This window comes from Harpia harpyja, chromosome 16 (genome assembly GCF_026419915.1).
Source record: "Harpia harpyja isolate bHarHar1 chromosome 16, bHarHar1 primary haplotype, whole genome shotgun sequence".
In the NCBI taxonomy this organism is placed as follows: domain Eukaryota; kingdom Metazoa; phylum Chordata; class Aves; order Accipitriformes; family Accipitridae; genus Harpia; species Harpia harpyja.
Genome location: NC_068955.1, coordinates 7,577,383 through 7,646,668, shown reverse-complemented (window position 1 = coordinate 7,646,668; position 69,286 = coordinate 7,577,383). Strand labels below are relative to the sequence as shown.

The following is a 69,286-nucleotide window of genomic DNA, read 5'->3' as shown; positions in this document are numbered from 1 at the left end:
TGCTCTCAGCTCCCTGTGACCTCGGGGATGCAGGACCTGCCTGGGTCTGGTGCTGTGATGGGGCAAGACGCCCACAGTCACTGTAAGAGCCATGTTTGTGCCTTTGGTGGAGGTAATATCTCCCTCTTGCAGTGTGGCGCTGGCAGCAAAGCCCAGCAAAGTGTCAGTTGGTCGTACCGAGAAATGCTCTGAGCGGGCGGGACGCTGACCCATGCTCATCTCCACGCTGTCCCCCCCCACGCCTTGTGGCACGTGCTGATGAGAAACACGTTGCCCCACCACGATTACCAGCAGTGCTGCCTCCTCCACCTCCCAGTCGCTGGCTCCCTGCCCCACGCACGCAAAGGATGCTTCATTCCTGGCTGATGACCGAGCTGCATGCCTGGAGCATTTGCCCTCCAAGGGGCAAAGGAAGACGGCTGGGCTGCGTGGCTGGCATGGTGCGGGCACGAGGACAGCACTGAGGGGCAGCGGGAGCCCAGAGCTCTTCTGTGGGGCTCTCCAGGAAAGCAGCAGAGAGCTTTGGTCCTGTGAGAATGTCACAGGGCTGGCTGTTCCCGTGAAGTGGTCAGCATGGCTGGGAGAATGTCCTGAGCACTGCAGCTGGGTGCTGGATCCCGGTCTGTGCGGTGTGGAACAAGGCTGGGTGGCTGTGGAAGGGCATGGGAAGACCTGGAGCAAGGGGTCTTGGGGATCTTGGGTCATTCCTGTGCTCCTTCTGACTGCTGTGGGGACACGAGGGGCTCTCTGGACACAAGGGCTCTGCTTCGAAAGGGGGCACAGCTCTGCTGCCAGAGTAGTGCTGCCCAGGGCAGCCAGAGCAACCTGGCTCAGGGATGGAGCTGAAAGAACCAGGGCCTCTGAGCAGGTGCGTGTGTGTGTGTTTGCATGGTGCATGTGCATGTGTGTGCATGCACGTGCATGTACATGTACATGAGTGTGGGCACATGTGTATGAGTGCATGTATGGACGTATGCATGCAGCATGCATGTGCCTGCACACATGGGTATGTCAGCAAGTGTCTGTATGCACATGTGTGTGCATGCATGTATGCGTGTGTGCCCATGCTCCTACAGCTCTGTTTCTTTGCTCCGACATCCTGCCCACCTCCCCTTTTGACAGGCAGGGCATGCGTAGCCCCCAGACCCTTCTTACAGGCATGTGCTCCTGCTCTCTCCCTTGGAAATGCAGGTACTTATATGTGAAAATATGGAAGCGTGTTCAGTCCCTGCTCAGTGACCTTCAAAACCATCCAGCAAATTCAGCTTGGACCACAAGCCCAGCCAGATGGCCCTTCTCAAACACGCTGGCCGTGCAAACTGGGGTTTTACTCTTGATTCCTGCTCCTGCTCCAAGGCAGGCTCGTGAAACAGCGTATTCAGTATGTGCTCTGGGAAGGCAGCCACGCAGCCCCGCTCCAAGGAGGAGGCGGTGGGGAGACTGCCAAGCCGGGCTGGGGAGGGACGATGCAGCCGCAGGCCGGTGGCCGAGAGGCTTTGGGGTTTGTAATTGAAATGTGAAGCACAGACTTAAGTTTGGGGGATTCAAAACTGGAGGGGAGGGGGCTGTGTACAGATGTCTGGGGTTGCCAGCACCATCTTCAGCCAGGGTGGCCACTGGGCACGCGAGCAAGGCGGAGGGTAGTGGGAGACATCTCTGATGCTGGTGTAGAGGAGCCTGCAGGGGCGATTGGATCGCAGGGAGCTGGGCAAGGCCAGTGTGACTCCTGAAGCCCAGGAGCGGAAAGAGCAAACCAAAATAACATCACCTAACAGAAAGGAAGGGTTAAAAGACCTGTCAGAGCTGAGTCTCTCTGGAAACATGGGAGACAGCTGGAAAAGATTTAAATAACTCTTTGCTGTGTGTCTGCAAGCCGTGGGTGCCAGCGAAAGGTAGTCTTATTTCTGATAATATCTGGTCTGACACACTCAATGTGTTTAACAGTTTTCAGTTCACTCAGGCAGATGAGACTAACTAGGAAGCGATCATGCAGGGATTCCTGGATGCTGCATTAGCATGCTACCTCTGAGAGGAATGTTTTCGCCTCTAAATGCAAATAGAGGTTGAAGCTATTGAAGAAGCTGTGACTGACCTTAGTCCGAGGAATCAGTCTTGCAAATTCAGGGGGAACCAAGCCCTTGGCGTGGACATGGTCTTGCAGGGCAAAGACTGACAGGGATGTTGGGGACCCCCTGGTGCAGTGCCCAGAGGGGTGCTGGGGCTGGGGTGCCCTTTCGCTCACCTCCACCTTGGCCACCACCAGCACCCACAAGGAGAGACACTGCAGGATGTGGCCGATGCCGGCGATTGCCTCCAGGTCAGCAGGGCTCTGGCAGGACATGGGGCAAAGCAAAGCCTAGGGACAAGGGGCTCCCCTGTATGGCCCTGGGAGGTGAAGGGGGCTCCCAGAAGGAACTCAGCTGCCAGTAAATCCTTCCCGTTGGGATTGGCACAGCCCCGCTGATGACCTCATGGGTGGTAATGGAGTATTGATGCACCCACACGGAAAATGAGGCTCTGGCAAGTGTTTTGTGTCCTCACCTGTGGGACACCAGTGCCAGGAGCTGATCACATCCTACTAAAGTCTCTTGCCAAAACGGTTCTCGCTTAGATGCTGGGGGACTCTGCCTGGGGAGGTGGTGAGGGTGACAAGTGACTGTGAGCTCTCAGGGTGATGCCGTGCCCAGAAAAGCTGATGAAACCTTTTGGTTTGGAGACGGGGAATAGTGTGTTGGGCTGGAGAGTTTTACTGCCTTCGTGTTTGGCCGTGGTAGCTATGCCAGGGGGTGAGATTAGAGGGTTCATGAACTTGTTGCATGACATACACCGTTTTCTATCGAGCAAAGGTATATTTAATCACATGGAATTAGCACTGAAAACTATTATTAAGGATTACTATTATTAAAGAGCAGATTTTTCCCTAAGCGCTGTTCTGGAGCAAAATTTAATACCGATAGCATACACCAAAGGTTGGTCAGAAATTTTCCACCCAACCCATGTCACATGAAAAATGGAGCTATCAGTTACACAAGACCATCCCTAAAGTGTCTGCTTGGTTTTTCAGCAAAACTCCAGCCCTTCAAAATGCAGCACCTTTGGTTTTCAACTAAAAACATTCATTCTTGAAATTTCCCCAAATAAAAGTACAAAAATTTAGTCCCGCTATGATGCGCTTGGTTTGACATGATGTGAGCATGAACATGGACATGAAGCAAGGGACAAAGCCTGCTGCTGTTGGACTGCCTGCGCCCCTTTCGCGGACTAAGGGTTCAGCATCAGGCCTTATGAGACACTGGAGAATCCAACCCCAAGGTGCATCCCTTTCCCAGGCAGGATGGAAGCAGCTTTCCCTCCCTGCTGCAGCTCCGGGAAATGGCTCGGGTGCCTGGCAAGTGGGTGACTCAGGTCTCTCCTGGAAACCTGCTCTCTGAACAGGGCTGAAGGAAAACATTGTCTGGAATGGTTTTCCATCAGAAAACAGGGTTTTATTGAAATCAAATCTTTCCCTGGGAACTTGTCTATTTTGCTGCCATTTTCTCCAGGAAGAAGTCTAGCAGAATCACTTTGACTTTCTTGTTTCAGCAGTGTCAAAATGTTTATTCCGATCATGTCAAAACACCAAGCTCATTTCAGGAAAGTAAAAATATTTCATTTTGACTTTATCATTTCATTCGCTTAACTTCCACTTTATGTTCCGTGAAAGTATTTTTTAATACGCGCCGCTTGATATCCTTTTGCGCCACGACATCCAGGCGCTCTGTGAGGAGATGATGCTGGATCGTCACACGCGGCGTTTCAAAGGCCCGAATTAGCATTCGGGTGAATTTTCATTTCGTAGGACGTGCTGCACGTGTGGCTTTGCCTCTCAATGCAGAGCAGACGCCTTGCGTGCTGCTGGGATTTTCTTGGTACTTCCCTCTCCCAGCTCTCTGCAGACACCTGTGGGAAAACCTGTCTGCTGATTCCCATTGGGATCAGGGGGCTGATGGGGTGGCCTGAGGTGAGGGTGATGGGCTGCAGGGTGAGATGGGCACCTGGGAGGTGCTCCCCTCTGCCCGGCTGCTGCTCGCTCTCCTCTCACCCAGCCAGACCGCAGTGCCAGGGGAGTGCCCTTGCAGCCCGGTACTCTGAGTTGTGATGTTGAAAGCTGGATTTTTCCTTGGCGGCAAGACAAATTGGTCACAAACACAGTCCTTGGAGCCTGCTGGTGTTTTTTTGTGTGGGCAGATATCCTCATCTGCCTTCCAGAGGGGCACTGCCCGGTGTGGTCCCTCCTCTGCTCCCGTGCTGGCTCCCACAGCTCCATCACCACCTGTGGGGCTCTGCTCTGGACCACTGGAGCTGCTGGGCACCCCCCAGCAGGGATGGTGAAGGAGATGGGGGATTCAGAACAGCCCTCCGGTGTAAATCTGTGGGGTGAAAGAGGGCAGAGGGGGGCTGCCTGGGGTGTTGCAGGAATCATTCAGGTGGAAGAAAGATGGAGGTCCTGCTGGCCTGGTAGGACAGGAGGTGATGCCAGCATCAGGAGAGAACAGCAAGCCTTGGCTCTGCCCAGAGCTGCAGGGGAGATGGCAGAGCGGGGCCTCAGGCTGCACCACCCTGCCTGGGATCCAGTCGGTGAGGGGATGCCTGGAGCGGCAGCTCTCCTCCTCCTCATCTTGCTCCTCCTCTTCATCCCACAACTGGCCCCTCTCCCTTCATGCCTCCTGTTGGTGGGTATGATCCCCCCAAGCTCAAACCCTGCAGTCCCAATTACCCCTTCACAAGGAGGGTTTGCCCTGGGGAGCAGATGCTGTGGGGCCCAGCATGGTGCATGCTGGATGTCCTCCTGTTCAGATCGTTCTGAGACCATTCAGACGAGTTTTGCAGGTGACTTGCAACAGCCAAGGCACTAGAGCACCCACCAGTCACCAAGCACTAGAGCATCCATCCACTGACAGTGGGCACAGATCTGGCGCTTTCTGGGGGGCAGCGCTGGGACAGGGCAGCTACAGCCCCCCTCGCTGCCACCCTCACTTGCAAGGAGCAGCTCACACATGTGCGGCAGGATGTATTAGAGCTGGTCCTGCTTGCTCCATCCCCACCGAGCTCCCATTTTCCATTTCAGCCTCATCCTTCCCACCTTGGAAGTGCCTGGCACCTTACTGAAGCTGGACACATCTGTGTAAGGCAGCCCTGCCCTCCCTCTCCTGAAGCGAGAGCTTCACATGATAAACCAAGGTGTTGAGTGGCATCATCATCAAGAGCAAACTGGCTCCTGTCCTAGAGCCCGGGGGCCACAGGAGCCCCACTTCCCAGCCAGCTGGGAAGAGGGGAAGGAAGCACCGCACCCCACAGGACACCTTTGCCAAGATGCTGCTGGAAGCTGGCAGGGAAGGGACAGAGCAGGGAGTTGCATTAGGCAAGGGCTGCGCTGGCTGTGGGAAGGAGGTTGGAGAGAGACGTGTGCCCAGACCCCACAGCCCCAGCCACCCCCATCACCCCCTTCCCTGCTGCTGCCGCCATCCAGCTGGACTCTGCTCTGCTTTCCCCCCTACCAGACCCTCTGCTGCTCCGGTGCTCACCCCGGCCCCTGGAAAAACAGAGCTGGAGGAGCAGGTGAGAGATGTGGTAAGGTTTTGACTAATAAAAATCTCTGAAATCCCAGCGCTTACCCTGCAGACCCCCCTTGTTTTCCCAGGCGTGTCCATGGAGTGTGGCGGGCGCCTGGCATCTGGGATCGGGCAGCCGGGACCAGGGGGCACCCCGGGGTGTGGGGGAGAGACGTGGCAGCTCACTGCCCCCCAGCTCTGCTCCCAAGGCTGCCTCTTACCATAAAGCCATGGATGAGCAGCAAGGCCTGCTGCTTAATGGGGACGGTGGCAGCATGCAGCTGGCTTAATAGAGATGCTCCTGCCTGGTGCCAGGCGGTTAAGTGATAATTAACCAGGTGCTTGGGAAGGTGATGCTGGAAGCCAGCCCCACGCTGCTGCTGCTGTGGGGTAGAGGGCTGAACACCCACCTTTGTGTGCCCCAGACCCGTGGGTGCCTTGGCTGGGGCTGCATGCACCCAGAAAAGTGCTGCTGCACACCCTCGGGGGTGAGTGAGGAGGCCAGAGGTGAGACCCTGGGCAAGCCAGGGATGGGAGTACCGGGCAGCTTTGGTTGCTTTTAGGTGCAAGGAGCCACGAAGCCATACAACACGTGCCTGTCACCTTCACCACCAGCAGCCATCCTTGTCTGCAAGGCTAAATACTGCTTTACAGGTGGGGAAACTGAGGCAGCAGGTGAGCAAACCCAGCATGTTTCTGCAGCATTAGGTATTGATAAAGCACTGGGGTGATCTGGCAGCATGGGCAGGGAGGTCTGACCGCTGTTGCCCAAGGGATGAGGAGGCTCAGGGCAATTGCAGGGAGATGCACCCAGTGCAGTGGAGGAGGAGAAATGCTGCTGGAGAAACCGAGCAGCACCGGGCAGGGAGAGGCACCCACGGCAGCAGCACAGGAAGGGTTGTGCAGGCTGGGACCCTCTGGCTCAGCTTGGCACTGGGGAGCTGAGCCTGGGCTGGAAAAACAAGGCTGGAAGAGCGGGTGAGAAATGTGGGAGGGTTTTGACTAATAAAGGCAAGACTGAGGGAAGAAACACCGCCAGGCTCCAAGTGGGCTAAAGGCTGCCGAGAGAGGAGGGAACCATCCTGCCTCTGGGCCCTCAGGGTAGGGAAGGAGACCGTGGGTGTAAACCATAGCGAGGGAAATTTGGGATACATCCCAGGAGAAACGTTCTGGGGAGGAGGGAGGCACAGGGAGATGCAGAGGCTGGCTCCACCCTGGGGTCTGTAGGGTCAGGGGGGGTTTGGGGGTCAGGTCCGTCCAAGGCTGCTCCAGCACCGTACACCCCATGCGGCCGCAGCCAGGCTGGCCAGGGCACATCGGGTGCCGGCCTGGCTCAGCCTGCCTGGACCAGCTGGACCAGTAGATGTGGGGCTTGGCCAGCAGGTCCCCCTCTGCGTGGTGGGGGGTCGGGGAACGCAATACCTCAGCCCCCAGCTAGCTGGGATGTGCCTCCAGGGACAGCTGGGGCTTCTGCAGCCGCTACCGCTTGCAGGTTGCGTGAAACAGAGCACTTGTCAAGTCCCTCCTGTATATTGTATTATATTTATTAGATTATATTATACTTTATTATATTATTAGAGCTGTCAGGCCAAGCACTTCAAGGCTGGAACCATCAGCTTCGTAGTTGCTTGGGTAACCTTAGCCCGTCGCCTTGGACAATGAGTGGGACTGCGGGGAAGTATCGCATGTGACTGTGGCATTAAAGACACTGTTACAGACACAGCTGGTGGCAGCAAGGGTGACAAAGCCCCAGAGCCATCCAGGGTGCTCGGTGACAGTGTCCCCAGGGCCAGCGAGGCATGGCGGGTGGGAGGGATGGGTCTGCAGTGGGGACGGTCAGAGCAGGCAGCGTGGGGCCGGCAGGCAGCAATCCCGGGGGGGGGGTGATATGCAGGGGAGACAGCCGGTGTCCGTTGTGGGTAGGGGGGACACAGAGCTGCTGCGGACACCCCTGTCCCCAGTGGGTGCGGGGGCAGGTGTGCGTCCCCAGTGGGCGCGCGTGCGTGCGTGTGGAGACGTTTGCACACTCGCGGGTGTGAGGGAGGTAGGTGTGCCTCGCCACGGGGTGCAGGGGGTGCGCGCAGGCGGGCAGGGCGGCATCCCCAGCGCCTGTGGGGCAGGAGGAAAGGCGGGCTCCGCTGCACCGGGCTGCCCTCCTGCCCTGCCAGGCCCAGCACGGGGCAGGCAGGGGGGCCGCCCCAGCCCCGGGTGGGCTTCGTGGGTCTGACCTCATTGCCACCACGTACCCCTGCGGTGACATCACCGGGGAGTCACCGGCCCCGCCGGGAGCCCGGGCTGCTGGGGACGGGACGGGGCAGGGAGCGGGGCCGGGGGGGCTGCGAGGGGGCGGGGCTGTCAGGCCAAGCTACCCCGGGGCGTGGGCGGCGGGGCGGGGGCTGCGGCCCTGGGGCGGGGCTTGCGCGGAGGGGGCGTGCCCTCCAGGTAGGAGGCGGGGCTGCGTGGCTTGGGGGCGGGGCCCGCTTGAGGGGGTCTCCCCCGACAGCGCCGACAGGGGCGTGGCCTCGGTGGGCGAGGGGGCGTGACCCGTAGTAAAGGGGCGTGTCCCGCCGCCCGGCCGCGGCGCCGGCGTTGCCCGGGGTGACGCGCGGATGCAGCCGGCACCCCTGACGTCACCCGCGGGGGAGGGTCCGAGCCCCCCCACAACCCCCCAATTCCCCCCCCCGCTCCCTCCGCGGAGCGTCCCGCCGGCGCCGCGCCAATAGGCGGGCGGGGGGGGCGTGTCCGCCGGGCGCCTCCCGCCAATGAGGCGGCGGCGGCGGCTCGGGGCAACAATGGGGGGCGCCCGGGGCGCACGTGGGGCCGCCGCCGCTGCCGGGGGTCGGCGGGCCGGGGCGGGCTGGGGGGGGAGCGGGGGAGCGCGGTGCCGGGGCTCTCCGCTCGGCTCCGTCCCGCCCCGCCGCTGCCCCGTGCGGCGCTGGGGCACTCCCCTCCCCCGCCCTCCTCCCGCCCCTCCGGGCCCTCCCCCTGTGTCACGGCGGCGCCCGCATTCGGGGACGGGCACGGCGGAGGGAGGGAAGGAGGGAGAGAACGAACGAACGGACGAACGAAGGAACGGAGGGAGGAAGGAAGGAAGGAAGGAAGGAACGAACGGCGGCCGCCCCAGCATGTGGCCCGCCCGCGCCGTGGCGGCAGCGCGGCGGCGGCGGCGGCGGCGGGCAGGTGCGCGGCCGCTGAAACGGAGCGGGGGGGCGTAGGGGCGGGGAGCCGCCCGCCGCCCGCCGCCCGCCGCCGCCGCCGCCGCCGCCCTCGCCCGGCGCTGTCAGGTGCGTGCCGCCCGCCAGCATGGCTCCGCCGCGCCGCCGGACTTAGCGCCGGGCCGCCCGGGGGGAGGCTGCGCGCCCGCGTGCCAAAAGCTTCCCCCCCACCCCCCCACCTCCATCCCGCTTCTCCCCGCCCAGGTGCCCCGCCGCCCGGCTCCGGAGTACGCCGGTCCCCGGCCGAGGATGCCGCCCGCCGCCGGTCGCTCCGGTTCATCTGTTGCTGCCTGAACCGCGCCGCCAGCCCGGTGCAGCCTCCGCCGATGGATGCGGCAGCCCCCGCGCCCTGCCCGCCCGCAGCCGCCCCGCTGGCTATCGTGCCGGGAACGACTCCGGAGCTCCGCGGCTGGTAAAAAAAACAAAACAAAAAACCAAAACCAACAACAACAACAACAACAACAAAAAAAACAAAACCAAACCAAAAAACCAACCCCCCCGTCTCGCCCGGGGCTGGAGAGGCGACCGATGAATATGCAGCATCCCCCCCGGCTCGTCTCTCCCGTTAGCCTCCCGTTTCCCGGCGCGGAGCCGGGCAGAGCCGCCTCCTAAAGCTCCGCCGGACTTGGGGCTGCACCCCCGCCGCCTGCGCCCTCCAGGAGCCGGGCGCACGGAGCGGCTCCTCCTTCCCTTCTCCCCCTCCATCCGAGCTTGGAGCCCTTCTTCGCACTCCCTCTCGTGTTTTTTGGGTTTGTTTTTTTTTTTTGGTGTTTTTGGTGGGTTTTTTTTCTTTTTTCTTTTTTTGGGGTGGAAACCGACTGTAACTCCGGGGAGGGGGTTGTTGGGGGGGGGGCGGGAGCGGCGGGGAGGGGACCATGGAAGAAAAGCTCCAGGCGCATCAGGTGGAGATCGACCCGGATTTCGAGCCGCAGAGCCGGCCCCGGTCCTGCACTTGGCCTCTCCCCCACCCCGACTTCGCGGCGGAGGAGGAGGATGGGGGCGCGGCGGGAGGACCCCCGGCGCTGGCGGCCGGCGGCGGGGAGGGAGCCGAGAACGCGGCGGCCCCGGCGGAGCGCAGAACCGCCGCCGCCGCCTCCCTGCCGCCCCCCGGCGCGGACGTCGGGCAGCTCCGCAAGGCCAAGACCTCCCGGAGGAATGCCTGGGGCAACCTCTCCTACGCCGACCTCATCACCAAAGCCATCGAGAGCTCGCCGGAGAAGCGCCTCACCCTCTCGCAGATCTACGACTGGATGGTGCGATACGTCCCCTACTTTAAGGATAAAGGAGACAGCAACAGCTCCGCCGGCTGGAAGGTACCTGACCCCCCCCGACCCGAACCCCAGCGCAACTTCCCCCCCCCCCCCGTCCCCCCCGCTGCCCAAGGTGCAGCGGACCTTGGGTGTTTTCTCCGGGGCAGCCGGAGCTTGCCCCTGGCTGGGGGGGTTTGAGGGATCCCCGCTTTCCTCATGGTTGGGGCGGATAAGGGCTCGGTCAAGTTTTGGGGAGAGCCGGTGCCTCGTGGTGTTGCGCGTTGGAACCAGGCTGAGCTTGTCCCAGGTTCACCCCCTGGCCTCGGGTTGAGCCGGAGCACCGGGCTGCCATCCTCCCTGGGGAGGTCGGGGAGAGGGGGATGGCAGCGGGCAGGGTGGTCGCGGCCGGCTCTCCTGCTGGTGTGCGAGCACCGGGCTACGGTGAGTGACAGTCCCGCCGCCATGGCTCTGCCTGTCCCTGCCTGCGGGCACCCCAGCCCTGCCAGGTCCCTGAGTGCCAGTGGCGTGCCCAGGAGGACAGCCGGAGGGAGGGCTGTCCCCAAACAGGTGTCTCCGGGCCGGCTTTTACCCAGTGCGTCTCTCCTGTCTCAGCCCCCACCTTCCCCAGGGCCTTGTACCCCTCCCGGGGGGCCGCGCAGGCAGCACACGGCCCCCATGGCTCCACGCTGGCTTTCCCCGGCTTTGCTCCCCGGCTGGCACCATGGGCTTGTTAGAAATTCCTGGTGCGGGCAGTAATCCCCCTCTTGCTCGGTGCGAGCTGGGGATGTATCGCAGTGACCATTCCGGCACCGGGTGAGGGCATGGAGGGTGCCGGGTCCTGGGGGGGTCACGCTGGCCCCTCCGCTTGACGCTTGCCCAGCTCCACGCCGGGAAGGGGGAATAGATCGCCTGTGTCCAGATGGTGTCAGTAAAAAGAAGACGGTTTCTCTTAAGCCCTCCCCTAAGCCCTGTCACCTCCAGTGTGATTAGTGTGTAACAAGGCTTCGGGGGCTTTAATACCAGCCTGCGGTCCTGGCACGGTGTGCCCTGGCTCCGTCGGAGGCGGCTGGACCCGGTCTGCCTTGGGGGGGTCCTTCTTGGTTGCAAATGGGGCTCTTCTGGGGCAGGGAGGCCAGACTCTGTCTGTCTGTGGCACTTGTGGCCGGGCCGTGGGAGCTGGCGTTGCGGCGAGCCTGGGCATCCTCTCTGCCTTGCCCCACTCGTGATGGGTGGGCAGGGGGGCAGCTGGTGTCGTTGCTCCTCCCCCCCAGTGTGAGGATTCACTGGGGGAGGGTGTCAGGGCTGTGGAAGTGGCAGAAGGTGGCGGCTGTGTGGGGGCCTTTCAAACCCCCACCTGGGGCAAGACCTGCATGGCCCTGGGTGCACGCTGGGGGAGAATGGTCTCCCCAAGGCTCGCACCCATTGGGGACAGTGGGGGCCACGCACTAACGGGGTCTGGGGACATGTCAAGGAGGTTTGGCAGGGCTCTGGCCCGGTGCCCGGCAGAGCTGGGATGAGAAGCGAAGGGATTCCCAGGCAGCTAAGCCTGTCACTGGGCTGTAGGATGCTTGGGGACCCCCCCCAGCCGAGTGTCCCTGAAGGGCAGCCCAGGGCAGTGAGGGCGAGGGGACGGAGCCATGAACAAGTTTGTGTGCCCAACCGCAGCCGGGCAGGAGCAGGGAAGGGGGATGCTCGTATCCCCCGGTGCTGGCACGCGAGCCAAAGCCGTTGAGCAAAGCCCTCCCCGCGTGGGAAGGACCCCGGCCGGGGATGGCGGGGCTAGCAGCCGTCCTTGTCACGGGCGAGTGCTGGGGTTTGATCCACCCACGGCTTGCACGGGACGGAGGAGTGACCCATGTCCTCTCTGGGCGTGCCAGGGCTTGCACAGGGACAGTGGCAACGCATGGGTGTGTCTGTGCGGGTGTGCAAGGTGGCACAGGCTTCCCTTCCTGCCTACACCGGCACCGGCTTTTGGCCCCTGGGCGAGGGCAGGCTGTGACGGCAGCGTTGGCTGCCCGCATCAGTCCTGGCGGAGGTGACCCTCGAGGGCATCCTCCCGGGAAAGCAGGAGCGGCCTTTCCCCATGTCAACTGTCACCCAGGGTGTCCCCCCATGTGTCCCAGAGCCACGGGAGGGCCAAGACCTTCTCCCAGCAAAGCCTCCACAGGGAGCGTGTGGGAGCAACGCGGGTTGTTCAGCCCTGTCCCTTGCCCCCTACGTCCTCCATGGTGTCCCTTGTCCCTTGGGGTAGGAATGGTGCCTGGCCTGTGTCCCCATACCAGCACTGCTCAGGGTGCTACCAGCAGAGCCCCATCACCCGACGTGGGGTTTGGTGACTTTCTCAAGGGGGGCTGCGTCCCCAGAGGCTTGGTGGTGCATGATGTGCAAGGGGGGAGGACAGACTCAGGGTCCAGCTGCTGTTGGGCACGAAGGGGCATTTGCAGGGGCTTGCAGGGGCCGCCTGATCGAGTGGGCTTGCCTGGCCGCACCCCCGGGATGGGATGCTCTCCCGCATTCCTGGCCCATCTCCGGGTCGGAGCGGCTCCACCATGGCTCTGCCTGTCTTCCCCTGGGCTGCGGGCTGGCGGTTCTGCTGCCCGGGCTGCAACCGCTGCTGCCTGCTCCCTCCTGGCAGCCCCCCTTGCCCTCCACGTTGGCACTGTGGCTTAAACCTCCCAGCCCAGCCCAGCGCCGGGCCGGTCACAGGGCAGACGGGAGGACCGAGGGCTGCCCAGCGAAACGCTCTGCCTGACCTGCCCGCGCACTGGGACGGACAGCACAGGGTACCCTGGGGCCTGTCCTGATGCTGCAGGTGCCTGATGCCCAGCTGGGGCTGGTGGTGCGAGGGCTGGCAAGAGCCTGGGGTGAGAAGCAGTATGCAGAGACCCCCTTTGCCTGGCATTCTTGTCGGACACCAGCATGTCAGGGGTTAAACACCTTCCTCACAACCCCATGTCCCTCCTGCCTGTCCTTTGCCCCCGGACCCCCTGGGTGCCCCCCCCCCCCCCCCCCCGCGCATCCCTCCCCGGGGCAGGCTGGCAGCTCGTGGTGCTGAGGGAGCACCCAGAGCGCTGGGCAGTCAATTTTGTGGTAACGAGCTGCTGGCGGCTTATTAAAGAGCCCCTGGAGATGCCACGTCCCTCCTGCCCCAGGCCTGGGAGAAGCATGGCGGATTTAAAGCGTTTCATTACCCAGCACAGCGGTGTCAGAGGGGGGTCTCGGGTAACGGGCTGCTCCTTTAATTAGCTCCTTCACAGCCTCCCTGTGCCGGGAAGAGCAGGATGGCGGAGGTCTGGGGGCCCAGCCAAGGGCAACGGCATCCCCATGGGGTGCTGGCTGCGCTGCTGGTGGTCTGGCAGGACTTCTCCAACCCCCCGCCCTGCTCCGGCACTGGAGGGGCTTTCCCAGCAGGACCACCTTCCCGCATCCAGCCGGCTGTGCGGATGCTGCACCCACGCCTGCCCATGGTGTCTGATGTGTCTGTCGGGGATATGTCCTCCCAGGCTGGTTCGTTGTCTCTCGGAGGGGGAAGGATGCTGGCACGGGGTGCATTTTGGGCTCAGGCCTCTCCTTCCCTGCCAAGCTGCGGGTTGCATTACATGGTTTTATGGCAAGGTAACCGGAGGCACACTATCTAAAAACCTTGGCCGTGCTCAGCGTCGGGGCCAGGACCCAGGTCTGTCTAACAGGGAGGGGGGAACGCTCTGGCTGGTGCCCCCCCGGGATGTGCATCCCCCCATGCTCCCCATGCTGCAGCGGGCTGGGCTGGCATGTTGGGCTTGTGCACCGGGAGCTGCTGCTGCTGCTTCCCAATGCAGGGCAGCAGGCGCCCGTTGACTGACAGTTCTGCTTAATTAGGGAGTTGTTATTTTATCAATTCCAAAGCGCTTGAAGTTTTCTGCTCCAGCTCACGCTTTCCACTTGTTAATGGGAAACCAACACCCTCCGTCAAAAAGGCAGTGGCACTGATGCATTTTAAAGGTTTCTGCTTGCTCTGGTTTGACATCCAAAATATAACAATCAAGCAATCAGCTGGTGGATGCCTGTTTGATGCGGCTCTGACAGTGCTGAAAACCTTAATTTCCCAGCCCTCCCCTCCACCTCCTCCTTTATATTGCTGGGTCGGTAGCGCAGTGGCTGCTCCTGCCATGGGGGACTGGGGCTGCCGTGTCCTGCTGGCCCATGGGCGCCGGGAGCACTGTGTGCTGGGGGCTGGGGGCTGCCATGCAGAGATGCCCCACCAAGTGCCACCTTCCCCTGCAGGGCAGGATGGAAATGAATTAGGGAGAGAGAGGGGTGGAAAGGGTGTTTGGGTGGGAGCGTGGTCTGAGTGCCCCTCAGGGCAAGGGTTTGGGTGTAGTGGGGTGCTTCTCCTCCCCACTGGGCATGGAGACCCCTGAGCTACAGCCCCGTGGGGCATGGCAAGAGCATCCTTCAGGGGAGCTGCTCCTGGCTCTACCTGCTCTGTCACTGATGCCACCCCTGCCCCAGCCCCTGCCCTTCCCCTCTTGGATGGGGGCGAGTGCATCTGCCTGGAACGCTGCCCGGTGCGGCTGGAGAGGCTCGAACCCAGCGCCTGGGACTAATGGGGACGACTTTCCCCTTGCAGAGGGCAGCCTGGGTGCCAGCGAGGGAGCGGGTGGTGCCATGGGGGGGTGGCGAAGGGGGGAGTTATGGGGAGGATGGGGTGACACGGCTCTGGGGGTGACACGGCTCTAGGGGTGCACAGCAGGCTGGCTCCCATTTGCACTGGGATTAGCAGCGTGCCACTGGCCCCGGGGGGCTCGGCGGAGGGCACGGCCCCAGGGCACTGGGCTGAGCGCGGGGGGGCTGCCCACTCCGGGCTCCCGTTGGGGCGGTTTGGCGCGGCTCAGCTCGGCTCACGTATCCCTGTCCTCTCCATATATGGAGATTTTTCCAGCAGCACGGAGAGCCCGATGCTCCCCGGAGAGCTGCCCGGCTGTCCCAGGGGCCGAGCAGGGTTGGGAGGAACTGCCGGCTCCTTCACCTCGGGGAAACCCCTCTGCTTCACCCCCAAAGAGCTCCTGGATAAGCCTCCCTGGCTCTCCGGTCCCCACAGGTGCAATGCCCCTGGGGTCCCCCCCGATGTGAGGGGATCCCCCAACATTTTCCCACAGCACAGGCGGGTCCCCTGGGATGCTGGGCTGGGGTACCCGACCCTTAAACGTCCCAGGGCTGGAGCGGGGGACTCCTCGCCTGTCCCCGACTTCACACAGGGATGGGGGAGCCCGCTCCCTTCCCCCCGAGCGGCTCCCGAGCTGCTGGCGGCATGGCTGTGAGGAATCCCCCGCACTCCTCTCTCCTTCCCACCTCATTTTTCTCTCTCCTTTTTGGAGGTTTTCATCTTCCTTCTGATTTCTCCCCCCCCCCCCCCCCCCCTTCTTCTGGAATCGCTTTTCATGCAGCGCTAACTGCTGAAGTAACACAAACCTGCTAAATGGTCCGGCTTTATGATAGCATAAAAATGATACTACAGCAGTGAGTGGGGCTTTATTAAACCCAAGGGAAAGGCTCCAAATGAACAGCTTGCTCTGCTCTTAGCTTTCCCCCCCCACTCCCTCCCTTTATTTTTAATAACCACTGGAATATAAACTACAGTTAAGATCCTGTGGACTAGAAGAGTGCTCACAGCCCGGCATTATCTCCGTCCGTCCCCACATGCGGGTCCCTGTGCACATCCATCCCCTCCCGCTTGCCTGGTGCTCTGATGGGAGGACCAGCATCCCGGGCTGGGAAATGAATTTCCTGGTGTTTGGCTTTGTACTTAAAAACCCTTGTAAATATTTTGCAGGGAGGCCGCGCCCCCAGCGAGTCAGGCCAGGTGTGATGTAGGAGCGAGCTGGAGCTCCTTGGCCTGGCTTCCCATCCCAGTGGGATCCTCACCGGGATGCTGCCGGCAGCGGGAGGTCCCCTGGGCTTAGGGAGTGGGGTTGGACACCTGTCACCACCGTGTCCTCACCGAGGGAGCTCGCAGGAAGGAGATGGATCTCCCCTCCCCACTGCCACAACGGGGTCAGACCCCCAGCCCCAGGCTGTCCCCTCCATCCCTGGGGTCCACCCCAAGCCCCGCTGCTGCCATGCCCTTGGGTCTCCCGTGGGAATGCTCTGGAGCTGGGTATGGGGTCTCCCCCTTGCCCTGCCACCCCACTGCACCTCCGCCCCACCTGCGGGGAGGCAGCTTCCTTCCCCCCTGCCCTCCTGCACCCACTGGCAGTGGGCTCGCCGCTCCTCGATTGCATTACTTTTAATTAGCCCGACACTTCCCGTAGGCTCCTCTCTCCTGCTGAAGGTGCCTGATTAGTGCTGAGGTGAAAGGCACTTTGGGTTACGGAAGGACACGCGGAGAGGCTCGCCTGTCTGCCGCTGAAGCTCATTTTGGACAGCATCTGTTCATTATTATGTGGTGCCTTGGCTGGACGCCAACCAGGAGAACTGAAAGCCCCGGCACAAAGCTTGCTTTCACCCGCCGCGGGGAGGAGGAGGCAGCCGGCGCTGGGAAGGGGTGCGGGGACCCCCAAAGCAGGCTGGTCCCTTCCCTCCCAGCGGGGATGCTCCAGCATCCCAGAGCATCCTGAGGTGTCGCCTGCTATGGGTCAGCCATGGGGTGTCCAGCCCCGCTGGGATCGCTGCTGTCCTGTGGGGTGGGGGGCAGCAGCAGGGGGCTGCCCCAGGGGGGTTAGCAGCAGCATGGGGTGATGTTGGGGTCTGCGTGACTGATGCCTACTTTTTCAGGAGGGGGCTCGTCCTTCCCCTCCCCAGCACCCCCATGCCACCCCATGCACCCAGCTGTGCCCATCGGGGCTGTGTGCTGTGCCGGGGCTCAGCAGCGGGGAGGTTCCTGGGCTTTGCTGCCTGCTGGCCCTCTGGGCGCGGGTGCCGGGGTTGACGGCACTTTGTACCCACCGAGGCAGGGATGCAGCAGCGATGCAGCTCAGCTCACTGCTCCCCTGGGGCCTGTGGGCCGAGGAGGTTTCCCAAACAGCCCTGGGTGCTGGCAGTGGGAGCGTGTGAGGGGATGGCTCTGCCACCCAGACACCCTGGTGCGGGCAAACCCTTGCCTGCGCCTGCCCACAGGGCTGGGCAGAGCACAGGGAGCTGCAGGCAGCAATGCCGCAGGGCATCCACTGCCTGTGCACGCACGTCTGAATTTGCACGTGTTCCCTCGCACGCTTGTGCGTGTGCATGCTGGGCGCGGCGCGTGCACACGCGACACACGTGTGCCGGGCTCGCCACGTGCGTTCCCACGTGCGCTCGCACCCGCACGTTGCAGTCGAATGCACATCGGGTGTGCAAGGGCAGCGCAGGGAAGGACCCTTGAACACGCTTTGGGCTGGCTCGTGCTGCTGCATGGCCCTCCTGGGGACATGGGCTGGTGGCAGTGTCCCCCTGACCTTGGGGACCGGGGGGACACCATGGCCTTGCTGTGGGGTGGTGGGTACCGCAGGGGCTGGGTGCTTTTGAAGATGTGGCTGTGGCTTGAGGGGGGGTGGCAGCCTGAGCCGGGGCGCCGAGCAGCCACCTTTGATTTGCTGGGAAGGGAAAAAAAACCAAAAAGCAAAAAAACAAAGAAAAAAAGCCAACCCCAAGAAAGAGAAGAAAGGCGAGGGTTGTTCGTAGCTGCCTGCCACCTGGCGCGGTGCCAGCCCGGGGACGCTCCGGAGCAGACATGCCAAGCTGTAATTGCAGACAGGCTCATTTCAAGAGACGAGACGGTTATTTTTAACTCGGGTTAAGGTAATGCACTGATCTTCTGCCTGCTGGTTCAAAAGTTCAACCCCCCCCTCCCCAAACCCCCCTTTGCTTGCCCACCCCATGCCGGTACCCCCTTAGCTGGACTCCGGGTGCCCGCCTGGAAGGCGCATGCCCGTGCCCACAGCCCGCGGTTGGGCAGCCTGGCGCTGCCAGACACCCTCGCCCTCCCCGGGGCAGCCTTTGTGTCTCCCCGGGAGTCTGGCTCCTCTCCTGCGGGATTGGGAGGAGGCTGCAGCCGAGGCCAGCCCCGGGGTACGGAGGAGACGGGCGTTCGCGGGGCTGTGCCAGCTCCGTGCCCAGCCTTGGCGCTGCCGCGGTCCCCGAGGGATGGTGTCGGGGACGGGCGCTGCGTGCCAGGCTGCCAGATCCTGCTCGGCGTCCAGTGGGAAAGCCTTGCAATGCTGTGAGTGGTGTCACTGCTCACTCTCCGAGGTCCCCAAGCGCTTTCCAGTCACGGCTCCATATGCTGGTGGCCGTGCTGCCCCAGGGACTGCTGGCGTCTCCTCCAGCAGCCAGGCTGGCAGGGATGGCAGGGCAGTGTGGGGGTGGTGGGATGTGGGTTCCCCCCTCCTTGGGCTCGCTGGGCATCCCCGCAGTGGAGGGCTGAGTCTCTGGGCCACCCGTCTGGTTGGACCAGCCACCGAGCCCGACGCTCCCAGAGCCTCTTGTTGGTCCATGCCAAGGACCGTGCAGCCACCTCGGCTCTGGCCGTTGGCAGCGGGAGAGCCAAAAAGCCATGTGTGGGGGATATATCACCTCTTTTTTTTTTTCCCTTAAAATGTATTGCAGAGTGCCAGCAGGGTTTGGGTGCCTTCTACTCCTTGGGGAGCAGCTTTGCTACCCTGAGACGGGATGTCACTGGCAGCATGGGACCCAAGCGGTGCCAAGCTGGGGAGCATGGGGACGAGCCTGGCACCCGCTCCCTGACTCTTTGCCCAAACCATCTGAAGCGAAAGTGGAGTAGAAACACTCCGCAGCATGTCAGGTTTGGACGTGTAATAGCTGTAATTAATCCTTTGCCCCCCCATCAGCCTCCCCTAGGAGCCCAGCCACTGGGAGCCGGCGGGAACAAAGTCCCGGGGCGTTCCCGAGCAGGAGCAGCGTGTCCGTCCCCCTGTCCCCAAATGCCCTCTCGCCCTGGTTTGTGGCGTCAGCAGTTTGCCAGACGGCCAGGAACTCCCTGCGTGGCCGAGATGTCTTTTGTCTTCAGCCGTTGCATGGCCGGGACTGCCAGCTGCAGGTGCTTCGCTGCTCCTCCTTTCTGCTGCCGTGGTTCGGCATTTTCCTCCCCTTGGATGTAGCTGCTTTCGGCAGAAGCGCTGAGGTTTGGGGGGACCCGAGGGGAGCTGAGACCCGCCGTCCACGTTTCGTGGTGTTTCGCCGCTTGCCTGGGCTCGTCGCTGGCCCCTGTGGCAGCGCATCGTCTGCCGGAGCCGATAAATCAGGGGGAACAGCCCGGCTGCGTCAGCGGTGAATTGTGGGGCCATTATCTGTAATGAGTTCAACAAGGATGGCATGGCGTGAGCCGTGGGGCGAGCCTTACCGGGATTATTCCTGGACTGTGACCCTGGCAAGGTGGGAGGCATCTCCTAGCCCAGTGGGGTGGCCGGCTCCGTGGGGGGGTTACGTGGCCACGCGCTTCGCTGCTCTGCCTGTGCGGACCCATGGGATGGGAAGGGCTACCCGCCATCCCCTCTGCACGTGGGGATTGGGAGTGGAGGGGGACCGGGGGGTCGTGTGGGTACCATTGGCTCCGTACTGGCGTCTGTTGATGCTGGAGGGACTGGGCACCACATCAGCATGTGCTGAGGTTTCAAGCATCCCTGGAGCCCGCCCAGGCTCTGGGATGTGTTTGGTAGCGCAGGATCGGAAACACCCAGGGCAGTCTCTAAGGATGGGAGAGCTGGGGAGACCACGACTGGGACCGTGCTTGGGACCGTGCTTGGGACCACACTTGGGACAGTGCTTGCTTGGGACCACGCTTGTGACCTCCTTTAGCAGCGGGTCCACTGGCTCCTTCCCCCCGCGGGTGCAGGGCACCAGGAACCATCCTGTCCCGCTGCACAGCTGGTCGGAGCTGCTGAGAGCCGACAGCTGCCGGGAGCGGGTTTAAGCAGGATGAAGAAGGACAAGTCCGTGGCTCTGCAATGCTACGCCGATGGGTTCAGGCAGCCAGGATGCCTGCTGTCACCTCCTGCCTGCAACTTGCCTGGCCGGCAGCCGGCCCTCGCGCCCTCCCTGCCCCAGGTGGAGGGCGCGTGCGGAGATGCAGGGAAGGAATTAACAAGCTTGTGGAGCGACAGGCTCATAAATTTCAGCTTTTTTTTTGAGACTGTCAAACCTATGCCTGTCCCAGGGATGTAAGACAGCATTTTATTGCTGCCTGCTTGATGGTTGTTCCCTTCTCCTCTGCGGCTGTGATTTATTTCTGCACTTTGCGCTGATTGGATTAGAAGTTTAAATGCTAAGGGTGCATAACAATATATTTTTCTTATTAATATTAAAAAATCATTATTGGATTTTTTATAGTTCTGTTTTGAATTGAATCCCCTTGCTTGATTTATTCTCTCTCCCAGAGTAGAATTTAATGCTAATAGGAACAATCATTGCTTTGTTTTGAATCTTTGACTGTTTGGAAAACTTTCCCTGCAAAGGGAAATTACAGCATTATTAAGAGTCCATTAAAATAGGGTTTGCCCATTCCTGACTATTACCTGTGAGCTGGAGAGAAAACAAAAAAGCCAAGACAAAGAGTCTCTTTTGTAGGGCTTTCTGCTTACACCCTTCCCTAGGTATAACGCAATTATCGTGCCAATTATTATAATCAGCTCTATTTTATCGCAGGTATTAATTGCAAGTCCGGTCAGTTTGATTTCTTGGCGGGACGCTGGGCGGTGAACACATGCGTGTAGCGGCAGAGCGCGACTCATCCGCGCTCACCTATGGATGGGCGAAAGGCAGGGGCCTGGCCGCCCGCGATGGGGGACGATGGGGACTGCGGGGCTGCTCAGCTTCTTGCTGGATTTCATATTTTTAAGGCAAATATGAGAAGCATGACGGCAGCCCCCGGCTGATGCCTTTCGCAGCGTGTCCCCGGGGCTGTGGGTACCAAGTGACGGGGTGGAGGATGCTGGATTTCCTCCCTGTGATGCCCTCCGTCCCGGTGCGGAGGCTGAGCGGTGCCTCTGCCCGAGCGTGGCGACCAGCCATCGCCCACCCACTGCCGTGCCAGCCCCGGGACCCACCACATCCTTGCAGCTGTGCCCGGCGTGCCTTGCTTTCAGGCAGCTGCCTGCAGCCCACAGGGGCTGGGCACACAACCCACGGGCAGCCCTGGAGAGCAGAGGCAGGCAGGCAGGGGGGAATGGGGCAGAGGTCAGAGGGGCGGCGTGATGCCAGGCAGCTGGAGACGTGCCTGGGCTCTGTGCATGGTGCTGGGATGGGTGCAGCGGCGACGGGGACCTGTGCCAGGCTTGGCATGCGGCCGGCACGGTTGGCAGGGGGAGGGCAGCCTGCCTGGGCACGGCTGGGGCAGGCCTGGTCAGCCGCGGCCCCGAGGAGCACCAAGGCAGAGGGGGGAGGCTGGGGTGTGGGGTGGCTACTGGGTGTAGGTGGGAGCGGCAGGAATGTCAGCCCGAGGCACGCGGGGTCCCACGTTGGCATGAACCACCCTGCAGCACTGCACCGTGCCAGGCCACCAGCCTGCACTCTGCACCCCAAAACCTACACCCTGCACCCCTCACTCTGCTCTCCAAAGCCAGCACTCTGCACCCCAGAACCTGCACCTGCATTGCGCTCCCCAGACTCTGCTCCCTGCATCCTGCACGTCACACCCTGTACCCCAAGACCTCCACCCCACACCCTGCATCCCAAAACCTGCACACTGTACCCTGCATCCTGCATCCCAGACCCTGCACCTCGCACCCTGCACCCCACCTGCCCAGACTCCCGCCCAGACATTGCTTATTGCAAACCTTCACCCACTCCCACTGTGCACCCCCATACCTTGAATCCCCCCATGCACCCTGTACCCTGAACACTCAGAAACCCACCTGTGCTTGCTGGACACCCCGTGTGCTCGGCTCTGCCTCCTTGACCCCTCCGTGCTCTGTGGGTTATGGGGTGTTGCTGCAAAGTGCATCAGCTGGCGGGGAAACCCCTGTCCCCCCTCGCCCCATGGCACGCCAGCATGAGCAGTTGGGATGTGCACCCCCATGGGTCTGGGGGTGCAGTGCCGTCCCTTGGGGACCACCCTCTGCTGTGATGGGGTGGGGGTCCCCAGCACACTTCTGCGTCCTGGCCCTCGCCGGTGTGATGGGCGTTTGGAGAGCGCTCCCGCTCACCCCGCTTTCCCACCGTGCACTGCCAAGCCTGCAAAATAGTTTTTTTCCACCACTGACAACGCTGTGGCAAACACATGCAGCGAAACAGCAGCCCTCAGTGTAATGAGAAAATGCCAGACGGGTGCGTCAGATGCCGGGCTGAGGGGAGCTAACCCAGCCGCGCCGTGGGGTCTGGCTCACCCCGGGGATGGGGCGAGGAGGTGCGCCCTCAGACCCCTCTGGAGCTGTGGGATGGGCCCCTCCTTGCATGCCGTGCCGGGGAGATGCTTGCTCAGAGGTGGTCCAACCACCTCCCCGCTGCTGCCGGGACAGCACTGCAGGGCACACGTGTGCCCCCCCACCCCGTGCTGGCGGGTGGCACCGGGCACGGCCCTGGCGGGGCTGTCGGTACCCACAAAGCATCGCTGGCTTCCAAGCAGCGTGTCCTTAGGTGTCCTCCCACGTGCTGGGACCATCTGGCCGAGGTTTCCAGCGCCCCATTCATGGCCAGGCAGCGCTGGGATCCCGGTGGTAGGATCCACTTGCCCTCCATGCGTATTTTTTGGCTGACCCCCTCTTGTTTTTCCTCAATCCTGGAGCCTGAGCGCGCCAGCCAAGGAGCGGCTGTATGGGGAGGCTGCCTGCCAGGCCCCCGAGCCGGCTGCGAGGCCGTAGGGTTTATGGCAGCGGCAGCCCTGCGCTGGGCTCGCGGTGGTGGCTGCGGGCTTTGAGGTGGGGACCTGGCATGGGGGGATGCAGGGTGTACCCCCGGGATGCGCGGCAGGGTCCTGGCAGGTACCTCTGTGCCCGTCCTGCTGCCCATCCCCAGGAGGCAGAGACACGTATGTGTCCGTGCCCATGTGGGAATCAGGGGGCTGACCCCACAGCTGGGGTTTGGGGAGCGAGATGGGGAGACGTGGGGTACAGTGCTGTGGGAACACTGGGGTGCAGCGCTGGGATATTGGGGGTATGGGACTATGGAATGTGGGGTGCAGGTCTGGGAAGTGTGGGGTGCTGCAGCTGCCACAGGGCAGCGAGACATGGAGCAGCAAGGGGAGATGTGGGCTGGGCCGTGCTTGCAGTGTGGCCAGCCTGACTCCCCAAAGCTCCCAGTTTAACCAGCAAGGCCCCAGTAAGGTACCCAGCTACGGGGGTCCAAGCAGGGCCCTGTGGCCCCCCCAGCCAAGACCCACAGGTGGCTCCTCAGCAGGGGGGCAGGATGCCCAGGGTCCCCTCCTGCCTCGCTGGGGCACCCGCATGGTGGCACGGCCCCAGGGAGACGGGGCTAGTGATGGCCTCGGTCCCTGGGACCCCTGTCCCTGCCCCCAGCCCTCTCCACGGCACGAATCCTGCTCCTGCGTGCGGAGAGTGAGCGGAACCAGGGGGCTCCTACAATTATCATCGCACTGAATAATTCATAGCAGCATTACTCCAACAAAGCCTCGCCGTGCCCCAGCTCCCCGCCATGCCGCCTGGCAAGCACCGGCTGGCTTTGGGGGTGCCAAAAAGTGGGGGGGCAGGCTGGCCGGTGGGGCTGGGGCGGGACAGAGAGGTGTCTGTCACCTGCTACCTGCTGCCGGGGGTTGGGGGGAGGCGCAGGCAGGGGATGGAGGAGCGGGTTGGTGTGCGCGTCCCCGGGAGCATCGCCATCCTCCCCGCTGCTCCCCCACGCTACGTGCCTCAGTTTCCTCCTTGTCACAGTGCCAGGGACGCTGGGGTGAGCAGGACCGGCACGTGGGTTGTTTCGCTGCCTGGCTCAGGACACCCCATCTTTTAGGGGGGGTGTCTCCGCACAAGCACACAGCATCCCGATCCCTCCAGCCATTCCTGCAGGGCTGGATTTGCCCCAGGGGGGTCGAGACCCCATCCAGCCGGGACCCAGCTGCGGGGCCGGGAGCTCTTGGCCCCAAGCGCCTGTGAGGCCGGGAGCAGTGAGGGGTTAAACGCAATAAAGCCGGTGTGAAACTTTTGGCTGGGGAGCTGCAGGCAGAAAGTGCATTTGTAGCCGCAAGTGGCCGCCTTGAAGACGATCCAGATCTGTCTGGGAGCCGTCTGCTGCTAAAACCCTTTGATCCACTTACTTCTCCCCGGGGAGCTCCCTGAAGCTCTGGTGCTAATGCCCCCGTGGCGACAGGGGCTTCGCTGCCAGACGGATGCAGGAAAGACCCCCCTTCCCACTGCCAGGGAGGAAAGCAGCCGCCAAAAAAGGGGGGGGGGGCAAAAAAAATGAGGGGCTTTGGGACACAAGAGCGATGCCGCCAGGCTTAATGTGTGGGGTGCTGGGGCTGCCTGGGGGTGGGAGCAGGTTGGGCTGTTCCCAGGCTGTGGGCAGGGATGTGAGGGATGGAGGGAGCGTCGCTGGGTGATTGCCGTGGTGCCAGGGCGGGGGGAAGGATGGCGGTGCTGTCACGGGGAGGGTTTGCATCGTTGATGGCTCCTCAGGACTGCAGATCTGGGGGCTCCCAGCCGCAGGGCTGACTGCCCCCGTGCAGAGCCACATGCATGGCAGGGTGTGAGGCCGTACCGCTCAGCAGCCAGACCCGCCGGTGATTTTGGGGGTGATGAGGGCCCGGAGCAGCTTTGCTCAGGGGAGCGTGTCCCTTCTGCCTCCCTGCCAAGGCCCGGGAGCAGGATGCACCCTCCTGGGGCTGGGAAGGTAGCAGTGGCACGTGTGGCTGTAGGGATGCTCTTGGGGACACAGGTCCTATTCATCCTCACCCTGTATGGCCTCACAGCCTTGGTTTGTGGGGGCAGGAGGTCCAGCCCTGTGCCCAGCTGCACCCGAGCGTTTGGGATTTATCCCGATGTGTATTTGTACCTGTTCCCAGTGTGAGTGGCACTGGGATCCCCATGCTGGCCATGCTGTGCCGAGCCAGCGGGCATGGGGATGGCTCTTGGGGTCAGTGAAGGTTTGGGGCATGGGGAGATGGTTTTTGAGTCAGTTGGGCAATGTTTGCTTGTGTGGAGGTTTTTTCCACAAAGGAAAAACAAATTTGGGTCAACTGGCCCAGATAGCAAATTGGCTGAAAGGGGAAGGCAGGAAGAAAACCAATAGTGCTGGGCATCCAGGAGCCAGCTCCCATGGGTTTAAATGACATATCGACAGTTTTGGGTCGTAGCGATAACTTTGCTTTTACTGTAGTAAATGCTTAAAGACGGGGAAGCTGAAATAAGCTGCCGTACTGGACCTCAAATACACATTTTCCAGTGGGTGTCAGGACTTAAAGGATGCACTGGTCTGTGCCTTGTCCTCCCCACATCCCCATCGTGGATGGGTTTCACCCCTGTGGCAGTGGGGATGGGTGTCCTCGGGGGGGTCCTGGGCTGGGAGCAGTGCTGTACAGCATGGGCAGTGATGGGGTTGGCATGGTGCTGAGCCCTGCAAGGGGACACTTTCACATGGGCTGTACCCTGTGCCCTGCATAACACGCAGGCAAGTTACAGATGGACCCATTAACCACAGGCTGCAAGTCTGTGCACGGAGCAGGATGAGGCCATAGGGGAGGAAGGCCACAACATCCTCCTCCCTCCTGGGGGATAGGGTTTGGGAGCTGGTACTCTGGCGGGTACCCGATGCTGCCTGTGGTTTCGGAGATGCTGGGCTGCCCTGCCAGCAGGATGGCATCGCCTCCACCGCTGCCAGCAGCCCTGGCTGCGCTCGTGGGGAAGGAAAAAACCATTGAGGCAGTGGCGGAGCCGCGGGAGAGGCCAGGGGACGGTCACGGCTGGGTCCGGAGGGCTCATGGCGGGGCCGAAGGGGTGGGATGGAGGTGTGAAGGGAGGCGAGCGGGGAGCGAACAAAAGCTGCATTGAGTGACAGCGCCTGGCCGTCCCGCCGCCAGCGGAGCAGGAGCCTGGCCAGGAAAAACAGGGCCTGGAGCGGGGAGCACATCGTGTCCCTGGCTGGGGCCGCCGGGGCCCTCGGTACATTCTGTAGCGGAGGAAGCTGGCGCGGGGACGGGCTGGCTCGCCGGCCGCCGCGGTGCAGCTGACCCCGGCGGGGAGAGGCGTGGGGGGCTCCCCCCCTCTGGGTGCTGCACCCTCTGACCGCATCGCTTGCCGGGGCTAATTGTCTGCGTAATGAGCCTGGCTGAGACCGGCCAGAGCCCCCTCTCCCACCCGCTCGCTCAAGGGGGGTCGGAGGCTCCTCGGTTCTGGGTCAGCGCTAGGGGAGGAGGCAATAGGGGTGGGGGGGGGACGAACGACCGGCTTGCAGACAGCGAGCGGGCGCCGTGCCCAGGAATTCGAGGATGGTTTGCAGGCTGCGCTGCCCAGGCAGCAGCGTCTAATTCAATTAAAGCTCAGTGTCACGAAGCCGGGAGGCCGGCGGCGCGTGGGAGCCTGGTGGGGGCCCCCGTGGGGGAGGCGGCCATCTGAAGGGCTGCCAGGTCCCCTGGGAAACAGCCTGGACGTCGGCGGGCTGGGGGTGTCCCTTCCCCCCCCCAACCTCTGCTGAGAGACCTGGCACGCTGGGCATGGGGTCTTACCCAGGCTGGCACTGCAGGCAGGTACCCACAGCCCGGGGATCCTGTGGAGCTGCTGGAGGTGTCACCCCCCAGTTAGGAGGTATTGAGGCATGACCCTGGGTGCTCCAACCCCTTGGGATGGGCTTCCAGGTGACAGGAGTCAGGAGCAGCTGCCTTCCTGTGGTGTTTCGTGGCTTCCCGTTGCTTTTACACCTCCTCCCTGTGCCCCAGCATCCTTCATCCCCCTCCGCTGCACTCCACCCCAGCCCTGCTGCAGTCCCCATCCCCATCACCCCCCAGGAAAAACCTAAAATTAATGACCAAGAGGGCTGTGGATGCGGTTCAAACCCCTGTGGTTCAGGCGCAGAGTATCGTGTCCCTGCAGTCCAGAGCTGATTTGTTCCTGGTGGTCTGGGCACCGGTTCCTCCTGCCCCTTTTTGGGCCTTTTGTGACACCCTCCCCAGACACCTTTTTTGGGTGGCTTTGTTTCCGAGTGTCTGATTGCTCCAACTGAAAGAGAAGACCCCGCTGGCAGCGTGGACCCCAGGAGGGTCCTGGGGCCACGAGTGCCTGCAGCGGCAAGCGGCTGAGCCCGGCAGCCCATGGCATCGCTGCCAGTTTGCAGGTAGAGCAGATTTTTGGGGTGTCCTCCTGCAGAGAGACTCATCAGCACTAAAAAAGAGCCCCGAGGATGCTGCATGGCCTGACCTGGAGCATCTCCACCCGCCTCCCGGTCCCACTGGCAGGCGGGGAGCTGGCCCCCTCGCAGCGCCCATCGCTCAGGGTCAGAGTGGCCCCGCGGGGCTGTGGCAGTGCTGGGCTGGATCCGGCTCCTCCCTTGAGCAGCACTGGGACCGGCTGCTCCGGCAGGCTCCGGCTGATGCAATTTTTTGCCATTACAGGTAAAACTGCTCTGCCTCGGGTGGTGAACTCCTCCGAGATGGGCAGGAGGGGAATTGTTGTGTTCCTGTTGCTTTGTGGCATCCTACAGGGAACCTGCAGCCTCCCCAGGTGTCTCTGCCTCCTGCTCAGGCTGCGTGTCATTGCTGATTCATTTGCAGAGCTGTGCTGGGGGGGCCAGAGGCTACACCGTGCATTTCCCACCCTGCCGCAGCCCCCGCTGTGGCTCCACTGACTTGTTACCCCTGGTCCTGCTGGTTTTATACCTGGTCTGGAAGCATCCCTGCAGCCCGCTGCCTGCCCGTTGCCTACAGCCAGTGCGTGTGCAAGCGCAGCCCAGAGACCACCATGGTGGGCTGTGGCTGTGGCTTTCCTGCTACCCTGTGTGATCAAACAGGGCTCGGAGAGGGGGGGACACCCTGCCTGGGGTAATGGTGCATCCCTGGTGGCAAGCAGCTGAGATTTACAGCCGGGGAAGTTTGGAGCATTGCAGGAAATCTTGGGGTGTCCCCAGTGCTTCTGAGCCCTTGGAGGGAAAAGCAGAGACTGTGATTAATCCAAAGGCAACCCGGGAGTGCTGCTGGGGAAGCAAAGCTCCCCCTCCCCGGGGTGGGATTGCTGCCAGCCCCCTGGCAGAGCACTGAAGGATGGGCTGACGCTGGGGAGCTGCAGGCAGGGGAACACATCCCTGGGCATCGCTGTGGGGAGACAAAGCGAGCAGGCAGCTGTGGGGGGGTAGCAGGCAGCAAAATGCTTGGACCGGGCTGGGAGCGCAGCAGCTCCTCTGTCCCTGCTGCCAGCAGCCCAGCAGAGCAGCCTCAGGCAAAGATGGCAATGTCCCCAAGGGGAAAGCCCTCACCAGTGCCCCGGGGGGTGGCAAGGTGGGGGCCGACCCTATCGGGACCCCCAGGGCACGTGCCCATCTGTCACAGGGCAGGGACCCCCTTGCAGGAGGAGAAGGCAGACGAAGCCGGGGTGCATCGCCGGGCCCCCCGCTTCGCCACCCTCCCTTACCTGCGGGATGTCGCCCGCCGTTTCCCTGGCAACGGCGATGGCATCCCGAACACCTCGGGCAGAGTTTCCCTGCCTCCCCTGCGATGTCATCCGCCGTTTCCCAGGTAACCCAGCATCCGGGAGCTGGCTCTGGCAGGCAGGTAGAGGAGGACCTCAGCCCACCCACTGCCTTCTGCTGTGCCCAGCCGTTTGTCACCCAAAAGCAGAGCACCGGTGGAAGGGCCGTGCCTGTGCGGTGGCCCGTGCTGGCCTTGGGTGGCTGTGGCTGAGCGGTGGGGACAGGCTGGCAGGCCCCAGGGTTGCTCTTCCCAGACCCAGGGATGGGCAGATAAGGCAAATGGCCCTGCAGCCTCGGGGAAGCAGGCAACCCTGTCCGTGCTCTGCTCCCTGACGGTGCCTTCTGGGTCTGCCTGGCGTTGGGGAGCCCAGGGAGTGGGCAGCTTGGGGAGTGGGAGGAGTGGCACGGCTCAGGGACATGATGCCCATGCTGTGTCCCACCCCATCCCTGAACAAAGGGCTGGGGATTGTGGCTGGGCTTGTGGGGAGTCAGTGTTCCCAAGGGGAGAATAGCCAAGGGAGGTTCAAAAGTGTCCGGGACATCTGGTAATTCCCTTTCCTGGTCACCTTTGAGCAACTGGTCTTGGCAGGAGGTGTTAATCTCCAGAAGGGCACTGGTGAGGCATGGTGAGCATCCCACTCTGCTGGTCCTGGGGCTGTTTTCCTCCAGGCGATGCCCTTCACACCATGAGCCCATCCTGGGACGCACGCACTGAGCAGAAACTGTCCTGGCAGCTGGCATTGCCCGCCTTGCTCTATAAACAGCCTTGCTGCTCATCCCCAACAGCTTTGCTCCATCCCAAACCTGAGTGGCAAATCCTCCTGCTCCCAATGCAAGTTTTTAAGAGACCAGAAGCCCCACTAAATCCCACTGCAGCAGAGTTAAGCGCTGGGTCTGGGGATGGGACCGTGGCAGCCCCAGGTGCTTTCCCTACCAGCGGGTCAGGAGCCCGGAAGGTCCCTTGCTGATGCAGCAGTCCTCAGCCCTGCCCGGGCCAGCTGCGGGGGCCCCAGCCCAGGCGCGGAAGCGGGGCAGGGTGGGATTGTATTTGGATGAAATCGGAGCCTGTGGCATGGCGGTCGCCAGAATTCCCCGTGGATCCTGTGCTCTGGGGCCGGGGAGGTGAGCGCAGGCAGGGGCTGTCGGCTGGGGTTTTTTTGGGGGAGCCATGGCCCTACTGGCAGCCAGCCCCTCTCCTGTGTGGCTCCTGCTTGGGTGCATCGTCTCAGGCTGGGGCTGGCTCACTGTGCCCTTGCCTGTGCTGCCTGCACCGAGGGCATCTGGCAGCCCTATCCTGCCAAGCCCCCGAGGCAGGGGGGATGTCCCGGGGGGGGTCCCCCCTTTCCGAGCCCACCAGTCTGCGAGCACGTCGGTGCAACCCTGCGTGCGCGAGCGAGTGTGTCGGTGCGGGGTGACACTGGGATTCCGTAGGCTGCCCTGTGCCTTGTCCAGCCGCGGTGGCAGGATCGGTAGGCAGGGCTGTGCAGGGAGCCCAGCCACCCGAAAAGGGGTCTGCGGGTGCCTGGAGGCTGCAGGGTGCCGGCGGTGCCTACGCACCCGGTAGGTGGGGAGCATCGGGGCGCGGGAGCCTCCCGCCCTGGAGGGTTTTACCCTGCCCTGCAATGAATGGCGCAAGCCCCCACGCTCGCTGGGGCACGTGGGGGGGCTTGCAAGCCCACCCGGCTGGGCAGCTGATGTGCACGGGGGAGGCCTCCCCTCCTCCCGGCCCTCTGCGCTGTGAGTAAGCGCAGGCTGGCGAGACCCCGGCGCAAGGAGCTGTGGGGGTGGCGGGGGGGGCCGTAATTAGCAGGTGCAAAGCAAGCTGCTGCCGGTCGGGTCAGCTGAGTCACCGCACAGCCGGCATGTGTGCCGGGGCGCACGCCTGTGCACGCAGGCGTGGGCGATGTGGGGCATGGGGGGTGGGTGCTGGGGATGGGGGGCTGCGGGATGGGGTGCAGGGGGTGGGGTGGGCTGTGGCTGGGGGTGCATGTGGGTGCATGCTGTGCCTCTGCATGTGTGACACCCCGCTGCAGACTGATGACATCCCGGGCAGGGCTGTGTGACCGACCTGGCTCTGGCTCAGGCTTCTCTAGCCCTGGGCTGGTGGCTGCTCTTTCAACGCCCCTGGAAAAATGGAGCTTTTTCCATCTCCCCTCCGAGGGCACATTTGCTTTTGGCTGCTGTCCAGCATCAAGTGGGGGCTGGGAGCCCCTGGGGAGCTCACCGGCTGCCCCCATGGGGCACTGCTATGGGTGCTCCTTGGGGCTACACGGGGCAGAGCAGGGATGGACCCCAGGACCCTCTCCTGCTCACAAACCACCCCCAGCCATGAGCCCCTCGCCCCGCACACCGTGCCAGTGACCCCTGAGAGCATCCCCCTTGGGCAGACCCACAGGGCACCCTGGGGTGCCTTCACTCCCCTGGCCATCGCCATGGGTCCTGCAAGCTGTGAGCAGGGCCAGGACATGACGTCTGGGGAGGGCTGGGCTGGCCCTGGGGCACGGGCTGGGGCTCGGACGTGGCAGAGGGCAGATGGATGGGGCAGAGCTGACTCCTGGAGCAATGGCTGTGGAGCAGCTCTGCCAGTGACTCCCTCTGCCACAGCCCCCTCCGTGCCTCAGTTTCCCTTGACCGCAGGCAGCCCCGGGCTGTGTGGGTGGGGGCAGCATCCCTCCTGCCCACAGCCAAAAGGGCTGGAGCTGCAGAAACATCCCTGGGGCCCTGTGGTGACCTTGCTCCACTTGCGTGACTCCGGCTTGCCGAGCATGTGCTGGGGGGGGCTTCAAGATGAGCGTGTCACGCGGGATGCTCGGGGCAAGGGGGCTCCAGCTGCCCCCCCCCAGCGTCTCCCCGTCTCTCCCAACAGGGTCTGCGTGCGGCTGGGGACCGCACGGCACAGCCCCAGGCACAGACCGAGACTTTTCGGCTGCCTGAGCGACATTAAAGGCATGGCGGGCTCAGCCCTGCTGGGAACTCCCGTCCTGACGCGTCTTGCCCCGGGGTCCGCGTCTGCGTGCGTGAGTGTGAGCACACAGCGCAGGCAGGCAGCTGAGCCTCCCTGCCTGCGTGGGATGAGCAGGCAGCAATTCTCCTGCTGTTGTCACCAGCACCCGCCTGCTCCGCATGACCTGGGGGACAGGGCTGCTTTCCAGGGGCAGTTTCGGAGGTGCTTGATGTCCCTCGGGTCCCTGTGGCAGAGGGCACCACACTCAGTGGCACCTCAGCCGTGCCGGCATCTCTGGGTTGCCTTTCCCCTGGCGAGGACGTGGTGCATGGATCAGGACCTGGTGCCTTTTGGCTTGCCTGGGCCAGGAGGGACATCGGTGTGAGGCCATTTCCCACTCTGTTTCTGGCCGTGCAGGGACTTAGTGACAGCCATGACAGTGGCTCATGCCACTGCTGCCCTGTCCCCATCCTTGTGGGATGCCAGCTCCAGGCGTGGTGTATTCACCCCTGCCAGGTGGGCGACCGTGGGGGTCTCTGCTTCCTGCAGCAGCTGGTTCCTGCCTGTCCCAGGTGGGCTGTGCTGGTGACATGGGGCTTTGTGCCCTCCACCTCCCATGCACACACAAAAAAAAGGAAGTTGGAAGTGGAAAAAAGGGAGTTGTATGGGTTTTGGAGGGTTTCTGTGCTGCAGCGTGTACTGGCGTGGGGTGCTGTGGCTGGAAGGGCTGGTGTGGGGCCAGCTGGCACTGGTGGAGGGGACGGGGACCCAGCTCCCAGCCAGCTGGGATGGTGCTGGGGGATGCGCCCTCTCACAATGCTGAAGGAGGAGGGATGGCTGGAGCCAGACCATGACAGGCGTTGCTGTGGGCTGGGGTGTGGAGCAGTGTCCTGCGAGAGGGACAGCAGGGATAGCGTGGAAGCCTGCCAGGATGGGCAGGGGTGCCATGAGCTTGACCAGAGCAGGTGGACCCAACGTGCTGTTGGCTGGAAACCGCTCATTATTTTCACAGATGTTTTTTAAATAGTGCTTCTTGCGACATTTCTGTGCTGTACATCAGGTCCCCATGATGAGTATTTTCTCTTCTCACTCAAAGGCATTGCATCACTAAACCCTCCCCTGCCCCACCTTTGGGGCCTAAAACCTGCAAACTAGTGAAAATATTTGTTTTCTTGAACAACTGGGATTTTTTTATTTGAATAAAACTGTTCATGAAACATCTTTCAGCCAAGAGCATTTGGTGGCGGGGATGCCCCCGCTGTCCTGGCAACCCATCTGGTCCCCATCCACCTCGGGGCTGAGAGCCCTGGTACTCCCAAGCCTTTGCCTTCCATGCTTGCTGGTGGCAGGATGAAATCTGTGGCAGGTATTTGAGAAGCAAAAGGCACCTTTCTATGCACGGCCAAACCAGCCCTTCATCTCCAAGGGCTGCCCTGAGATGCATCTCCATGCATCTGCCTAGGGTTTGCTGCCTTTGCCAGGGAGTTTGCAGAGCACAGGGAGCCCTTCCCTGCTGTAGCAGCCAGCACAAACCTGCTGGGGTCCTGGATGGGACACAGCGTGTCAGAAAGGGTTTGGCTTTGCTCCAAGGGCCTCTTGAAAGACCCGTGGCCAGAGCTGGAGGACACAGCACAGAGGGACTCACTGCTCCTCCAAGCATCCTCGCAGGGCTGGTTCCTAAGGATGGTGTGGGGCCATGGGGCAGGTGGGGAATACCTGGAGCAGAGCGAGTGCTTGGGGGACATGTGTGCCCCAGTGCGTGACCCCGTGCCCAGCTTTCCATGCTTTTCTGGGTACAGGCCAGGTCTGATGTAGATCTCAGGCTGAAAAGCAGGACAGCCTTGACTGAACAGATGCAGGGGAAGGATGAGGCTGAATGCAAAACCCTTCAGGGTCTGGGGTTTCTGCTGCTGCTCAGGTCAGCGTGGTGCTGCTGGTGCATTTGGGCAGGACAGTGGTACAAGGGTGACGCGTGGCTGTGACCTGCATCTCTCCCAGGTGGCCAAGTGACCCAGAGATGGGGTTTCACCGCACCCCACAGGACGGTCGTCTCCCACGGGTGTCCGAGCATCATTGTGTAAAGCAGGATGGTGCAGGCTGAGCCCTGCTTCTTCCCTTGTCTTCCTCCTGCGGGCTGCAGGCAATGAAGAGGAGGCAGGTAGTTTCTCTCCCAGGAACAGCCAGCTCCTCTGCCTGGTGGGGTTTGGCCCCCCCATGGGGGCTCAGCATCCTGCTTGCGGTGCTTTGTTCATCCCTCGTGGGTGCTGGGTCTCCCTGGGGTCTCTCAGCCTGGTTTGATCTGCCTTGCCTTCAGATCTGGAGCAGTTCTTATTTGCTCTGGGTGTACTCAGCATGGGTACAGGCAGGGCTGCCTGTGGGTGCCAGGGCACACGTTGTCCCCAGCCAGGCACAGCCCTGGTACCGGGCAGCAGGGGGGCAGCCAGCAGGGAGTTAAAACGGTACCCAAGGAAAAGGGAGAGCAGCTGCTTTAATTATTTGGCTGCAGTGAGAACTTGGTGTGGAGGAAATTGAACCCAGGGGAAAAAATACTGTAATTTCATGCAAAAATTACATGGCAGCTCCGAGTGATTTACTGCAGCTATTTTGGTGGCCAACTCTGGGGTGTAATTAGAGTATTACTGGATAAGTGGCTGATGGTGGAGAGGGTCTTTCCAAGGCGTCTCACCTGGTGTCGTGTGTTGGAGAGGGGTCCAGGCAGGCTGGGACTGGGATGCTGGGAGAGGGCATGTTTTGTCCCCAAAGGCAGGGGAGCTTGATGTCTCTCAGCTGGATGTAGGCACCTTGCAGAGCATCCCTGGCTGTGCTGGCACCTTGTGGCTTGACAGCACCCTTGGGACCCTCGAGGGAGGCTATAGGTCTTATCCAGTTCTGGAGTGGCTTTTGTGGGGGGTCGGCACAGCCACACTGTGTGGGTCTCTCGGGGAAGGGGGTGTGTGGGCTCAGCCTCGCTGGGGAGCTGTGTTGGGGGGATTTCTCAGCACATGGCTTGGTGCCACAGTATTTTTTGGGGCGCTGGGAGAGGACGTGGTTTCCAGCTCTCGAGTGTTGCAGTGCTGTGAACTGGGATGCTGGGGGTGGCTGGGCGCTGTGCTGGACCTGGAGGACCTGGGGCTCTCGTAGGATTCTGCAAAGGGGGGCAGAGTCCAACCCCATGCGCACCCTGTGCACAGCAATCCCCTGCCACTGCCAGCCCCCCAGCCCATCCTCAGCATCACCGCGGGGCTGGGTATGAGCACGGCGAGCAGCAGGGTCTGGCACAAGTGCCCCAAGCAGTGCTGTGCCCAGCAGCACCGTGAGGTCCCCCTGCCATCTGGCCAGGGCAGGTGGCCCAGCAGCCTCTGGCTCTGACGCAACCCAAAGGCAAGCAGGCGGCCGTGCCAGGGCCAGCCAGCTCGGAGGTGTATGACACATGGCCATAGCTCGTCTGGTCCATAAACCCCCCCTTCCCTCTTTTGGCATCGTGTTACAGGGCAGGGATACGGGACATGTGTGGGGCTGGAGGCAGGCAGGGCAGGCAGGAGGTGGGCAGAGGCTCCTGGCTGTCCCCTGCCTCCTGCCAGCCCTGCACTGGCACCGGGATGCAGCCTGCAGGCAGGGTCCCCATAGCCAGGGAGTGTGTGGAGCCAGCCCATCACCTCGGCATTGGGGCATGCTGCGGGAGCAGCCCAGGTCTGCCTGGGCCATGTCTCTCGGTGGCACCCGGTGCCGAGGTGAGCCTGCAGCTGGGCTCCATGCACCCACTGCTGTGTGATTGCACCCGTGCAACTCCTGCCTGCTTGCAGGGTGCTGGGAAAGGCTGGCCTCCCTGGAACCGTCCCTTGCTGGGCTCAGCCCTGGGCTCCGCACCCCAAGACTGCAGACTGTGCTTTTAGCAAGGGGGACTGTGGGGACAGTGACACCATATCAGGGCCAGGCCACCGCCTGCTGAGCCCCCAGGCTCCCATAGGAGGGTCCCCGAGCTCCCCAGCCCTGCCTGCTCTCTGCCTGCTCTCTGCCCTCTTCCCCGCGAGGTGAGCATGCCTGCTCGTTATCTGCAGCCGCCCTGGTGTGATCTAATGAGCCCTTTGGGGAGCACGTAGGGTGGGACACGAGGTGCTGGGGGGATTCACGGAGATGGCAGTTCTGCCGGGGACGCAGAGGGATTACTGCATTACACATCATCCCCAGGGCTCCTCCTCTGCCCCCACAGCCCCGCTGGTCCCCCCGGCAAAGCCCGGTAGTGCCGAGGATGGACGGTCCTGGCTGGCAAGGCAGCGTGGTCCCCTCGGGGTGATGGATGGGGCTGCCCGGCAGGACGGGGCTTGGGACAAGCACTGTGGGGGGGAGGGACCTCTCTCCCTCCAGCCGCACTGGGGACCGGCTCTTCTGGTCCCTTCTGTCCTGAACCAGCTTGGGAATGGCCATGGCTGGAGGAGGAGGTGTCACGCAGAACCCCAGCAAAGTCAGGGCAGGCCTGGGGCTGTGCTGGCCCCATCAGGAGAAGCCCAAGGCTTTGGCCAAGGGAGGAGCAAACCGGAGTGGGGAGTGTCTTTGAGCAGGCTGTGGGAGCTGAATTTACCATCCAGGTGTCCGTCCAGCACTGAAATCAATCACCCAATGCCAGTCCTGACGCTGTCCCCATACATCCATCCCCTTCCCCCTGGGGTGGGGGGACCCGTTCCCTAAGCCACCTCACTGGGACCTGGTGGCCGAGCTGGTGTGAGCCACAGTGGGAAGTGGGGAAGATGCTGGTGCTGTGTCTGTCCCCTCTGGACAGCGGGGACAGGCTGTCCCACAGGGGATGGGTGCTGCGGGCGATGCTCTCGGCGAGGTGCCTGGGGATGGGGACAACGCAGGACCCGCCAGGGCAGGGAGGATGCTTCTGGTTTTGAAGGGGACATGGAGTGATGGCAGCTGGCTAAAATAAACTGGCTGCCATGGCAACAGCAACACTCCCATTGCAGAACTTGGTAGCAACCAGCTGTTTGGCAGCAGCAGCAACCAGGGCCCTGGGAGAAGGATGCTCGGTCGTGCCTGCCACCTCTGCTTCAGTGACACCCATGCCACCGCTGGGATGGTTCCAGCCTGGGCATAAGGAGTCTCCCAATGCGGCCCATCTGCCCTCCGCCATCTCCATCCTGGCCGGGAGGTGTGCAGGGGGTCTTACCCCTGCAGAAGGGGCTGAGACAAGCACCCACCCGTGGCTTGGCACCCACCTGGGGCTCTCCAGCTTGTCCCCGTGCTGAGCCCATGGTGGGTGGAGGCTGCAGAGCAGGGATGCCTTAGTGAGCATCCCCAGCCAAGGGCTGCGGAGCAAGCGCTGGGCGGGGGGGCTGCCTGGGGGGGGGGGCATGGGGAGCAGTGCGTGGTTTGATTTGCATCAGTCTCTTCTCTAGTGGGTTTGGGAATTGCTTGCAGAGCTTGTGGTCAGGAGGGGGAGGGAGGCACCAAGCCAACTGTGAAACACAAACTGAGCTGCCAAGTCCACAGGGGTGGCGAGGGGGAGTGCCGTGCCAGGGCATACAGCCCGGGCTGCTCCGGGGGGGGCTGTGCCAGGGGTCAGACCTGCTGCAAGCCACGGAGTATATGGCAAAGGTGGGCCAGAACCATCACGGGGCCGGGCAGGGGATGGGCTTTGCCCTGGGGACCCATCCAGCTGCCACAGCACCTGTATTTGTCCTGAAACCTGGCCTGAAGCCCAGGCAGCCACAGCCAGGCTCTTTCCGGATTTGGGGGTTTGGGATGGGGCTGGCGAGTCCTGGCAGTGGGTCAGGTCACAGTGGTGGTTTCCACCTGGACCTTCTCCTTCAGGAGAGGTTGGTCTTGGGCACGCCATCACCCAGCCCCAGGGAACGGCAGAGGGACGTGGGCAAGGGGCCGAGCCAGCATCTGCCCCATGGCGTGGGTTCCCAGCTCCACTCCGGCACCCCAGAGCACGGAGTTTGCCTGGAGCCATCCTTCGCCCCACAGCATCGTGGATCTGTGGGGCAGGGCAAGGCTGGACCCCCCCTGCCTGATCCCTGCCAAGCTCTGCCCCTGCTCTGCCCCCGGGGGTGGCACGGAGAGGGGCCGTGGGGGGGCTGCGCAGGGAGGGGGCTGCAGCATGGGGTCCCCCATAAGCCCCAGCTGTCCCTCTCCCCCCGCCCCAGCGCACGCCTAGGGGGTGATTAGCGGCTCCTAACGAGATGCCGGCTGGGCTTCGAGCTGGCCGCGATGCGCGAGGAGGCAGGAGATGCTCTGGCCCGGCCATGCTGAACAGCCTTCAGGCTCCTTGCGTGTCAGCCACCTGCGACGGAGGGCCTGGGATGGACACGGCCCGTCACGCCTCTAATGGGCATTTGGTTCAATTAGCAGCACGTCAGACCGGCTCTGCTCAGGCGACGCGCTGACCCGAATACGCTCGCCTCCGCTCGGCAGCCGCCGGCGAGACCCCCGCGGCGGGGAGGCGGGCGCCCTCCCTCTGCCCCCCGCCGTGCCCTTTCTGGGGGCACCGGGCAGCCTCCGCGGTCCCCCCTGCCCAGCTCCAGCAGCGATGCCCCGGGGAAGGAGGTGCTGGTGGGGGGGCACAGCCCTGGGTCCCTGAGGGGGGGACGTCTGACAGGACCGGGGCACCCGCCGGGGTGCAGCGAGTGGGCTGCGGATGCCCGAGACAGTGCGAGGGGCTGGTGGGGGGCTTATGGGGCATCGCAGGGAGGCTGGCTGTAGGATGCTACAGGGCACTGCAGAGAGCTGAGGGAGCGGTGCGGTAGGTTTGCTGTAAGATGCTATAGGGTGCTGCAGAGATACGGCCGTGCGACACTGTGGGGCGCAGCATGGGGTGCTGTGGGGTGTTGCAGAGCGCTGGTTTTGGGGCCCTGCGTGGGGCGGTGCAGGGGGCTGGCTGTGGGGCAGCTGCATGGCTCCAGGGCACTGCAGAGGGCTGCCTGGGGTGGGAAAGGGCAGTGCAGGGGGGTGGCGGGGGGTGCTATGGGGCAGTGCAGAGCACAGGCTGCAGTTTTGGAGCAGAGGAGATCCCATGCACATGGCAGCTGCTCAAAACTGCCTCGCCGAGCCCTGCACCAGGGGCTGCTCCTTCCCGGCAAGCCAGCGTGTGCTGCCCCAGCTCTGGGGGCAGCGGGGAGATGGGGAGATCACCACAGCAAAGAGGCTGGCAGGGATTCACAGCCCTCCTGAGCTTGGCATGCAGCTGGTGCCAAGCTGTGTCCTGTCCTTGGGGAGCCCGGTGCAAAGCCCGAGGAACCTCGTCACACGTTAGGCTGGATTTACAGCCGCCCGGCTGCCTTTGCCACGGCTTTCTCCTCCGTGCCGCTTCGCTTCGCCTGGTGCCTGTGCTGGGTTCACCCGCCAGTGCACAGAGGGCTGCCGTGGGGTGGGCTGATGCGCCTGCACCCACGGGAGGTGATGGGGGTCTCGTCTCACTCCCTGCCTCAGGCACAGCACAGGGGTCCGGCTGCTGTCAGCATGGGGCGTCCGTCCCGGTCGCGAGCATCTGGGGCGCTTGGCATCCCTCTGGTGCGTGGGGCGTGCTGCCACGGCGTGCCAGCTGCCATCTGCTCGCCAGGCAGGCGTGGGCCCTGCTCAGGATGCGGCGCTTCGATGCCAGGGCTGGTGGGCTGCGCACAGCCACCAGCTGCTTCGGGCAGGACCGTGACACCAATGGCAGGGAGTAGGGCCGGCCATCCCCAGGGGCTGGTGCCAGGAGGTCACATTGATGGCCATCGTGCACGTAGCTGCTCCTGCCCATGGGCAGTGCCGTTTCTTGGGTGAATACGACGTCTTTGGGGGTGTCACCGGTGACTGTCCCATGCCACCACCACCGCTGCACAGCATCCCCTGGGATGAGGCACCATCGGGGCTGTTGGCAGCCTCTGCCCCTGGAATATTTCCTCCAACGCTGGCAATTTTTATGTGCAAGAAGTAAATAAGGATCAATTAACCCCCAGAGCAATCCTCGTGCTGCCAGAGAGCAGCCGGCAGAGTGCTCGTTAGTGGCCCTGTCGCTACTTCCTCCTGTTAACCAGCGTGCGAATCTCCGCCAGGTAACGGGCTCATTAGCTGGATGGACCACCAGCCTGGACAGATGTACAGACCCCGGCTGTGGGGCTGGGGCTCTCTGGGAGCGTGCAGGGTCTCCACGAGCACGACTGGGCTGTGCTGCTATTGGGAGGGGTAGGATGCGCAGGGAGGAGGCAGGGTTTGGGATTTGGGGGTTTTGTGGTTTTGCTCAGAAAAAACCCAGGTGCCATGGGGACAGCAGGGAAGGGTGGCAGCCCAGGGACAATGACGGGGACAGCAGACGGGCGCAGGGGATGTGGCACGGACAGGGGCAGGTCAGCAGGGCCCCCTCATTTGCTCTCCCCAGCTCTGGCCCGGACCAGGGCTTGTGCAATCCTGCTCTCGCTTGAATTGCACTTGTTTCCCCCATCCCGTGCTCTCCTCGCGGCACACAGGAGAATGTCCAGCCCTCCCTTGCACACCGAGACCCATGAGCACCCCAAGGCTGGAGGAGTGACCCCTGGAACCTGCTGCTAGGGTGCTGCTGGCAGCAAGGATCGGCAAGGTGCTTGGGATCCCGCAAAGAGCACCTTTGTGCCTGGCACCGATGCCCATCTCGGGGGTCCAGCAGCACCCCGCCGCCGTGCCGGGCACAGCCTCGCCAGACAGCGTCTGTCCGGTCACAGGACACGGGGGAAACGCTCCCGGCCCAGCAGCAGCAGCATCGCTGCCAGATGCAAATTGATAGTCAAGTCACTCATCCAAACAATGGGGTCCGGCTAATCCTTTTACAATGGGACTAATTGCTAATCAGACCGATTTCACACTGGCTGTTCCCCTGACAATGAGGCTCCGTGGAGAAGGGCTCCTGGGGGGGGTGAGAAGGCTCCATGGGTACCCACAGCTCCCACCAGCCCCCCCATCCCCGTGCCAGGCCCTGCAGCAGGGCCAGCCCCCCAGCAGACGGGCACCGGGGTCTTACAAGCTGGCAAAGCCTCCAGCAGCTGGTGGCCCGGGGTTGGCACGGGCTCCAGCCTCATCCTCCCTTGGTGTCAAGCAGGGCTTGGGTCCACCTGCAACACGTGGAAGCCCTGGTGCCACCTCCAGCCCTCGCTTCCACTACCCCGAGCATCCCCTGCCCCTCTGCAGAGCTATGGGGGCAAGGGCTGGTGCTTGATATGGCGGGTGTCATCCCCTGGCAGGAGCCCTGGCACGGACTGGATGTGCGCTGGGGACCAATGCTTCTTGCCTTGCGCCGCTTGGCTGCTGTGGGGCTGCAGTGCTGCGTGGAGCCAGGATGCCGGGAGGGTTTCTCTTCTTTGGTGAGGAGCCTGAGCCGTTGGAGTGGGGTGGGCAAGGAGAGGGTGCCATGGGGACAGATGGGAATGAGACGGGAGATACAGCAAGGGTGCAGGGCATGGCCAGGCCTGCAAAGGTGCAGGTTGCTGTGAGAAGTGGTGCAGGACTTTGGGTCGCGGGGCAGAGAGGGGCAGAGCAGTGTTGGAGGCATCGTGGGGACCCTGGGACTGGCACCCGCCTTCGCCTGCTTCCCTTGCACCCTGCCAAAATCTGCCAGACCCAGGTGCACGCCCCTGCCAAGGCAGCTGCTGTCAGGGAGGGTTTTGCCAGCCCTGATGTCCCCTGCACATCACCGCACTGCCAGGGGCTGCCCGGGAGCTGAGCCCCGCATTTCGGGCCATGCGATCATGCGCTGCTCCCTGCCAGCCTGGGCCTGGGTGCTGTGGGATGCCGGCTGCTCGTGGGGCTGCCTGGGGGCTGCCGGTGCGGTGGCAGGTGAAGCAGGTCCCCGCTTGCGTGGTGTTAATAAGCTCCTGGCCCGCCCCCGTGCAGCCCACTGCCCTGCGCCGTGCACCCCGAGCTGTGGCCAGCCAAGCACATCGGGGTGCTAATGAGGAGAGAGCCAGGCTCGCAGCACCTTGCAGTTAATTGCTGCTGTCTTTTGGCTCTTAACGAAGCTTCGCTGCAGAAGAGGCAGCAGCCTCCCCTCCCCTCCTCTCCTTCAGGCAGCCTGACCCCTTCAGCTTCCCCCCACCAGCCCTGTCCGCTGCCCGACACCAGCCTGGCCCTGGGTCCATGGGTGGTGCTGGGTGCTCTGCCCTGGAGCTGTGAAGGGAGGGAGTAGCAGAGGAGGAGGTTAGCACCGTGCTGAATGTCACCCCCATCCAGCTGTGGTGTTCCCAAACCCCATCCCCTCTCTCCGTGCTCCACAGGGCAGCTCAGTCCCAGCCGTGGAGGGCTGCAGCATCTCCTTCCTCCCAGGCTGAGCAGACCTGGGGAGCGCTGGCAGCGAGGGAGCAGGGTTGTATAGGGGGTCGCCAGTCCTGCAAGGGCCCAGCAGAAGCTGGGCATCACTGCAGCAAGCCCTGCTTGGGCATGCCCAGCTCCTGCCTCATGTCTGTGTGGGTGCAAGGCAGCACTGTGGGGCTGAGCTGGCTGGTGGCTCTGGCTCTGCAAATGCGGTGACGGCCACGTGCTCTGCTTCCATCCCCTGCCACTTGCACCATGGCTGGGTCGCGTGGATGGGTCATCCTGTGGCTCAAGGGAGAGGTGTTGGGGCGGTTCAGGGAGAGCTCTCCCTGCCAGACAGGCTGGCCCAGGGCTTGGCTTGCTCTGCCTGAAGGTGATGACCATCTGCATGGGCAGCCACTGCTGTGGAGGGCAGCGCATGTCCCAACCTGTTCCTTGAGCTGTGCCAGCCACAGCCTGCCCCCTCCCCAGCTGTGCGTGGGGCTGTGCAGGAAGGGGTTAATGGCTAGCCCATACCTGCAGTTGCATTTTAAAGATGTGAAATTAAAGCCCGTAATTTATTCTCCCCACACACGAAGGAGCAATTAGTTCTAAACACGGCTTAATCAGTCAGCGCGAGATTGATTTCTGTAGACTTGGATTTGGTGGCTGCTGGCGAGGAGCCAGCCTGGGAGCAATCTCCAAATAAATGAAGTGCAGAGAAGTAAGCCATTACATAATATGATAGATGAGGCTGGAGCTCACTCGCCTCTTCATTAGTATTCCACTGTACACCAGCAACGGCACCAAACTTTCTCCCCGGCACCTTGGTTTCTTCCCCCCTTCCCTGTCCCTCTGCCCCCCCTTGAGGCTCGGCAGGGGCAGGAGGAGCTGCCTGCCTCCCTTCAGCAGCCCCTGCCGAGCCCTGAGCCTGCGGGCAGTGCTGGAGCAAGGGTCTCTACACCATGGACTCATGCTCTTCCCTGGGCTCTGCATCTTGCCTTTCCCCTCTGGACCCTGGGGAAACCGAGGCGCAGGGAGCTGGAGTGGCAGCTCATGAGCTGCAGAAGATCAGCAGCAAAAGGCAGATGTCCTCACCCCCTCTTCCACCGGCCGGAGTTTTGAAGGCATCTCGCCAGGGTCACCCCAGCCTGTTACCCTATGGGACAGTAGCAGCTGGGGATGCTTGTGCTGGGACGTGGCCCCTGGTGCAAGCTCCCTGCCTTCTCCTGCCTTCTGCAAGGGCATCCCTGCTCCGGCCAGTGAGCTGCTCAGAGCCACAGCAGCAGGCAAGAGCCAAGAGGAGTAGAGCACTGCTCTCAGTAGGAAACTCCTTTGAGATGCTGGATGTGGATGCAGGGAGCCAGAGGTGTCTGGGGAGAAAGCAGTTCCCAACCAGCCCTTGTCTGGGCAATGGGGGTTGTAGCCAGGTTTGCAAACCCCCCCTGTGCTGTGGTACCCGAGCCTCTTGAGCAGGGTGCGTGCCTTCTGTCCCTGCCACCAGACCCATCCTGCAGACACACAGAGAACCAGACCTTCCCTCTCTGCCTGGGCCCCCAGTGTTGCTCGCAGGGGGTGACAGGCATTTTGGGGACAAGATCTCGCATACACGGTGCTGACACGTTGCTTCGGGCTGTGGTGGTGCTGATGCACACTGCGCAAGGCATGCTTCTCCTTCCCCGGTGATGAGGGAGGAGGGGAGCACATTGCAAAACGATGCGGGGCAGGGAAGGGGTTTGGAGCCAGCTCCAGAGGGTTGGTGCTTGGCGGTGTGTGGGCAAAGGGGGTCCCTCTGCCCGTGGAGCTGGTGGGGTGCCTGGCGGTGGGGAGAGTGGGCTGGGACCTCTACAGAGGTGCACGTGGACCAGGCTGTGCTGGGAGCATCCCGGTGGGCTCTGCTTGGAGCATGGGTGGTGCCAGGGCTGGGAGGGATGGAGAAGACCTGGACCTCTGCACGGACATGGTACGGGGCCTGACTCCACCCTGCTTTTGTTGCCTCCTCACCTTGTCCCTCCCCAGGCTGCTGCTAGGAAAGAAGAGTCCCCTGAGACGTGGTCCTGCCTGGTGCAGTGCTGGTGCAGGTCCCCAGGGCACATGCTGAAGACCCCCGCCACACTCCCTGCCATGACAGTAATTGCACTAATGATAGATAGCTGTTAGATGCAGCAAAGGGCCACGACCCGTGGGCTCCCAGAGGTGAAATGCCTGGCAGTGCTGTGGGAGAGACCCACCAGCTGAGCCCTCTGAGCCCTGACCCCTCTGGCTCAGGCAGCCGTGGTGTCCCAGGGGATGGAGTCCAAGTCCCACATGATGCCCCGTGTACCCCCCCAGCCCCGCGGGCATCCCCTTCCTGCCTGGGGTGCTGGAGCCGCTGCTGACCGTCCCCTCTGTCCTTGCTGTCTCCACAGAACTCCATCCGGCACAACCTCTCCCTGCATACGCGCTTCATCCGCGTGCAGAACGAGGGCACCGGCAAGAGCTCCTGGTGGATGCTGAACCCCGAGGGGGGCAAGACGGGGAAGACGCCCCGCCGGCGGGCAGTCTCGATGGACAACAATAGCAAGTTCCTGCGGATCAAGGGGAAGGCCAGCAAGAAGAAGCAGCTGCAGGTGACGCAGGAGCGCGGGGAGGACAGCCCTTCCTCCCAGCAAGCCAAGTGGTCGGAGAGCCCCGCGTCCCACGCCAGCGACGAGTACGACGCCTGGGCGGACTTCAGGACGCGGGCCAACTCCACGGCCAGCACGCTGAGCGGGCGCCTCTCACCCATCATGTCCAACCATGAGCCGGACGAGCTGGAGGAGGATGACGGTACCCCCTCCTCTCCGCTGATGTACCCCAGCCCCTCCAGCACCATGTCTCCTTCCCTCAACGCCCGCTGCTCCGTGGAGCTGCCCCGGCTGACCGACCTGACTGGCACCATCAGCCTGAACGAGAGCCTCGGGGAGAGCATGCTGGAGGACCTGCAGGACGGCTACACCATGAGCCCTTCGCAGCAGCTCCCCCCGGCCGCCCTGCGGCAGCGGAGCTCCAGTTTCACCTTCAACTCCAAGTGCTCCACCATGGGGGCTGCCACCAACACCTACTGCGGGACTATCTACAGCCAGCCGGCCATGAGCCTCATGCGCCGCCTGCCCATGCAGACCATCCAGGAGAACAAGCAAGCCACCTTCTCGCCCGTCAGCTCCTACAGGAACGCCTCGCTGCAGGACCTGCTCTCCTCCATCTCCTACGCGCACAAGGAGAGCATGGTCCCGGGGGACCTGCCCCTGCCGCAGGCCAGCCCCATGGTGCCGGCCCGTGGCCACAGACACAACCCGCTGCTGTGCGGGAGCGGGGAGCAGGGTTTGTCCTCCTACCCGTCCCACTCGGGGTCTCTCATGAAGAGCAACGCTTTGTACCACCCGTCACCAGCCGGTCACCACCCTGCGGTCAACACCAGTGCCTTAGCTAATCCTGTCAGCCTTATGAGCTTGCCCAGTGACACGTGCAGCATGACAGCCATGCCGCACCACGGGCATCTGCATTCCTACGCTAATAACCAAGGGGCACACATGAGCTTGCTGGATTCGCTGCAGGGCCCCTACCCGGGGGCTGTCCACCCCCCCGTGTTGGGCCAAGACAGGTTCCCAGCAGACCTGGACCTGGACATGTTCAACGGGAGCCTGGAGTGCGACGTGGAGTCGATCATCCTGAATGACTTTATGGACAGCGATGAGATGGACTTCAACTTTGACTCGGCTCTCCCACCGCAGAACGGGCTCAACGTGCCCGTGCTGCCCGGGGGTCCGCAGCCCACGAACCAGAGCTGGGTGCCCGGGTGATGCCTGCCCCGGGGTGGGGGGCTCGCCACTGAGAAGCCACGAGGGGAACATTGAGACTAATCTTTTTTTTTTCCTTTCTCTTCTGCCTTTATTTGTTAAGATGGGCTAGAGCCATCGGTCTGAGCTTGAGGTCGAACACAAAACACAAACCGTAGGGTCAAATACTGAGACGGGGTAGGGCCCTCAGCCCCCAGCCCACACGTGTGCCCAATCTGCTGGGTCCTCCCGTGAGCATCCTCTGGAGGACACAGGGCAGGCAGTCGGGAGAGGCAGCCGGAGCCAGGGGGGTCCGGGGGAGGGGAAGCAGGAAGGGAAAGCCTTTCCAGACGGTCCCAGTGCCCTGGTGCGATGGTGCCGTTTTGATTTGTCCTTGGGCTGGGTGACAGAGTGGTGATGGCTGGTGGCATGGGAACCCCCTGCATGGGCATCCCTCTCTGGAAAGGGACCCTTTTCTCTGAGCCACCTCGGGAAATGAGTCCTCTGAGTAGAAGCGTCAAGAGTGGGGACCCTGCCCCAGGGCAAGGCGGGGCTCGTCACCCCTAAATCCTGGTGGAGATCTGAGCTCTGCCAAGCCCACACGCCCGAGCCACCTCCACTGCGGGTCTCCTTACGTGGCTCCAGGCAGGTTTTCTTACCAAGCAGTGAGAAGAGGGGGTTGGTGATGGAGGGAGGGGTATGCAATCTGCAGCCCTGGGGACGGCACCTCGGCAGCCCACGCACCCACTGGTGGCTGGGGGTGCCACGGTCACTCCTGCCCGCAGGAAAGCTGCAGTACCCTGCCCAGAGCAGGCGTGGGCACGCTCCTGCGCGTGGTTCACAGTGCTGCACGGGGTGGTGCTGCTGGGAGTGACGTGCTGCTGGCCTGGGTTCCCTGTGCCAGGGGCTCAGGGGGAGCTCAAAGGGTCGGGGGGGGGGTGTATTTATTCAATTTCATGCACTCTTTTGCTATTGAGTTTTTGCATCGGAAGGAAGAAAGGGTCGAGCTTAGGGAGAGGAGGAGAGAGGCTGTGGGCAATGCTGACAGCTGCCCATCACACGTCTCATCTTGGCTTGGCCACGGCTTTGGGTGTTGGATGACAGGGTGGAAGCTGGGGGGCTGTGACATGGGTCATCCTCGCAAAGGGGGGGGGTGTGTGTGAGGAGGGGAGGGATGCTGTGGCCAGGTCTCCAGAGGCAGCGTGGGGTCCACCCTGCCCCAAACCTGGGTGACCCACGCTGCTTTCCCTGCGTGCAGAGCTCAGGGAGGTGCCACAGGGCTCACAGCTGGGGCTGTGGGGCTCCTGGGGGGGTCATTACTGGTTACAGGAGTGACTCTAGCCAGCAGCCAGCATGTCTGTCCTGGAGGGCTCGCTGCCCATGCCTGGGATGCCAGGAGAGCTGGTCCAGGGGGCTGTCAGCAAGAGGGGTCAGCCCTGGTGCACCTATCTGCCAAGGGCCAGTGCTCCATGGGGATGGGGACCACGATTCACACGTGGTCCTGCTATGTGTCAGGACCCCAAACTGGCCCCACTGCTCTGCGGGGCAGGAGTGGGCCAGGGTCCCACTGCCATCCTGCACAGCTGGGGCGAGGGCTCCCCGCTGCAGGGCAGCTCAGCCCTTGGTGCAACGGGGTTTTTGGAGTGGGGCAGCCAGGCAGGCTGATGGGCAGCGGGAGCGGCTGGTCCAGAGACGTTGGAACTGGGAGGAGAGGCTGTGGGAGCTGCTGCTCTGTCCCACGGGGCGCTCTGCACAGCCCGTCTTCCTCCTGGGCACCACAGGCTTTCTCTAAACCCCCTAGCCCTGGGTTGCAGCAAGGGTCAGTCCACTGAACCAGCACGTTTTCCCAGTCCAGCTCTTCCCTTCTCGCTCCAGCACCACCTCCTCTACCACGGTGCAGGTGCTGGGTCCCACCGAGCCATAAGGGAAGCGCGGCTGCTCGGAGCCGGGGCAGGGTGGGACCCGGGGGTGGGCACCTCCTGCTCCGCTCCTGACCCACGTCTCTGTGGCAAATCATGACAGAGGAGCCCCATGTGCCACCGTTCACCTTCACCCTGGGCACACGGCGGGCATAGTCTCTAAAGACATTCTTACAAGTTAATTAATTATGTTTACATTATTTGATCATGTACAGAATTTAATATATTCTATTATATATAATCTTTCTTGAATGCTTTTTTAAAAAGGATTATTCTTTGGTCAGGATCATTACCGCATTCGTTTTATACACCACCTCTCGTTTCAGGCATATTTAAAATAATTGGAAACCAATTGCAAATGGCTATTTAATACCCAGCACCCCAGCTCTGCACTTGGGGTGTGCAGGACTGCTAGCGAGGAGAGGCAGGGAGGGCAGCTGGGGCTGCCATGGGAGAAAAGGGGGGGCTCTGCCCCCCAAGCATGGGAGAGAGGGAAGGGGTCCTGGCTCTTCAAGGCATCCGATCTCCAGGCACACATCCAGCAGCACACCAGCACGCCGAGCAGCGCGGCCAGCTGGGGCTCACCCCGGCAGTCGGGCATTTGCAGATGGGATGCTCAGGCACAGGGACCCTCCCAAAACCCCTTCGGTGTCACAGATATGGGCCGACCATCGTCACGGAGGGGAAACCGCACCAGCAGTAGGAGAAAAGACCCCCCGACTTGTCCCGGTCCTGCCCCGCTCCCCCGCCCCCGCTCGCCTCCCCCTGCCCCTCTGCGTGGTGCCCCCGGGCATCCACCCCCGGGGCACGTCCCATTGCGAAGCTGTCTTTGTGGTTCGTGACCGTGGGGTTGTCGTGTGTGCGGTGGAGTCGTGTTGGTAAGCGTCGTGTGTACAGTCGTCGTGCGGTGCGAGGGACGGCGGGCAGTGGGAGGCAGGCACAGAGACCCCCCCTAAAGTGGCTGGGACCCCGGGGAAGGGGGGTGGCTGGAGGGGGAGGCGAAACGGGCTGGCCCCGCCGCGGCGGAGGGGAGCGGAGCCAAGGGACCTGGGGATGCTAGGACCACGGTGCCCGGGTGGGGTGGTGGTGATGGGACAGGGGTTTTGGGGCTGTGCTTCGTGCCCGTGGGGCAGGCAGGTCCTGGGGGGTGGCTGGCACGGCTGTGACCCCTGCGGCTCCTACCGCCCCGCTGCCGGCACCGCTGCGAGTGCGGGGAGGGGGAAACCAGGGCTTTATTTCACTGTCCGGCCATGGCCGAGGCTCCGGGTTCCCACCCTGGAAACAACTCCCCGAGCACAGGTCACCTCGCATCCCACCTCGCTCGGCTTCAGCCTCCCCGCTCCATCACTCCGTCTCCCTCCCGGCCCCCCCCCCGCCCCACAGGACAGCCTTTGGGGACAAGGAGCATCCTCTGCTCCCAGCCCCGCTCCCGCCCAGCCCCAGCCCTGCCCGGAGCGAGGAGCCGGCGTTGAGGGGACGCCGAAGGGGCCCCACTGGTTTGCTTCATACGGCGGTTTTCGGTCCGTCCTTTCCCTCATATTTATAACTGTACAGACTGGGGGGGAGGGTCTCTGACAGGTGTCATCTCTCACCACGCATCTATCGTAGGCAATGGTAACTTTCTTGATCGTGCTATTAGAGTTTGTGTATGTGGCAATGTAAAGAACTGTGTATAGTGCATTGTACAGCATATTTTCATGAATAAAATTGTTTTAAATATTACAAGGCGGGGCTGCTGCCTTCAATGCTTATGTGTGTCTGGGCTGAGACAGGAGGGACAGTGCTGGACCAGTGAAGCTGGGGGGACTTGGAAGAGCCACCAAGGAGAAGATGCGATGTTTGGGGAAACTGAGCTTGCACCCAGCATGGGGATGGTTGGGCTGTGGAGGTGTCTGTGCAGTCCTACCTGGACACAGACCTCAGGACATTGTCCTGGGCAGTCTATAAACACACCTATTTGCTGACTTTTACCAATATTTTCTGAGACTGACAGCCTGCCTCAGTGTCACCACTGCCTGGGGCAGTGGTGAGTGACGATGTCCAGCTCGTGAAGGTGCTCGTGCCCTGCACCCACTGCCCCAAGCCCCTTCACTCCCCGACAAGGCTCCCTGGGTGCAGCCCCCAGTCACGGGCCTGGAAATCCCCTTTTTCAGCAGCTGTTGGAGCTCTTTGGACTGAAACTTCCCCTTCTTGCGGGTCAGTTTATTTTCTGCCCTGGAAAAAAATTGCCGAAGTGACTGGAGGGTGTGGCTCCCATTTGGGGCAATGATTTATGGTGGTGGGGCAGAGTGGGTTGGGAAAACACCTCTGTGGTTCAGGGCTCAGGTTCAGGGGTGGGTCTCTGCTCTAAGACCCCTCAGTCAGCCTTGTAAAGGGGACTTGGCCACCCAAGGGGCTCCCCAGCATTCATCAAAGCACACTGGAGAAGCTGAAACCCCTCAGAGGTGCTCTCAGGCACAGAAAGCTGAGTATTGCCCTGCTGCCAGGCACTGTAGGGGCCGAAACCCCCATACCCACCCCAGTGGTGCTGCCAGCCAATCTCTCCGCCTCATCCTGCCTCTCCTCGCCGCGATTTTTGGATGGCTTCTCTTAGGGCTCTGCAGGGAGGGCAGGACTCGTCCCAGGCCACTTGGGGAGGACTTGAATTCAACTTCTCCCTCAATAAACAGCTAAAATGAAGGTGGGGAAACTGAGGCAGCCTCCAAAACTTATTTCAAAATATCCCCGCCATCTCCACACCCACATGGTGCCTGAGGGAAGCGGCTGCTGGCAGCAGTTCGGAGGCGTCTGTGCACACCATGCACGGTGTTGGAACGATATGCCTCCATCATATTGCACTTGTGGCCAAGCACCCCAGTGTCACCAGTTCAGCCACCTCCACTTGCTGGCATTGCAGGTGGAGCATCTTTCTGCTCTTGTGGATCCAGCGTTGTCCCCACATCACTGCCATGTAGCAAAGTGCAGGCATGGGGAGTCCTGGTGAGGAGGCTTGAGACAGCCAGTTCTTGTCCACTGATGGTCCTCTGGTAGCTTGGAGAAAAAGTCATTAGCGTGGCAGGGCGGTCATGTCTTGGAAGTGCTCCCGAAGGCCTGGCACATCCCCGTAAGCTGGTCCCTATAGGTCAGTCCAGGACAAAAGGATGAAGGGGAGGAGGGATTTCAACTACTAAAGACTTTCCTAGCAGAGAATCCAATTAGTGCAGAATTTAATTGCCATGGCTCGACAGAAGAGGGGCTTTCAGCCCCTGACCCAGCAGCGAGCCCGGCTGGGTGCGGAAGGGCACTGTTGTTTGCACCGTGCTGTCACGGCACAGCGGGACCTGGCACGGCTCTGCCGTGGGGTGTGCCGTGCACCAGGATCTCCTTCAGAACCAACACACTCACAATGGGTGGGGAGTGTGGGGTCTCTCTCTGTGGGGCTGGAGGAGGGCTGCTGCAGGGGGACCCCTCTGCCTGGCCGGAGGGAAGCAGAGGGGTCCCTCTTTGGTGGCTGAGCACCCTGGGACAGGAGGGTGTCTGGGATGGGATGTGGCATTTGTGTCCTGAGTGGGCAAGGGGTAGGAGAAGCCTGAATGTGCCATGGACAAGCTGCAGGAACCCAACGGGATGTCACCCCAGTTGTCACATGGGGCTCAAAGGCCAAGGGCAGAGGAGCACAACCAGGGATTTATCTGGGGGAGGACACTGGGATCCAGGTGTTTCTCGTGGGTTTCAATGGGGATTGGTGCTGGACATGAAGCCACTCACACCTTGCTGTAAGGAAACCTGCAACATAACACAGGATTCCCGCTGGCAGCATCTGCACAGGTTACAGGACTGGCAAAGCCACAGTGATCACAGCAAGCCATTGGGTGCGGGTCTCATCTCTGGAGTGGGTTTAGCTCAGCATTTCATAGGAACAAGGGGCAGAACTGAGGCCAGTGAGATCAGGGCTGGAGCAAAAGAGACACCAGGAGGACTTTGGGGGCTTGAACATCATTGTGTGAGCTACCACTGCGTGAGCTACCACTGCGAGGCAGCGGCTGCAAACGGGGCCCAGAGGAACAGGGTCCCCCTTAGGACAGAGCACAGAGATGGACAGATGTCATGGTTTAACCCCAGCCAGCAACTAAGCACCATGCAGCCACTCACTCACTCCCCCCCCACCCAGTGGGATGGGGGAGAAAATCGGGAAAAGAAGCAAAACCCGTGGGTTGAGATAAGAACAGTTTAATAGAACAGAAAAGAAGAAACTAATAATGATAATGATAACACTAATAAAATGACAACAGTAATAATGAAAGGATTGGAATGTACAAGTGATGCATAATGCAATTGCTCACCACCCGCCGACCGACACCCAGCCAGTCCCCGAGCGGCGATTCCCCCGCCCCCCCCTTCCCAGTGCCTATACTAAATGGGACGTCCCATGGTATGGAATACACCGTTGGCCAGTTTGGGTCAGGTGCCCTGGCTGTGTCCTGTGCCAACTTCTTGTGCCCCTCCAGCTTTCTCGCTGGCTGGGCATGAGAAGCTGAAAAATCCTTGACATTAGTCTAAACACTACTGAGCAACAGCTGAAAACATCAGTGTTATCAACACTCTTCGCATACTGAACTCAAAACATAGCACTGTACCGGCTACTAGGAAGACAGTTAACTCTATCCCAGCTGAAACCAGGACAACAGATCATACAGGTTCCCAGCAAACGGGGCCAGGGAGCAAACGGGGCCATGCAGCCTCTTGCTCCTCCGTGTCGGCTGTGCCGTGCAGGCTCCTGTCTCACCAGAGGCATGAAGCCAGGATGTGCTTTTACCAAAAGAAGGTCCTTCACTCTTTGCTGTGTCCTCCAGGGTCTCTGCCCAGATTTTACACCATCCAGCACAAGACATGGGCACTGGAGAAGCAACTCCAGAGAGCACCAACAGAGGAAACAACTTTTATTCTTGTTATCCCTTTCCACTGGCATTACTAGCCCTTTCCATGGCAGTCTGGTGCCCAGCGCTCCCCACTCTGCAGATCACCCCCAATGTCCCCCTGAGCCCCACCAGTGACTTCCCAGCAGGACCTCCCTCCTCACAGTGAGTGCTGCTGGGACGCAGACAGCCCAGCACATCCTCCTCATCGCTGCTGGGACGAGCCAGGGAGAAGAATTCCCTGCAGAGCCCTGCAATGGCAGCTTGTGCCTGCTGCTGTGCAGACAAGCCCCTGACTTCCTAAACGTGGTCTTAAACCACCCCACATGGTAGTTCGGGTTTTCCTATTTTTATGAGAAAACATCACACAGGTGATCCGTTGCTGTTCTCCGTGTCCTCAGCAAACCCCACTACCGCCCCGGAGAAACTTGTAATCCTGGTTTTAAAGAAAAAAGAAAAAAAACAACAGGAAGAAAGACGTCAAGTTGGTTTGACAGGATCTATTTTCATAAATCCCTGTTGATTGGCATTAATTATATCACCCTTTCTGATTCTTTATTCATTGCATTCCATATCAGCCGTTCCATTATTTTGCCTGGGATCAATGTCAGTCTGACAGACTTGTAATTACCTACGTCGTCCTGTTTCCCCTTTTAAAATATTAGGCCAACCTCCACTTTTCTCCTGGGGCCCCGGAAATTTTCATGTGCTCTGCACCATACCAAAACTCAACGGCAGTGGTCCAGGACATGCTTCAGCCAAGTCCCCTGGCCGGTGGTTTTCCTCCCTGGAGGTCTGCAAACCCCCAATGCCAGGCATCTCCTGTCAGCTCCTGAGCAGAGCCCGTTTTTTGCTCTCCATGGTTGTCCTCCTTCCAGACGCTCAGCAGAGCTGCCTGCTGACAGCTTCTGCCTGCTCTGCACGCACTGACCTTCTCCCAGTGCCATCTTCTAATGCCACCACTGTCACCAGGAGCCCGGCAGGCTCAGCCTTTGCACAGATCTCAGTGCACTGACAGCGCCCTTATGCAAGCATGACTTGCAGCCTGTTGTGAGGGTGGGATCTGATGTTGTGCCAAGAGGTCGGACAGGACGGGTCAGTGGCCGTTCTGGCCTGAAACGTGGTGGGAACGCAGCCTGGCTCGCTTCCCACCTAACTTCATTCCTGCTCCGGTGACGCCCTCACCCCCTCTGCAGCAGCACCCTTCCCAAGGAGCAGGCTGCTCTCCTGCAGTCATTTCAGCCCAGACTTCACCTCTCCCAGCTTCCCTTGACCCTGTGCTCAGGCCTGCTCTTGTCTTCAACTCCATCTGCTCCCTGTGCTCTCAGTCTCCCAGGTCTGCCCAGAGCTGGCATCCACCTCCAGCTCTCTTTCCCTTGGCAGCTCTCACATCCTTCTGCTCTTCCCTGCAGTCCTCCCTTCTGCCACTTTCTCAGCCTCATTGCACCAGATAGGAAGATGAACTTCACAACATCAGGGTAAAGAACTGGATCTCACCAGTACCTCGTTCATGGTACATGGATATCCTGGATGCGACCAGCCCATCATGCAGTTTTAGGAAGCCAGGGTGTCGGTGATGCCCTGGCGTCCTGGTCTGTGGATACACATGCCTTTCTAGACATGAGCTCAAAGCCACCCTGCAAACGGACAAGCCATCAACCAGACGTACTCCCCAGTGTGACTCTCAGGCTATGGATGATTTCCATCTGACTGTAAAGATGGACTGCTCTGCATATGTCCCACCGTCTGTCCTGGTCTGGGGATTGGGAGGAAATGATGGAGTAGGACCATGCGGCAGCTGTGCGGTCCTGAGCCAGGAACAGCTGCGTGCAAGGTGCTGGCAGTGCCCTGCTCCGGCAGCCGTTGCAACAGAGATACTGCACTTGCAGTGCTGGTGACTACTGCTGTCACCTCTCCTCGTGTCCCAGTCTGCAAGGATCCACTATGGAGGTCCTCAGCTAGGATGGACATCAGCTGGAGGTGAGGACGATACCAGAAGGCAGTAAGCTGGGGAGAGACCTGGGCTCCAATTCAGCTCAGGTCTCAAAGAAGCAAGCTCTGGGGATGCAGAACAAGGCTGAGAGATCAAGAACTAATCCACCAGCTGATTTGTTCAGTTCACACAGGACTGCCCCGACTGGCCAAGGAACCCTTCAAGAAGTTGCACAAAGCCCATGGTCCATGAGAGCCTTTCCTTCCCATCCCACCTGTCAAAGTGAGCTGGATGAAGTCAGCAGGGCTGAGGAAGGTGGCTGGCTTGGCCCATGCCTGTGCAGCCTGGAAGACATGGATTAGTATCACTGGGAAGGGGATGCTCTTTAGAGAGTGTTGCCCAAGACCTGTCCTCCAAAGGATGCCCAAAACATCGCAGCAAGGAGGCCTTCCAAAAGAGCAGGAGATACGCGTAGAGCCCTGAGTATCCATGCAGAGCTGAGGGGAGGGATGCGGTAAGGCGGGCGGTGTTGCGGGGGAGCAGGATGAAGAACAGACCAGGTAGGGGCAGAAGGGGTTTGGTAGAGTCCCTGGTGACCTCCTCTGGAGAGAAATGTTCTGACATGGGGAGCTCTGGGATGTGAGGAGCCAGAGGGACCAGGGCAGCCCAGACAAGGAGGTCTTGGTTCCCATTGACCCCAAAGCCTTGATCCTGCCCACAAAAAGGCCTTCACTGGTGCTGCACTAGATGCTCTAGGTGAAGGGCAGGGAAAGCCATGCACCCACCATCTTCACGCCCAGCTGCAAGCCACCATTGCCCTGTCCCATTCCCGCAGGCAGCGGCACAAGGCATGAAAGAGGATTTTGGAGCCGAGGAAGGCTGAGACCATTCAAGCAAAGCATCATTAGGGATCTGCGTGCTGGTGGGAGGCGGGGAGTGGGGGCAGCCCCGTGGGGAGCAGCGCCTGGCTGAAATGTGCTGCTGCTGAGCAGGAAGAGGGACGGACTCATCCAGCCAGCCCTGCAGCAAAGCTGAGCCACCCCGGGCACTGCCTGTGTCCCTTCCCACCCCCCAGAGCATGCAGGAGAAGGAAAGAGAGATCAGTATCCCCACTGAGAACCGGGGAACGGGGAGAGGTGGAAATCCAGCATCTCTCCTGCTATCCCCACTCTCCTGCCCCTCGCCAGCTCTGCTCTGCCCGCTGCCTTCGCCTGCCTGGAAGGCAGGGACGTCCCTGAGGGGGGAAAGGGCACATCTGGAGCTGCGCAGAGATTTGTCTTCATTTACAGGCTTTGGCCGGGAGAGCGGGAGGGTCTCCAGCAGCTGGGGCTGTGCCTCTGACCCTTCCCACCCCATCCCGCCTCAACAGAGCCGAGGCTGGTTTCATCTCGCTGGCGTTGGCTGCAGGCTTGTCCTGAGAGGATACTTTGACATATTTTACTATTATGAGATAACTGGCACTTGAGAGGCTTAATTGAAGAGCTGCAAAAGTGTGTTGCTTTCTGCTCCTTTGAAGACAGCAGTCCCTGCGTGGCCATGAATGCTCTCTCCGCTGCATCAGCGGCCTCCCCATTGCCCCTGTGTTTCGTTAACTTGGCACCTCAGAGCTCCTGGATGAGCTGGTGGGATCCAGCTCACAGGCGCATCGCTGCTTTATCCGTGGAGCTGAAGGTCCTGGGGAGGGGACAGGGGCTCCCGCGGGTGCTGGTGGGACAGGAGCCAAGCCGGGGTGCAGCATCCCCCTCCCCACGATCCCACGGGCAGATGTATCCACAGACGCCCTTGGAGCATGCAGGAGAGGATGAGGACAGAAGGCTATAGACAAATAAGGAGGAAAGCCTTCAGGAGCATGTGTCTGTCATAAGATATTCCCTTGCAGAAATCTTGGAAACCTTAGAAAGAGTTTTTGCTCAATGTTATTAATTAAGGCAAAAGAATCCCCATATGGAAAGAGAAACAGTCAAGTTATATTTTTGCTAAATACGCGGCACCATATGGTAACATACAGAAAATTGGCCACATAGGCAGCCTAGAATATATGTTACCATATGTTCATATGTACTTTATAATTTCTTTGTTTTTGAAAGAGGGCATTGTCTTATGGGGCAAAAATGAGCAGCCCACCCCAGGGAGAAGGAGAAACATCACAAGCTGCTTTTGCTGAATTAAGCCCAAGGAAGCAACCCAACCACCTGGCCTGGGGGCTGCCTGCACAGGCAGGACAGATAAGACAGCACGAGGGCAGTGTGAGCTTCTTCCCTGCTCCGCATCCTCCACCATACCTCCTCGGCATGGGCTGCACTGCTAATAACCTGCATGTGCAGGCTGGGGAGACCCGGAGGAGGAGGAGGAGGAGCGAAGAGCCTCCCTTTTGTGCTGTCCCCAGGAAACCTTAATTTCCCTGCAGCAAAAGCAAGAGGAGAGAGAGGGAAGGATCTGCTGGGAAAGTGGTGGAGACCTTGGGAATATGCAAAGAGCCTCCATCCACAGCCCGTGAGCACAGCACAGGACCCCGTGTGCGTGCGTGTGCGAGGGCCCGGGGTGCTGCTGGGGCGTGCAAGGCGTGTCGCAGGAGCACGGATTGTGCAAACGCGTGTTTGCCTGGGGAGGTGGCTGTGGGAGGAGGGGCGTACATTTTGCATGGGATGTGGGTGAGTGTGCACCCACACGTACACACCCCGGACGCCTTTGCATTAGCTGTGTGGCTCTCACAGCCCCCCGAGGGGGTTTTGCTGAGCAGCCAGGTCAGGAGGCAGCTCAAAGTGAATCAAGCTCTAGCCGGAGCCTGCTGGCACCCAGGTGCTGGTGGCTGCGTGTGCCACAGCTGCAGTGGTGTGCACAGGGGTGGCTTCGGGGCTGTGCCCATGTGTGCTGAGCTCTCACTAAGCTTGTCCCCCAGACTAATTGGAGAGAGGATCTCTGAACAGCATCTGCATGCACTTGTACGTGCGCAGGCATGTGCATGCACAGGGAGCTGTCATTTACCCCGCAGGGAGGTTGTCACAGTGGGAGAGAGCCCATGGCATGGCATAATGTCCCCAGAGACCAGGTCCTCAGAGACCAGAGACTCCCCGGCAGTGCGAGGGTGCAGTGGCCCTCTGAGGGGACAGGCCAGCCGTGTCCCTGATGGCCGAGTGCTGGCACAGAGGTTTGCTGTGCAAAGGTGCCCCAGCGTTTGGCCCTGCTCAGTACAGCCCTAATCACTTCTGGCTTTTTTTTCAGCTCCATTTTCTCCTCCATCTACCCTTAATCCTCCTCCAAGGACAGGCTGGAGCTTTGTCTTTCCAGGCTGCTGCAGCCGGCGTTGCACAGCGCTGACCTCCGGGCCCCGAGCACAACCCCAGCCCCAGCAGCACCCGGGCGGCTTTGGAGAGCCCGCGCCCTGCAGATCCTCACGAAGCCATAATTTAATCCACAGCCCCGAGAGCAGGGTTTCAGGGCTTGTGGCCGGCTGATTAATAGTCAGTGAGTCTGCGGGCTCCTGGCCTTCCTGACTGCCCTGCGTTGCTGCCGCTGCAGAGGTCTTAATGCAGGGCTGCAGAGAGCACTGCTTGGCCGGGACTGTGGAGAGCAGTGTGGGCGATGCTGTCTGAGCGGTGGCAATGCCTCCTCGTTCCCAAATCCATCAGCACCCTGGGCTGGACCCTCAAAAATCATGCCTGGGGGGGAACTGTGGGGCCACAACCAGGTGGGCAAGACACCTTTGCTCCTGTTACCACTGGATGTTTGCTCCCAGGTCTGCTTGTAACTCTGGCGCACAACCCATGGCTCAGCTCTCTGCTACAAATATAGCTGGCAGCTGCTAACCACTTGCTGTAAGTACAAAGCCTCTCTCCATGTTGAACACCGGCCCCTCTTGCTGGAGGTTGCTCGGCAATTCTTGTGCCGCCTGCCCTGCCCTGTGCATGGAAAGGACTCAACTGCAAATATGTCCCAGGAAAGTGAAGACTGCAGTGAAACTGTGTCCCCCAATGGGGAATAAGGAGGGCTGCTCCTTTCTGAGTGTGAGCTGAGGGGGTGACACCCAGGGTCCCCATCCCATCCATCATCCTGGGGGCTGTACCCAATCCCCACTGTGTTGCTTTCCTCCAGCCATGGGGCAGGAGCAATGCCGGAGAGTCCCTCTGTCCAGGAGCACGTCATGAGCTCTGTGCTCTCTGGCACCTGGTGCTGCAGCTCAGGAGATGATCAGGAGATGTGGGAGGCCTGGAGGCTGTCTGCCCAGCCCAAAAGTGCTTCATGGGTTATGACAGGCTTGGCTTGTGCAGGGGAGAGTGCTGGTTGTTGGCTGAGACCCTGGACCTTGTCTGCAAACACTCTCCTGCAGGAGATCCATGAGGTGTCTGGGGTGGATGTAGAATCCCAACCTCCTTGCATGAGGCAGGGTGAGTATGGGAAGGGGCTCCTACCCCTGCACCCACGGGGGAAGTGTTTTTAAGGGGATGAGCTTTTCCTCACTGGCTTCTCACAAGCAGGAGGGTGGGCTGTGCCTGGAGGAGGGGGGCTGCGGCCGGCAGAGCCCAGCACCTGGGGCTGGGACAGGGTGCAGGGCACTGTGCATGGGGAGTCTGACCCCGTGATGCTCGGACCACATGTGCCCTGCAAGACAGCCTCCAAATCTGCAGCCACGCCTTGATGCGGTCCCCCTGGGTGGCCAGAGCGGGACATCTCCAGCCGAACCGGGGAGGTGGGAAGGACCCTTTGGAAGGGGGCCGGCTGGGCGTCCACCTCCCCAGAGAGGAGAGAGCCACCGAGGCGGGGAAAAGCAGGGTGCAGAAGTGGCCGGGGCTGAGCCCAGGCCCTGTGCCCCCACCGAACCCTCATCTCAGACCGCAGGCGGGAGGAGGCAGGCCTCCCCCCTGCCTTCACGCCTGCCTCGAAGGCCAGCAGGACCTCCCTCTCTGCCGGGGCAGCCTCTCCCCGGCACGCAGCCCAGCTGCGAGCCCTTTGTGCCGAGGTCTGGGTGGCTACCGCCGCCCAGCCAGCCCTCCCCACCGCCCGCGGCGAGTCGGACTCCACACACGCAAAGGCAGGGCTTGCTTCCAGCCCCACTTCTAAGCCCCCCCTCGGCTTTGGAGGAGCTTCATTAAAAGGAAACACAAACCAGAAGCAGGAGGAAGCACTTTTAAGTTGCTGGCAGCTTTGCCTGTCTATGAGTTATGAGGTCTTGCTTTATTCATGGGGCAGAAAAAAATGCTTATCTCCTCAGAGTCCATTATGTTTCATTTGGAGCTCGGGTGCAATCGGTGCTTTGGCAGAAATATCCCCCTGCCCCGCTCACCCTCCCGAAACTTTATCTCCCTATTTCATTACTGGGAGTTGTGCTCGCCCCGGTTTATCAGCGGTGATGGAGTGGATTGCTGACTTCTCTGCTGTCCTAGCAAAAATGAGGATGGAGACATTCTGCTCCAGGTTCCTGCTATTTTCAGAGACCTTGGCTGCATGATTTATTCATAAAAAAGCCATTATTTATGCCAAAGAAAGAAGACAGAAAGGGTTAGCTTTTTAAGTGCTTATAATGCATTATATGGTACCTTAGCCTGCCAGACATCATTTATAATTGTAGAATCCCTTAACCTCCTTTTTCTCTTTTTCCTACCCTTCACATCAGTGCGGAGGGTGATAGCAAACTCGGTAATTAGCAGAAGTTGACAGATGTGGCAAGGAGAGGTAAGGTGAAATATCATCGAAGGAGACGTTTCTCCAGCACCTAAGTGAAGAAAGTCCCTCCCTCCTCCCAGCCTTGATCTCCCAGCACAGGCAGCGCAGGGAATTGAACACCACCACGAAGGCATTAGCTCATGGGTTCATTGGTATCCGTCCAAGCCTCCAGCTCCCAGCCTCTGTCTTTTCTGATGGCCTGCAGGTATCCCAGCTGGTTCCCGTCTTGAAAAAGGTCCTGAGAAACCCCTCCCTGCTCTCACTGGAAGCTTTGGGGTGCTCCAGGTCCCCGCTGCTGCCATGAGCACCCCAGCTACTGGGGCTCCTGGGGGAGGTTGGCCCAGCCCTGGGACACCCTGGGAATTCCCTGTGTCACAGGCATTGTGAGGACCTCTCAACTGCTCACCCTCACTGCAGTCCTGGGGGGAGTTCAGGCCCCAAGCCCCCCTTCCTTAGCTCTCGCACAAGGAAAACAAATGTCAGGACAGCATCAGCCAAAAAAACCCAACCCTAAAACCTGTAAAATGTGATGGAGTTAAAGAGCATGGAGGCTGTGGGCTGAGGCTGGGCAGAGCTCCGGGCTGGTGCAGCAGCAGGAGCTCAGCCATCTTCTGCTAACACCATAGCAGCTGCTGGGACCACAGTTTCTCACCAAGAGCTCTCAGGATTTTACTCCTGCAGCTGAGAGCACGTTGGACCCTGTTGCCTGAGCGCGGTTGGACGGGTGCCTTCCAGCCAAAGTGCTCCTTCTTCACTATTTCTGCCATCAGTCCCGGCCACACAGGGAGAAACGCCATCCTGAGCAGCATCAGCAGAACCTTCTGTTCCAGAGCTGAGTCGTCTCATGCAAAACAAGGCACTAAGGAGGATTTTAAACATCTCCATGTTTCCTGGGTCTGCTGGTCTCATGGAACCTGTGTCCCCACATCACTGCTCATTAAGTCTGAAAGCAGCGGGAAAGGGGATTATTTCCTGGGTCTTGGAGGAGACCACAGCATTCCCAGTATAACGCATTCTGGGGTGGGCATGGAGGTGTTTTCAGAAGCAACTTTAATTCACAGGTACCAAATCTACTGTGTGTTTGGGACTGGCCTGAGTAGCTTCCCTGTGCCTGGATCCAGCCTTTGCAAGGACAAAAGGAGGGGAGAGGGTTGTCCCAGCAGTGTGGGCAGTGCTGGGAAGGGAAGGGGCTGTTTCCCCAGGCTGTGGAGGTAGGGAGGGCTGCCCGGGTGCAACATGATGGCCAAGGGAACAGAGCCCCCCCACCAGGTCACCCCTAATCAGGGGGGGGCCATGTGGTGCATGTTCCCACCTGGCACGAGGCACCCACACTCTGGACTGCGAGACGAAACGCAAGAAAAACAATTAGTTACTTGGAGGTGAGAGGCAGCCTTCCCCTCCGGCTTCTCGTCTAAGCTGGTTTCAAGTAGGAGAAAATCCCCATTAAAAGGCAGTGCCATTTCCAAGATCCTTGAGTTCAAAAGCAGAGACAGAAATCTTAGCTCTGATTTTGCTTTTTAAGCCTAAGATAAATAAAAATGTAAGAGACGGGAAATAATGTAATATAATCATCAAGGAGAAGAGAAACCAAAGGCTCAACTCTCACATACACACGCAAATATAAACACACACAGAGAACACATTTTAAAACCAATTAAAATCCCTTTTGCAGAGAAAGCTCTTTCACCCACTCTCCAGGATACAGGCTATCTGCTTCCTCAGCGTGCTGTATATGAATAATTAAAAGCTAAACATATGTTAAAAAATGCAAACAGTACATGATCCTGGAAACTTCCTCTCCTTATTATTATTTCCGCAAGAAAGCTGTTAAATGGTTATAAAACTCGTGAAATACGCCAACCTTGGCATCTCGTGCGATTCCCTGCTTTGGCTAGGAAGGAGTTAAAACCATTTGGCAGAGACTAACCCATTAGGCCTAATAATTATGAAATTATAGAGGTACTCAGGTGACTGTTAATTTCACACATACTGTTCAGCTCTGTGGCTAATGAGAGCCTGAAGAACTCAAGTGCCTCATCTTTCTTGTTGAATGGTGACCTGCAATTAATGAGCTTCTGCAAGAAAAGGCAGCATTTTGCACTTGGGGCTAATAAGATGGCTTTTGTGCAGCAGCATTGTGATACCAGGAGCTTTCGAATGAAGATTAAGAACTTTTCCCCTTATTTATTTATGAGCGCTACGCAGTCCAAGAGACCACACATGCAGAGAAGCAGCCCTGGTGTGAGTCTTGGAAGAAACTTAAGAGCACAGTTGCTCCGAGGCAATGGCAAAAATCCTCCATCTCCTGCGCTGGGTAGTAATAAGACGGAGATAGCAGGGAAACAACTGCAGAGTGATCACCTGTGATGGGGAGGAAAAGGGCAGGTGTGGTTCTAGGAAAAAGAAATAGACCGAGACCCCCTTTTTCCCCCATTGGTGCACACATGCACGCATGCACTCACCCATCCCTGCAACGAAGACCCCAAAATAAGTCCCTCATAGCCAGGAATGACCTAGCATAACTCCTGCCTTTACAGCAATCTCCAGTTCAGGACCTGCACTGAGACCCTGAGATCAATCCCAGAGGTTTCCAGAGACGCCGACACAATTTCTGCCTGTTTCCAGCCTTGCATAAGTGCTGTGAAAATTGGATGGCTGCGATGTGCGTGCACAAATCCCCAGGACTATAGCTACTGGGCAGCAGCAGCCCAGTCACCCAGCCAGACAGTCCCAGCCTAAACCCATTGGCCAGCTGCAGCTCTCCAAGTACACACATTTGTTAGAAACCGGGATCTCCCTGCCCTCACTCTGTCAGTGTTTGTATAGTTATTCTTGGTGGCAGCATTATCATAATCATTATTATTAACACCAATTTTATCTTTAAATGCCTGCTTGCATTGACATTTACTTTATACACACACATACAAAGTCATACACTGCTACCAGCCGAAGCCAATGAGCCTTTTCAGGGTGTTCACTCAATCACTCAAGTGTATTTGAGAAGCTCAGAAATACCTCCTCCAACAGTCCTGACCATTTCTCCCTCCTTCAGGTGACCTCACTCAGAGCTCGAGCATTAGCAGAAAAAGGAGAAGCTGGCCTAGGACACAGGTATGTGGAGCAGCAAGCTGGGATCCAGGGGACCGGAGCTGCCTCCCTGGTCCTTGTTCACTGGCCGTGCATGGGTTGGGAGACCATCCTGAGCAGGTCTGGTGGTGCCTGGCTCTGGTTTGTGCTCCTATGGTTCCCTGTCATTAAAGCCTGTGGCCTCCCCAACCTTCTGGAGACTCCAGCTGATCTGCCAAGAGTTGCCCAGATAAAAGTCTTATGTGGCAGATTTTTGAACACCTTCCTCAGAAAGGTGTGTCCTCTCTTGTTGGGTAGGTACTGGTTCTCCATGGGCACATTCTTCTCCTGCTGTTTTGCCAGATGAGGTGAAGATGGTGGGTCCCAAATGCTTCTCAGTCCTTGACTATGCACAAAAGGCTGTGAAAGCTCTTGTCCCCAGGCACTGTGTTATTTGAGATGAGCACTCCTTGCTCTGGCAGCTCTCTGAAGATGCTGGCTGTTTTCTCTGCACCTTCAGAGGGTGATTACTGCACCTTGGGGACGCTTCACCCCCTGCTTGACACTCCCGTGCCATGGCTGATGTAGCAGCAGAATAAAGAACAGTTTATGGAGAAGCTGCTGACCCTGCTCCAGGACATCCAAACTTTTCTTTAAAACCTGCTGTGAATAGCTGCTCCTTCATTTGCCCCCGTTTCTTTGGGGCTGCAAACAGGGCACACATGTCTCTGCCTGGTGGGTGTCTGGTAGGTGTCTCCTCACAGTAATTGCTCCACCATTATTTCCACAGTCTAATCTGCAAGTGCTTGAAACAAGAATGAACCTCTGCCCAGGGCACAGGAGGCCCCATGCTGGCCAGACCTACGGGGTGGCCAGGGATGACCATACAGAAGAACCTGCAGCCAAAGCAAGACCTCCTCTCTGCAGACAGCAGGCACAGGTCCTCCCTGTTTCTGCAGAAGCTTCTCCTCACCCAGCAGTATTGCCCATGTCCTGCTCTAGTTGGATACTGGATGCTCATCCTGGCCTGGGTGAGACACCAGGAACTCAGCTGCTCCAAAGCCACTCCACAAGCCCCAGTTGCCCCAGCAAACTGCAAAGAGAAGGGCTGTTTGGGGAGGTCAGGGGCGTCCCTGGGCCAAAAAGCCTGCTGCTGTGTCCAGCGTGCCTTCCTGAGTCCTCCAGGTGCACTGGGTGAGGCGAGCAGCCAGGCAGAGGCACTTCGCTGTCCAAGGGCAGTTGGTTTCAGCAGAGGTGAGTTCAGAGATGCCCATCAGCTCCTGTTTCTCTGTTCTCTGTGAAAAACGTCACACCTGTGCTCAGTGGGGATACCTTTGTGCAGGCAGCACGACACTGCTCAGACACGCTCTCATAATGACTATCTGGCCCCCATGGCTCCCCTCTGAATTTCTCCTGTCACTGTGAGTGTGACCTTGGTCTTATGGGCAACGAGCCACACAACCATGGCTGTGCCACTGCAGCCCGGGGGCAGAGTTAAGGTCACCCCATGGGTTTGAAGGAAATGATCTTCCTTTCCAGCAGCAGTGCATTTAACTCCGTCGATACATCCTGATTTCCTACTGCTTCCCTGTCCCCACGCTTCAACCTCCAGCATCACCAGACGTGAAAATCCCCACAAGATCCCCTCCCAGCACGTTGCCCTCACCGCATTTCTTCCTGGCAGGCTGCAGCGCCTGGGATGCTCGTACAGGAGATACCCACGCTCCCTCGTCTCGCATCCTTCCTTCTCTCCCCTGTGTGACAGCAGCACACACTCTCACGTCTCCATCAGAGGTGGCACATCCCCAGCCACCCATCAGATGCTGAGATGCTGGTGCACACTTTCCTCAGGGGCACACTCCCCTTTGTTGGGGTTTGGAAGCAGCCAAAACCCATGATCCAGCGAGAAGCTCATCTGCGAAGCAGCAACCTTGGGCGGCACAAACTCGTTTGTATCCTGGTCCCCTTCCCCATCGGGGACCTTGGCGAGATGACTTCTGCCAGCTGACAGAGAAAGACAAGTGTCATGTCGGGGGGAGCCGTGCCGTGCTGATGAGCTGCGAGGAGGACGTGCGTGCTGTCAGGAGCTGGCACGCGGCTTTCCATGGGTGGCCTTTAGTTGTTTTGCCTTCTTACATTTAAAGTCAATCATGCAGCCGCGTGCAAGGCACCCTTCACCGGAACAGGGAGGAAGAGAGGCACTGAAATGTGTCTGACAAGGTGGGTGACGGCTGCCCTCCCGCAGAGCCTTCGACGAGCTGGGGGAGGGAAGGAGGAGCTGCGGAGGAGGTCTGGTCCCTTAGCCCTGTTGGGACGTGGAGGGCTGAGGGGAGGCTGCCTTCTCCCAGCCCTGTCCAGCATCTGCTGCTCTCCTCCCAGTTCCAGCCAGCATCCCCTTCCTCAGCCAGAGATAACCTCTGTCATTGCCTGTCCCTTTTCCTGGGCTTGCAGCTAGCAGAGATATATGCTCCCTGGCTGGTGAGTCTCTCCCTCCTCCAAGAAAACCATATTCAAACATTTTGCTCATTGGTGCAATGACAAAATAAGAGCATGCATTTGAGTCTCCAAAACCATATTGTTTTCTCTGTGGAAGAGCTTGAAGCCCAACACTCATAACACTATGATGGGGTAGGGACGCGGTCCTTTCCACCTCATGCACCCACAGCTTAAAAATGAAGATGTTCAGGCAGAGAAAAATGCTGTTTTAGGAGTGTCTGGAGGTTTGCATGGGAGCCTTGCTTTAGCCTGACAGCCCCTGTGTCAGCACCTGCTCTCCTGCTGTTGTGCAGGGGTAAATCTTGCTTCTCCCATCTCATCTGGCTGGAGAAGAAATAGCCACTGGTGTCCGGGCCCAGGCATCCAGCAGACCTGGAGGTGCAGAGTGACCAGAGGTGGTCCTTAAAGTGACTGTTCAAGTGTGCTGTCTCAGGAGGGACAATAAGGCTGGGCTGAGCTCCCCTGGTCCATCCGCTGCCCACGACATCATCACCTTCTCCTTATTCTTTGGGCTCAGTCCATTTAGGCCACTGTTGTCTTGACATGTGGCAACCAAAGCCGATGGCTTCCCCAGCAGAGCCTGGGGCTGAGCTGGTGTATCTCACAGGCTGTGCTCCTACATGCACATCCTAGGAAACTCTTGGCCATGCTGTCCTGTAGGATTGCTTCAGCTCACTGTTGGGTTTGCCTTCATGTGGCGCCTTCCCTGTCTCATTCCCTGGCTGCTAATGAAGAAAAAATTGTACCAGAGCCTGGAGGACCCCTCAGTCCACTGGGCAGTCCAGCCCTGCTGCCAGGTAAAGAGCTAATGCATCATCTCCTGCAGAGCTTCCCAAACACCTTGTACTGCCTGATGTCTGACTTCTCTCCCATCCACATTTCCAGAACTTGCCTGGGAGAATATGTTGAGAAACCCTGTCAAAAGCCTCGTGCGTATCTGGATACATGACATCTCCTGCTTCCCCCTCCACCAGGTCTGCTGCTCCGCTGTATGAGGAAATTAGATTGTGCGACACACTTTGCTCCTGACAAACCCAGGCTGGTTGTTACTCATTTCCTTGTTATCTACTACAGGCTTGCAATAGCTTGTTTGATTAATTGTTCCAGTGCTTTTCAGGGAATCAGAGTTAAGCTGACTGGTAGGGAAGTCCCAGCTCTCCTTCCCTGAGTTTGCCCTTTCCCAGCCCCAGCAGCTCCTCATCACAGACGGTTGCAGCCCCAGGATGACCCTGTCCCAGCTCTGAGCCCCCTCAGACCCCACTGGGTTTGCTGCTGCTCTTGTGTTAGCCTGAGAGCTTTCCCCATTGCTGCCCATCCTGTCTGAACAACGAATGATGGAGATGCTAGAAACATCTTTGCCCTCCTCCAGCCACGCCTGCTCTGCCTCGCAGAGGGAGTCTCTCTGGTGCTGATGTACCTGGGCACCCCAAGGCGTCTGTTCAGAACTGCAGCGTGTTGTGGGGGGATACGAATGGCTCCTGTCCTGCTATGCCTTCTCCCATCTTCTGGGACCTTGGCATATCCTGGGAAGGGAAATAGCAGGTTTCTGCTGTGCCAGCATTGTGACAAGCCCCCATACTTCCCTTCGAATGCCCAAAGGCCCTTGATGGGTACCACTGAAACCACACTGTGGAGTACAGAGCATCTCTGCGAAGGCAGGTGTCTTCTGCAGCACCCACAAAATGCTCACGAGACCTGGGCAGGAGAGATGAAGGCTGGACCTGTCTCGTGTCCACCAGCAAACGTGTCTCTTGTCAATGATGATGATGCAGCCTGCGCAGAGCAGAAAGCAAATGGAGCAATAGGGGGTAAGCTCATGACATGCCGGATGATGAGCTGACAGGGTGGCATGGCCCTCAGCATCCTCAGCTGGGGCAGGCAAGCACCAGAGGCTGGGGAGACTTGCAGGGAGCTCGGGGTGGAGCAGAGCCTGCAAGGAGGTAGGTGAGGGGGCTGTACCAGGCAAGGGTGGAGAGGGCTTTGGGAGGCTCAGGAGAGGAGGCAGTGGGGCTGGACCCTGGCTGGGGCTCAGCACCCTGCACTCCTCTTCCCGTGGTGGGGAGGCAAGGGAGGAGGAGGGCGTGGGGATGACACTGCCCGGCCAGACCTCCCCAGCAGTCCTGCACCAGACAGAGCACAGGAGGGCGAGCTGGGGACCACATCTGGGAGATCCTACAGCCTGCTTCAAGGTCCCTTCCCCATGAGAGAGGGGCTGAACCTTCTTGGTGCAACTGTGGGGCCAGAAGGCTGGCACAAACCCAGCATGTGAGTGAATGCTGCAATTCAGGTAGGTCCTTCTCCCCCTTTGTTCACTGCCCTTGAGGGATTTTTTTTCCCCATCTGGGCACTCAGCCATGCCATTTGGATGTGCTGTTTTCCCAGTCCCGGGTCATTACCAGGAGGCAGCCTGGCCCCAGAAGCACCGCAGTCCCTCTGTGCTCAGAGCTCAGGATGTCCTGGGGTCTTTGATGCAGGACTCGAGTGGGGTGACCCCCCCCTTCCACCTCGGCAGACTCTGAAAATGTGGTGAGAGCAGCTTGCCCTGGCTCTGCAAAGGAGCTGGGGCACCAGGGGCTCTTCTCAGCTTTGCAATAAACTTATGGCTACCCTTTGGTCTCCCCGTGCCTCAGTTTCCCCATCTGCATGTGTGCAATGAACTGTCCCAAGGGAATGGGGAAGGGGGGTGGTACCTTTACCTGTAAAGTCCTCGTACCAGGCAGAGCTGCAATATGCATTTTTATGTGACCAAGGACCTGAATGCTGAAGAAGTGGAGGTGAGACAGTTAGCTGCACAGAAATGCATACGGCAGAGGCGTTATCGCTCCAGAGAATGGGCAAACCCATCACTGGGGCTGACCCGTACTGGACTGAAGGAAGCCCCAAGATGAGCCCCACGTGCAGTCAGAGGGCAGGAGAAAGCCTTGCAGCGAGACACGCAGCGCCCAGTCTGCTCAGCTTATCAGAGGCAAGACGGAGAAGTGTTTTGATTGCAGCATGTAAGTGCCTTCATGGGGATAAAATCCCAGGTACTAAAGGGCTCTTTAATCTAGCTGTGAAAGACAGACCAAGAACCAGCAGCTGGAAACAGAAGCCACGGGAGTTATATTTAGAAAGGAGGCACGTTGTTAGTGGAGGCAGAGAGGGGATCGAGTGCCCAGGGGCGACTCAGACCAAGGCTGGATGGATGCTCCCCTGGCAGAGGAGCTTAACTGAGCTTGGGGCAAGGGTGTGCGGAGGGGCTGGAGGGCAAGGACTGGCTCTCCATGTAGGGGTGGTCAGACCAAGGATGACAAGGCAGTGTGGCCCCATAACACCAGTGGGGAAACTGAGGCACTGAGGCAGATGTCTAAAACACATGCACATGGGTTCGGGAGGGCTGGGTATATGCACATACACATCAGCTATCTATGTATTTAGGTGTGTCCCTTAGCATGGAGCTGCTGACACCCAGTGCCATCTGAGACACCCTGGCGTGGCCCACCTGGCCACCATCTGTCATGCCAGAAGGGCACAGGTTTCCCGTAGATCCTGTGTCACATCTGCCAGCCCTGTGGACATGTTTCAGGTCCCCCAGAGCTTCTTGAATTGCACCAGGCACCTCTGCTGAGTGGCTGAGTTGCACCCCTCATTTGAAAACCTTGCTATCAGCAGCGCAATTACTCTGCATAGACACTCCCAGCACCGCTCAGATGAGCTACACTGTTTTATGTACCTCTCCCCAGGCACTTCATTATAACAGCCCA

General features: G+C 60.4%; 1 protein-coding gene across 1 annotated transcript; it reads left to right on the top strand.

Annotated features, from left to right (window-relative positions):
• The first annotated feature begins 9,671 nt into the window (after positions 1-9,671).
• Positions 9,672-49,217, top strand: FOXO6 (forkhead box O6). The gene is made up of 2 exons (XM_052811605.1): positions 9,672-10,119; positions 44,185-49,217. The coding sequence occupies exons 1-2, from the start codon at positions 9,682-9,684 to the stop codon at positions 45,595-45,597; spliced, it is 1,851 nt and encodes a 616-aa protein (XP_052667565.1). The 5' UTR covers positions 9,672-9,681; the 3' UTR covers positions 45,598-49,217.
• Positions 49,218-69,286: the final 20,069 nt, after the last annotated feature.

What these genes read in the sequence shown, in the direction of transcription:
- FOXO6 (XM_052811605.1), top strand. Translation starts at nt 9,682, where the DNA reads ATGGAAGAAAAGCTCCAGGCGCATCAGGTGGAGATCGACCCGGATTTC. An exon ending in ACAGCTCCGCCGGCTGGAAG is followed by an intron (nt 10,120 to 44,184) that starts GTACCTGACCCC and finishes CTGTCTCCACAG; the next exon opens with AACTCCATCCGGCACAACCT.